This window comes from Littorina saxatilis, linkage group LG2 (genome assembly GCF_037325665.1).
Source record: "Littorina saxatilis isolate snail1 linkage group LG2, US_GU_Lsax_2.0, whole genome shotgun sequence".
Taxonomy (NCBI): domain Eukaryota; kingdom Metazoa; phylum Mollusca; class Gastropoda; order Littorinimorpha; family Littorinidae; genus Littorina; species Littorina saxatilis.
In genome coordinates this window covers 47,268,565-47,340,653 of record NC_090246.1, presented here as the reverse complement: position 1 = coordinate 47,340,653, position 72,089 = coordinate 47,268,565, and the positions used below count along the sequence as shown (strand labels likewise).

Here is a 72,089-nt window from a genome sequence, read left to right as displayed (position 1 = left end):
ACGTAAGCACAGTATGTAGGATAAACAGAATACTACATGGCTTGCTGTTTCGTACCAGATTTACACTCGTTGCTTTTTCAAATAGTGAACAGCTCGCTTTCGTTCGCAGTTCAATATTTAAAAAAAAAAAACCTCGTGTAAATCTGGTACGACACAGCAAGCCATGTAGTATTCTCTATACATAGGGGAAAGGTTCCTAATATGGACCGGCTCCTAATATGGACCCCTGACCTCCTGTTCTGACAAACTAACGGCGCTAGAGCGCTCAAAACAATTTCATTCGCTTTATTCACCCTCTCTGGATAATTTGCACATGTCAAAACAGTTGCAGAAACACAAACCTCAAAACCGGCTTTTTCGCTTTTTTTCACATTTGGTATGGTTCACTCTAAATTTGCCGCCTAAAACAGACTCGTTTCTGTCCACAGCCAAAGCTTTCATAACACAAAAATGGCTATATATGACAGCTAAGACAGTATTTGTTACATTTTAACAGTGTGTGCCCCGAGTTTCTACTGCAAACAAAAAATAATAGCAAAACCTCAAAGTATGTGTGAGTCCCCTAATATGGACCACCTTCAACAAATCGAAGAAAATAAAAACCTAAAGGCAATTTTAATTAATTCATTAAGAAGCTTGCTGAAAATAACCTATAACTCGCCCTCGAGATTTCAAAAAAATATAACAAAGAGTCTCTTTTTTTGGAAGTTGATAATTTCACTTATTTTTCACTCTGTTTTGATAAGCTTCTTCAGTTTCCTGGTGTGCTTCAAATAATGCTCTCATCAACCCGAAAAGGCTAAATCTAAAGCATATTTGAATTAGTCTGACTTGCACACTAAGTTGTATCATGTTATTTTGAAATATAGGGGGCTTTTTACAGTGATTCGTGAAGGCCGCTTCACTGGTCCATATTGGGCGCCCAGGCTCCTAATATGGACCATTTGTGATTTGTTCTGTATTTAATTTTTGCTGAAGGTCTATCAAAGCTATTTCACTCTAATTAGGCCTAACTGTTAAACTAAGAGAGAAGGACTACCAACCACAAAATGAAACTTCTTCGCCGCAAGAAAACAAGCTAGTTATCAGCAATAAACAAAGAGTGGTCCATATTAGGGGCCCTTCCCCTACATCAACAAACGCTTACGCGAGCACGCATTTACCCTCAATCCCCCCCCCCCCCCTTCTCAATTCCTAGTCTACCGTAATACAGGAATAAATTAACTCACATTAAAGATAATGCAGAAAAAAGGTGAACTCCTTGCATTATGTTTCGCTGTCAAGGGAGTGTACTCGTCAAAGACGTTACAGATATCGAGAAGAGATGTACCTCCCTTCCTGGAAATGACCAGACTCCAAGCAGCCACACACACACACACACGCACATACACAATCACGCACGCACACACACACACACACACACACACACACACACACACACACACAGAGAAACTGAGACACAGACTTAGACAGAGGGCTATTGACAGACTGATAGAGAGAAAGAAAAAGTAATTGTGCCTCAGCTTACACCTCAGTGTGCTGATGCAAGTCACAAACGCTTGCCGCTATGCAGGGGGTGTAGGGTGGGCCAAGGGGTTGGGGCGAGAGCTCTATTTAATAATACGGTACTATACATTGTTAGTCAGGGGAGAACACTCACACACACCGCCCCTAGACCCCACCCACCCGTGTCAAGTGACTGTGACGCAGGTGGTGTAGCTCAGGTAAACACCGGATGTGTTGTCATGAACTGTAATTATTGCCTGCATGATTCCAACCGTCACTCACAAAATGCAAGTGCATGTCAGTGACGCACATACGCGTGAGCAACCACAATACTAAGAGTCCTTAGGCTACAGTCGGCACTGGCACAATTCGTCGTCACTGTCATTTCCGTTCATTATCGTTGTCGTTTTAAAGGAGTTCGTTGTCATTGTCGTCGTCGTCCGCGCCGTAATCGACGTTGTCATCATAATCACCATCATCATCATCGACATCATCATCGTCGTCGTCGTCGTCGTCTCATCATCGTCATCGTCTCATTGTCATCATCATCATCATCATCATCGTCATCGTCTCATTGTCATCCTCATCCTCCTCATCATCATCATCATTAATATGGTCGTCGTCGCCTTGTCATCTTCATTATCGCTGCCGCTGTCGTGGCCATCACCACAAATTGTTATCGTCACTGCAAAAAGGTGTCTACACGTGGACTAACCTCACCAAAGAGAGATATGTATCCTTAGCGGATTATGACTTTATTCCGTTATTCTGCAAAAAAACACCAGAAATGCTGGAGAAAAACTGTTTGTTTCTGCAGCATTTCTGCATAATGTCATCTTTCGCGAGAGCAACGTTTTTTTCTGCAGTAAAACAGTTTTACTGCAGTAACATTGAAATCAAGAATGCTGCAGTAAAACGGTGATGTTATTTTACTGGAGAAAAACTGTTTACACTTTTTCTTCAGCATTTTGGCATTATTCAGTTATTCTGCAGAAAAACAGAAATGCTGGAGAAAAACTGTCTTTTCTGCAGCATTTCTGCATAATGTCATCTTTCGCAACGGGTTTTTCTGGAGCAAAACATTTTACTGCAGTAAAATTGAAATCAAGAATGCTGCAGTAAAACGGTGCTGTTGTTTTACTGCAGAAAACCTGTTTACACTTTTTCTGCAGCATTTTGTACTGGCTCATTATAATGTTGGAGCACGCGAGCCCCCCTCTGTCGACTAGATGGACTCAGTCATCCAGAATTACCAATAGTTGTGCGTGACACGAATGTATTTTGTCTGTCTGACTTCCTTTCCGCCGGAAGTTCAAAGTTTCAAATTAAACAATGGCACCTGAGGTCAGCAACATTGTCACATTTTCCCAGACAAACGCAGTAGTCCACTTCGTGTTCGATTTGCTTCAGAAATTGTTCACGTTCGGCCGCCATTGTGAAGTTGAATATAATTCCCTTATGCTACACGCCTTCTGATTGGTACACTGCGGAACAAACTATAATACTATCCCAGGGGGCGACGAATACAAACGCTACTTTACAAGGTCGTTCGTTTTTCTCCAGAAAAACTGTCACAGACTATTCTGAAGAAAAAGTTAATCGCAATAATGCTGCAGAAAACCAAGTAAACATTATGCTTCAGAAAAACTGTTTTACTGCAGTAAAAAACGTTGCTTCGGAGAAAGATGACATTATGCAGAAATGCTGCAGAAAAGACAGTTTTTCTCCAGCATTTCGGTTTTTCTCCAGAATAACTGAATAATGTCATAATCCGCCAAGAGCCAGTACAAAATGCTGCAGAAAAAATGTAAACAGGTTTTCTGCAGTAAAACAACAGCACCGTTTTACTGCGGCATTCTTGATTTCATCTTTACTGCAGTAAAATGTTTTGCTATAGAAAAAAAAAGTCGCGTAAGGCGAAAATACAACATTTAGACAAGTAGCTGTCGAACTCACAGAATGAAACTGAACGCAATGCAACGCAGCAAGACCGTATACTCGTAGCATCGTCAGTCCACCGCTCATGGCAAAGGCAGTGAAATTGACAAGAAGAGCGGAGTAGTAGTTGCGCTGAGAAGGATAGCACACTTTTCTGTACCTCTCTTCGTTTTAACTTTCTGAGCGTGTTTTCAATCCAAACATATCATATCTATATGTTTTTGGAATCAGGAACCGACAAGGAATAAGATGAAAGTGTTTTTAAATTGATTTGGAAAATTTCATTTTGATCATAATTTTTATATTTTTAATTTTCAGAGCTTGTTTTTAATCCAAATATAACATATTTATATGTTTTTTGAATCAGAAAATGATGGAGGATAAGATGAACGTAAATTTGGATCGTTTTATAAAAAAATAATTTTTTTACAATTTTCAGATTTTTAATGACCAAAGTCATCAATTAATTTTTAAGCCACCAAGCTAAAATGCAATACCGAAGTCCGGGCTTCGTCGGAGATTACTTGACCAAAATTTCAACCAATTTGGTTGAAAAATGAGAGCGTGACAGTGCCGCCTCAACTTTCACGAAAAGCCGGATATGACGTCATCAAAGACATTTATCAAAAAAATGAAAAAAACATCTGAGGATATCATACCCAGGAACTCTCATGTCAAATTTCATAAAGATCGGTCCAGTAGTTTAGTCTGAATCGCTCTACACACACACAGACAGACAGACAGACAGACAGACAGACACACACACATACACCACGACCCTCGTCTCGATTCCCCCCTCTATGTTAAAACATTTAGTCAAAACTTGACTAAATGTAAAAACGCTGCTTCGGCGAAAGATGACATTATGCAGAAATGCTGCAGAAAAGAACGGTTTTTCTCCAGCATTTGTCTTTTCTGCAGAATAACTGAATAAAGTCATAATCCGCTAAGGATAGATATGTTTCTTACTTTCTAGCACGTGGGTCATCGAGTATAGTAGCAAAATAAGTCACTGCTATTCTTCAGCCTTGCGATCGGACAAAAAACACACACAACACCTGAATAAAAATAAAAACATTACTCTGGCACAAATCCCATGAACATGGAACATGTGTACTCAAGGGAAATCGAAAAAGTATTCAAATTCGCATGACAAACGCTAATAAATGATGCATTGCGAAGCGATGGGATCATATACCACAGGCACAGGCACACGAACTTTGTTAACACAGTCATTCCCTAGTTCTTCAATGTACATGATTTTTCTGTGAAGCTTACAACTATCTCATTTTCTGCGAAAACCGCGACGGGAAACACCGTACTACTCAAATATTCTTATAATCACTGACTGTGTCACTTTAATTCAAAACTGAATAACCGAAGTACAATGTACCATATGTTTATAAACTCACCGAGTTGAAACCGTCAGAAATGCCGGATTATCGATCATCAGTCTATGGTAAGAACTTGAAAGACAGTAAGAAAATTACAGTTTCTTGCACGCCCATTATCGCCCTGATTCACAAACGACGAATGTATGCAAAGTCCAAAGGCCTCAGCGGATCATTTTCCGTTTAATCATATTCAACGTACTTTGCAAGATTGTCGGCGTTAGAACTATATAGGGGAGAGTTACTGATATCGTACCACTTAAAGGCACAGTAAGCCTCCCGTAAACCATCACAGATACGGTCAGGCTTTTACACACAGTACAAACACCCTTTCATTTAAACACTCACCGATTGAGAACATCCTAGGTGCCCTCCGTAAAGAGCGAACAATTTTCAAAGAATTCATTTTTGCGTGGTTTATCTTACCCCTGAGCCATCGTGAACCCGTGTGATCCACGTTTCCCTTTTTCACAATGTAGTCGTCAGTTAGTCATTTGAATGCGACTCGATGTGAGCTTATTTACAATAGCACGTTTTTATGCACGAAACAAACGGCTGTGGTTCACAAGAACTCTATCGATGGCTTTTGACTGTTGAGAGGAACGGCGATATATATGCATAAACCGTCGTCTGCTACGACCCTTGCGTGACCCTGCTTCCGGGCTTTTCTTTTTTCAAACTTTCACAACTTCGAATTGTACTGATCTTGCCTTGATGAAAAAAGAATTCTTTTATGATTAAAGAATGTTTGTGTAACAAGCTGTCAATTTATTATTTAGATTTTAAAAGTTAGGTCCAGCGCAAAAACGCACCACGGTCCAAAAACATTTTGATAATCATCGATTCCCGGCTATCGCCAGTTTACATCGATAGAATGAGACCCGAAGGGAAGTAACTCATGTTTGACCTGAGTTCAGGATGGGTCCAAAAAGTGTTCGAGACAATCTGCAAAATTAATTCTTTAAAAATTGCTCGCTCTTTACGTAGGGCACCTATAGGATGTTCCCGTTTGGTGAGCGTTCAAATGGAAGGGTGTTTGTACTGTGTGTAAAAGCCTGACAGTATCTGTGATAGTTTACGGGAGGCTTACTGTCCGGGCGTGATTTCCGGTATCATAACAGCCGTCCAGCACCAAAACTGACGAGGCGCCATTGTTGTAGAGGACCAAGTCCACGAAAATAAATTCTTTGAAAATTTCTCACGCTCGACAGAAATCAGCCAGGATGTTCCCGTTCGGTGAGCGTTAAAATGGAAGTATGCTTGTACTGCATGTAGACGCTCGGGGAGCTCTGTGATGGTTTACGGGAGGCTTACTGTGCCTTTAAGGACAAACAGCTCTATAACGCAACCATTTTATGCTAGGCACTTCAAATTGTCCATAAACACTCATCTCCTGTGCCTTCAACGTTCCGTATATTGTTTGCAATGAAAAAAACGCAAACTTGGTTTCAGTACGGATTTAAAAAAATCATCCAAATGGTACGAATTACAAGACCAGTTCTGTAATGCGTACCTGTCAGTCACTTATAACGTACTGCGGGTACGATATTAGTGACCTTGTGGTACAATATCAATAACTCTTGAAGCAGCGTTGAAGCCCATTCCGTTTGCAATGGCTGCCAGACACTGATTTTTTCATGTCCTCTGACAAGGGGGAAAGCATTTTTCTGAAACAACTTCAGGCTTCAGACTTCTTAATAAGTACTCCTAAATGGATCATTTGGCAATTAATAGGAGGTTGTGTCATCCTGCATATCGTACCAGAAGTCATTGTTATCGCACCACCGGTACTATATCAAGACTGACTCTGGCCGATATGCGTGACCTTCGGTAGGCTGGACAATAAGTAGATCTAACCTTCCACATGTAAAGCAAAGGCCAATGTTTTGATCCAAATGCAGCCTACACTCAACAAGGTATTAATGTATAGTCAAGTTAATTTGCTCAGTGGTGTAGTCTTTGCATAGTCACACAACTTGAATTTGTCACGATAACTGACAGGCGTAGTACGCAATCAGTAACTCTCCCCAACTCAGATTTGTCTAGTCTACTTCTACAGGGGCGGATGATTATCAGTCACTGATCTTTTCAGTCCCAGCGAGCCTTTGCTGATTTAAATATGCCCTGCTATGACGTACGTATCAGGTACTGAGTTACTTGTTTTTTCTCCTGAAAATGAGGGCTCTTGCAACATGCGCTCTAGCTATGAAGTAATAAATCATTCAGTAATTAAAATGCATCGCTCGCGCATGATTAGAAAAGGTCCAGTGAGTCCTTAACCTTTGCCGTGCTTCCTGGGTTCACCTGTACCCAGAGACACACTAAAATCATTGTAACTCTGGAACCATTAAAGGTATCGTTTTGAAATTTTAAGTATCTCTCACACACCTAATTTGCTCTCTGTCTGCAAATTTTTAGTGTGTACATGACAAAACATTAAAATTAATTGATTATGATAATTTACATAAACACTACCGATGGCGCGGGTTCACACAAACCCATACTTTTAAAGAGTAGTAGTGATTGTAACTATCCCTCTGCCGACGGCGCGGGTTCTGCTACACCCATAATTACCAAAGCGGCGGAACAGTGTCTGTCTGCCTGTTTGTCTCCAAGAGACTGTCTGTCTCTCTGTCTGTCTGTCCGTATCTCTCTGTCTGTATGTCTGTTGTCAGTTGCTCTGTCTGTCTGTCTGTCTGTCTATCTGTCTATCCGTCTATCTGTCTATCCGTCTATCTGACTGTCTGTCTATCTGACTGTCTGTCTCTGTCTCTCTCTCTGTCTCTCTCTCTGTTTCTCTCTCTCTCTGTCTCTCTCTCTCTCTGTCTCTCTCTCTCTGTCTCTCTCTCTTAGTCTCTCTCTCTGTCTCTCTCTCTGTCTCTCTTTCTTAGTCTCTCTCTCTCTCTCTTTCTTAGTCTCTCTCTCTCTTTCTTAGTCTCTCTCTCTCTTTCTTAGTCTCTCTCTCTCTCTTTCTTAGTCTCTCTCTCTCTCTTTCTTAGTCTCTCTCTCTCTTTCTTAGTCTCTCTCTCTCTTTCTTAGTCTCTCTCTCTCTCTTTCTTAGTCTCTCTCTCTCTCTTTCCGTAGTCTCTCTCTCTCTCTTTCTTAGTCTCTCTCTCTCTCTCTCTTTCTTAGTCTCTCTCTCTCTCTCTTTCTTAGTCTTTCTCTCTCTTTCTTAGTCTCTCTCTCTCTCTCTCTTTCTTAGTCTCTCTCTCTCTCTCTTTCTTAGTCTCTCTCTCTCTCTCTTTCTTAGTCTCTCTCTCTCTTTCTTAGTCTCTCTCTCTCTCTCTTTCTTAGTCTCTCTCTCTCTTTCTTAGTCTCTCTCTTTCTTAGTCTCTCTCTCTCTCTTTCTTAGTTTCTCTCTCTCTCTTTCTTAGTCTCTCTCTCTCTCTCTTTCTTAGTCTTAATTCGTGTTGTGGGAATCTTGACATTTACTTGGAGAAATCCTTGTGCGTTTATGATATACTAGAACTGTTGTTTTGACTGCTCCGGATACTCATATTTCCGGATTTTCCTTGCTTTATTATCTACTGCTGTTTGTTACAATATTGCACTTCGTCCTAATGTCAACAACATCAAACACTGTTCTCCGTATAGGGCATGTAAATATTTATCATTTAGTCAACAAAGTACACGATGTCTGTGTATTGCTAAACCAGCAACCAGAGCTGGTACAGCTCTTCGGTGTAAGTGAAACGCGTCTAGATTCGCGTATCTCAGACAGCTTTGTTATTATTCCGAATTATTCGGTTTTACGACGGGACAATGCACGAGTAGGCCAAACAGGCATCGCTGTTTATGTTCATCAGTCCATTGCTGGGATTGTCAAACGTAGAACTGATCTTGAAGATGAAAATGTTGAATGTATGTGGTTGGAACTAAAACATGACAAATCCTCTCCCTTGCTTATTGGCTATGTGTATCGTAACCCTGCTGAAACGTCAAGGTGGATTGATGATTTTGTTTCTATGATGGACAGAGTGAAGGCTCGTGACGAGAATGTTGTATTGCTTGGCGATTTTAACATTAACCTACTCAGGCCTCAAACAACGTGGTGCTCAACCACTGCTCTGTTTGGTCTTCATCAGCTGGTTAAAACCCCTACAAGAGAAACAAATACTTCATCAACCCTGATTGATCATATTTACACTGATAGTAAGAATATCGTTGCAAATGCGCAAGTAGTGCATTCCAGTTTTAGTGACCATCATTCTATTTTTTGCTCGATTTCTCTTAGATTGCCAAAATCATGTCATAAAGGCCACACAACAATCGAATACAGAAGTTTCAAGTATTTTGATGAATCTGCCTTTTTCTTTGACCTTAACCAAGCCCCATTTTATAGCGTATTCAATTGCAGTGACGCAGAGGGCGCTTGCAATATTTTTCACCATATTTTGTGTTCAATAATTGATAAACACGCACCACTACGTCAGCATAGAGTGAAACATCCCCAGCTCCCCCCTTGGTTAACCTCAGACATTATCGAGGCTATGGCGATGCGTGATTATTTTAAAGAGCGCAACATGAAAACAGAGTATAAACTGCAAAAAAATAAAGTTTTAGACACAGTGAGACAAGCAAAGGCAGAATATTTTAATAAACTGATTTCTGAAAAAAGGGATACAGCTACAATCTGGCGAGCAGTGAATGAAATTCTTGATAAATCTAGGAAGGGATCAACCAATACTCATTCACAAATATCTCCAAATGATTTTAACAAACACTTCATTTCGCTAGCAGACAACCTAAAATCTTGTCTCAATCACAATGATTCCCTTGATACGGATGATTGTTTTGAAAAATTAAAAACATTCTGTGGACAAAAGTTGACTCAAACTGACACGTTTTCTATTCCTCCAATCTCAGTGCACGAAGTAGGAAAACTGGTAGAACAAATGGCGAATAAGAAGTCAATGGGTCCAGACAAGATTCCAGTCAAGTTGCTAAAACTTGCTTTACCTTACATTGTCGATTCCCTAACTTATGTTTATAACCTAAGCATACAACAAAACGTGTTCCCTTCTATTTTAAAGTGTGCAAAAGTATTACCCCTTCCAAAAAATAAGGATCTTACAGACCCAAACAACTTTAGACCTATTTCCCTCTTACCTGTTCTATCTAAACCCTTAGAAAAGCACATACAAAAACACCTACTGGCATATATGGAACAAATGAATCTGTTTCATCCTTTTCAGTCTGGATTCCGCTCTAAGCATTCCTGCCACACCGCCTTAAGCTCTTTATGCGAGACTTGGCTGTCAGCAATAAACAAAGCAGACATAACGGGAGCGTTGTTTTTGGACTTTAAGAAAGCCTTTGACCTAGTAGATCACTCACTTCTACTAAAGAAATTAAAGTGCTATTTAAAAGACGACTCAGCCTGTGCCTTTTTTGAATCGTATCTTTCAAAACGGAAACAGTATGTATCCATTAACTGTAAAACTTCGTCAAATGAGTTTGTCAGAAGTGGTGTCCCTCAAGGGTCTGTATTAGGACCTATCTTGTTCTGTATTTATATAAATGATTTACCCCTTCATGTGTCCGATGAAAAAGTTAGATGTGAGTTCTTCGCCGATGACTCTTCTGTTCACACCAGTCAAAAATCTTTGGAATCCGTCAACTCTTCTCTTCAAACAAGTGTGGATGAAATCACTGAGTGGTGCGTTTCTAATGCAATGATCATTCATCCGATTAAAACAAAGAGTATGGTGATAACCACGAGACAAAAACACCAATTAAGTCCTTTACAATTACAACTGTCAGTTGGTTCAACTCAAGTGCAGCAAGTTAGGGAACATAGATTATTGGGTGTTACCATTGATCAAGAGTTGAAATGGCAAACTCATTTGAGTAATATTTGCAAACTAGTATCAAAAAATTTGTACCTGTTATCAAAATTAAGGCATTACGCTGATTCTGCAGCACTCAAAATGTTCTATTACGCCCACATAATGCCTCATATAAACTTCGCATCGACACTTTGGGATAACTGCAGTGATGTTAATTTAAAAAGACTCAATTCCCTGCATCGCCGAGCTGCAAAACTTATTCTGCATGATTTGAATAGGTCCACGGATGATAAACTAAAGCTCTTGAATCTCCTCCCCTTGAAAGATCAGTTGACGTTAAACAAGGCTGTGTTCATGTATAAAATTCTAAATGACGACTGTCCTAAATATTTGCAATCACATTTCAAACATGCAACAAAAAGATATGGGTCCCAAAAAATCATCCCTCCCATACCTCGCATAGACCTCTACAAATCGAGTTTAGCCTTCTCCGGAGCGTTTCTCTGGAACTCCTTACCCCAACAGATAAGAAATGCAACTTCAGTGAAAATGTTTAAGAGACAGTCTCGTTCACATATCATTCGTGAATGAAATGTCTTGTTCGATTGTTATTTTGTTAAACATTTTGTACTAATGTTAACGGATGTGTAGCTGATCGGAGCAACTTATTCCCAAATGAAAGGTATAACTATGTCAATGTAATTTTGTAATTTTTTTAGTTCTCCTTATGTAATTCCTTAAATGCACATTGTGTTGCATTCTGTACAATGTATTTCTGTATTTTATATGATTGAATTTATATTTGTAATGTGCGTCTGTCTTTATGTGTTGTATAAAGGACAGGTTGGAAGAATAGGCTTTGCCTAAAACCTTTATCCTTTTGTAATAAAGTTCTGAGTCTGAGTCTGAGTCTGAGTCTCTCTCTCTCTCTCTTTCTTAGTCTCTCTCTCTCTTTCTTAGTCTCTCTCTCTCTCTTTCTTAGTCTCTCTCTCTCTCTCTTTCTTAGTCTCTCTCTCTCTCTTTCTTAGTCTCTCTCTCTCTTTCTTTCTTAGTCTCTCTCTCTCTTTCTTAGTCTCTCTCTCTCTTTCTTAGTCTCTCTCTCTCTTTTTTAGTCTCTCTCTCTTTCTTAGTCTCTCTCTCTCTTTCTTAGTCTCTCTCTCTCTCTTTCTTAGTCTCTCTCTCTCTCTTTCTTAGTCTCTCTCTCTCTCTCTCTTTCTTAGTCTCTCTCTCTTTCTTAGTCTCTCTCTCTCTTTCTTAGTCTCTCTCTCTCTCTTTCTTAGTCTCTCTCTCTCTCTCTTTCTTAGTCTCTCTCTCTCTCTTTCTTAGTCTCTCTCTCTCTTTCTTAGTCTCTCTCTCTCTTTCTTTCTTAGTCTCTGTCTCTCTTTCTTAGTCTCTCTCTCTCTCTCTTTCTTAGTCTCTCTCTCTTTCTTAGTCCCTCTCTCTTTCTTAGTCTCTCTCTCTCTTTCTTAGTCTCTCTCTCTCTCTTTCTTTATCTCTCTCTCTCTCTTTCTTAGTCTCTCTCTCTCTCTCTTTCTTAGTCTCTCTCTCTCTCTTTCTCTCTCTCTCTCTTTCTTAGTCTCTCTCTCTCTCTTTCTTAGTCTCTCTCTCTCTCTCTTTCTTAGTCTCTCTCTCTCTTTCTTAGTCTCTCTCTCTCTCTTAGTCTCTGTCTCTCTCTCTCTTTCTTAGTCTCTCTCTCTCTTTCTTAGTCTCTCTCTCTCTCTCTTTCTTAGTCTCTCTCTCTCTCTTTCTTAGTCTCTCTCTCTGTCTCTTTCTTAGTCTCTCTCTCTCTCTTTCTTTCTTAGTCTCTCTCTCTCTTTCTTAGTCTCTCTCTCTCTCTCTCTTTCTTAGTCTCTCTCTCTCTCTTTCTTAGTCTCTCTCTCTTTCGTAGTCTCTCTCTCTCTCTCTCTCTTTCTTAGTCTCTCTCTCTCTCTTTCTTTGTCTCTCTCTCTCTCTTTCTTAGTCTCTCTCTCTCTCTTTCTTAGTCTCCCTCTCTCTCTTTCTTAGTCTCTCTCTCTCTCTTTCTTAGTCTCTCTCTCTCTTTCTTAGTCTCTCTCTCTCTTTCTTAGTCTCTCTCTCTCTCTTTCTTAGTCTCTCTCTCTCTCTTTCTTAGTCTCTCTCTTTCCGACGTCCCTCTCTTTCTTAGTCTCTATCTCTCTTTCTCTCTCTCTTTCTTAGTCTCTCTCTCTCTTTCTTAGTCTCTCTCTCTCTCTTTCTTAGTCTCTCTCTCAGTCTCTCTTTCTTAGTCTCTCAGTCTCTCTCAGTCTCTCCCTCCCCCTCTCCCTCCCCCTCTCCCTCCCCTGCAAGAAGTCGGTGAATGGAGAAACTCGATGCACCCACTGAAGTAGCGCTGTGGGTTTCCCTGAACCCACCCCGTCGTTAGAGAAATAAACGGTAAAAACCCTCTTTGAAATGTATGGGTTCAGACAAACCCGCATCGTCGTTAGAGAAATAAACGGTAAAAACCCTCTTTGAAATGTATGGGTTCAGACAAACCCGCATCGTCGGGCGCGTGTAGTCAAAAGCGGCATCCGGCAAAGGTTAACAAGGAACTTAGTCGATAAATATCGACAGGGGGCCGACAAATGGTTTAAATGGGAAATGTGTGTATATGGGTGTGGGTTTGAAACAAACAAACAAACCAACCCATGTGAACCCCGGGCCGCAGGCCTTCGATGTAGTGATTGAAAAAAAAGGATGTTCTCAAATGGTTCAATTCTCATTTGGTCTGATTCTCAAATGGTACCGGTATACTCCCCCCCCCCCCTGGCCGCAGGCCTAGGAGTAAAATTTTTATAGACACTGACCTTCTTCCCAGGGGTCATTGACCCAGTTTTAGCTATGAGAGGTGGTTCGCCCAGAGGCTGTAGAGTATACTGGGGCGGTCTCTTTGATGTCTTGAGAGGAAACTTGGCCAGGGTAGTACATGCACCAGAACTGGTGGACACCAAGGACAAACATGAAATCGAAGCAGTTTGCTTTCAGAGAGAACGGTCGTCAGCAACTCAAACTTCTCTGTTTTCTTTTTTTTTTTAAATCTGACTTTCTTTGTGGCCCCCTGACTCCGCCCCCTCCCTCTGTAAGGACCCTCCTCCACAAGGACCGATTTTTGTCAACATTTTAAAGGTCGCTAGAGAGGGGTTCCACTGTATGACCTAACCGCTACTGGCAGACGGCCTCAATCTTCACGCGCAAAGACGAGATTAATAGGTGCTCGGTTTTGGTATTTTGAATTACATTACATTAAACCTTTGTTGGGTTTCATGGTCATGGCAACAGCCATAATAATATTACATGATGTATAATATCATATTTCAGCATATGTGAATTACATGTCATCATACTAAACTGTCATACATTTTTATTCCTACATTATTCTGATTGATCACAACCAAACCTACTATCATTGGACACATCCAAATGCAAGCGCCTGTTCTTGACAATTTCTCTCTGATCTAAATATAAAATCAGTGCAATTTCCTGGGTCGGGCTTTGCCACAGACACTCACGGTTTGGCCTGTAGGTAAAATGTACAATGTATTTTCTGATTTGTGCACAAAAGCTTTTTTTCTTTTTTCTTTTTTTTAACATAACAATGTTTAATGTCACTGTATGTTTAAAAGACCATGGTCATATTTGTAAAAAAAATGTTAAATTAGAAAATAAATAACATTTTGGTTCATGATTTTTCCTACACCTGTGCTAAAAATAAGAAATAAAAATGTCGGGTATATAAGTCACTCAAATACAGCTAGGTATGAATGGCTCGGTTTGAGTTTGTTGCAGTTGACCCTGCACAATGCGACATATCATGTTTTTGTTGAACAATTTTGACGTCACCCCTCCCATAGGGTGACGTATTTCACAACTTCCTGTGTTACACAAACTCTGTGATGACCAATTTTGACGTCACCCCTCCCATAGGGTGACGGATTTCACAACTTTCTACAGATGAACAATTTTGACGTCACCCCTCCCATAGGGTGACGGATGTCACAACTTCCTGTGTACACAAACTGATGACGTATTTCACAACAAAATGGCGCTGCCCATGGTCAACCTCGAAACTATCCGTATAGAATGGGGGCGTCCTCGCCCCCATAATAACGATGCAAAGTTTGAGTCTTGTAAAATACAAGAATGACGTGATACAGAGTTACAAGATCAAGCCGCGGCCAGTCTCTACCCGCTAGGTCCCCTACACGCAGACAGAGGTGAGACATAGCAGCTTCAGTCCGTGCGCGCAGGTGAAAAAGCTCAGCTCAGCGCGACTGTATACTTCCTCTTTGTCTCATAGCGCTCTTCTCTTTCTGTGTGGTCTCGCTGGGTCACGTGATATCGACCCGCACTGCACTGACACAGACGGCGCAGACGCTCTTAAACCAGACGAAATTTGACCGTGAGACAAGTTGTTATTTTTAGCAGCTACAACGTAAATTTCCTCCGTCGATCTTTCTCGAGTGAACCGGTCATCTGACGGACTCTGTCACAGTCGACATTTTGCATTCTCAGTGGAGCTTCGACGCAGTGTTGCTGCTACACGCCTCTCCAGTCTTTCTCCCAGCTCTCCATTCGATAGCTGTTTTATCGTCTGCTTCCGCCCGACTCGCCGGTCTTCAACATGCATTTTCTGCTCCTCGCTTCCATCCTTGCAGGTAAGCTTGTGTTGTATTTATCTCAATATAACTGAACACTTGGCTCGCTGAGTCAGTGTTGTGGTTGTATTAATTGTGCCGTGCACTCGAAGTGACAGTTTCAAAAGGCGGTGTCATAGGCATCCACCGGCGTGTCAAATGATACGGTGTATGTTGACATAACATTAGAGGCACGGATACTATTGGCATAGTTCAAGTTGAAAAAAAGTGTTATATATCAGGTTGCTGTGCCTTAAAAGCTCGCGAAAACCGGCGTTGCAGACATCGCGGCCGGTAAAACTTGCTCGCCGCTGTTTTTATATGTTATACTCTTACTTTCTCCCAAGCGCAAGACAAATTCTTCTTTGAAAATTGAAGCCAATAAAATTTGAGTTGAGTTGAGTTGAGTTAAAACATAAACACCGAACATAAAACGGGTAGTTGGGCAGGGGTGGAATAATTTCACACAGACTGACAGAGCGGTGTCATAAAACGAACGGTGAGGCGGTTGCTTTCATTTTCGAGCAGCGTTGCGTGACGACTCTTGTTGCAGCCCCGTGTAAATCCAGCGGGTATGAATCATCGGCAGCCGCCGGTTCAACTGAGTCAAGTTGATTCAATGAGCTTCAGCGCAGAATCTCTCTCTCTCTCTCTCTCTTTTTTTTTTCTACGTTAATATCCGTGTAAATATGTGATTAGATTAGTCCCCTCTCTGGAAAAAAAGCTCGTATTGCTTATGCCACAACCCTCAAAAAATAGAATTTGATTTGATCTCTCTCTCTCCCTCCCTCTCTCCCTCCCTCCCTCCTTCTCCTTCTCCTCCTCAGTCTGCTCCTCCCCCCTCTCTTCTCCCTTTCTCAGTCTCTCACTCTCTGTCTCCCTCCTTCCCCCATCACTTTCTGTCTCTTTCAAGTGTCATGCATATGGCCCAAAGTCAGAATTGGTGTCCATTTTTGTGACATACAAAATCAATTTTAAAAATGAACATTTTCTTTGTTTTGAAAATAGAGATGTATTTTAGAGCATAAATACGCAAGGAACAGCTATGATTTAAGAAAACTCATGTTTGATCACTTCACAGATTCAGGTTTAAAAGTTTGCAGGAGTTCATAACTTCACACCGTCACAAAATTTAGACTTGTTAAATCATTGTTGCTACATGTATTGGGTCTGTTTTAGACATCTGAGCAAATTGCTACAGCAAATTACTTTGCATTTCAAGCAAGTTAAACTTGTTTTGGCCACGCATGATGCAGATGTGAACTCCATTAATGGGAAGTTCATAACTTCACATAATTTACTTTTATTGGTATAATAAATTTAATTTATACAGGCAGGAAACAATTTGTTTAGTTTTTTAATCTGAAAAAGGTGAGCTGGAACATGAAGGTAATTTTTGAAGATGAAGTGTGGAGAAGATTTTTTGGTTATCTGTATTATTTATAGAAATTAATATTGTCACAATTTTTTCACAGCAAATATTGGCATAAGTTATCATTAAATCTACAATTTTGCTGTTTTTGTGCAAGATGTGCTTGAAAAGTACCATCAAAAGGATTTCAATACACCAAAATGTTTGTCTGACTCAAAGAGTTGGCAGAAACTGAAAGTTTTTTTAGAATGTCCTAGGAGTTCATAACTTCACACCGTGACATCACAAACTAAGGCTAATTCAAACCAAAGTAAGAAAGTGCATATGTCATCTTATTTTCTCTCCAGCTACTCTTTGTAATCAACATACAACTAAGTAATAAAAGTAAAACATTTGTGAAAACAAACGATAACAAAAATCATAAAATGTGAGCGTGCGCATAACTTCACAAGAATTTTTGTTATGTTGGTCTCTAGTACAGTTACTGTATAATATATTTGCAAAACAATGACAAACTGAGAACACAGAGTTATAGTATAGGCTAAAGCTGCACTTATATTACAAAATCAGATTTTAATTGCCAAAATAAAACAAATTGTTTGAAACTTGTGAAAGTTCATAACTTCACATCAATCACACATTTATACTAAAATAACTAACTAAAGTCTCTTGCAAATAATTCTAAACAACTTAATGATTTACTTAACCAAACTCAGTCATGAAAACTGTTACCGAAATCATTATTTAGTTGGTGTTTATGTCAGCTGACTGTGTGTTCATAACTTCACATCATTTATTTAACTGAAAAGCTACGTACTAAAATCTGCTGGTAAATTAGAATAAAAATGACATCAAACTGTAACAGCCTACTCTGGAGAAGAGCAGCACATCATTTGAGGTAGTGATTTAGTGTAGTAAATTAATTATTGTGTATAAATCATACTCATGGCATGTGTTCATAACTTCACACCGTGGGGCTGAGGGTCAGTTGATGTGAAGTTATGTACACCGTGCAGTCAACCCAGATTCATGCTGGAATTATCAAAATGTAATTTTGAGGGTTGATATTCAGAAAACTTCTTACAAAATGTCCAGATAAAGTCAAATGTACTCTTTTGCTATTAACAAGGCATTATTTTAAACACGCCCTTGAAAAATGAGCTTGAGTTATGTGAAGTTATGAACTTCATGACAAAACGGCTAAGTACTTCAGAAAGAAACAGTCAGCAGCCAGTAGATTCTTTTTGTGATGAAAATCATGGTACAGTGTAATTTGGAAACTGAAAATAGTCATTTTACATATATTTTGGGTTTTGACATGAGTTAGTAACTCTCACATAAAAATAGTGCGCAAGACACAGAGAAAATGGCTAACTAAAGCATACTGCTTGACTTTAGTGACAAAAATTGCTTAGTATCTAAATCTAATGTACTTTTATATGAAAAATTGCTGTTCCACTACAACCTTAACTTTCATGGCTAGCATTTAAGGACAAAAAACACTCTCAGTGGAGATAGTAGGAAAGTTCATAACTTTCTCACAAGAATTTTTTATTTCTCAATTACTCAAACACCAATGAATGAACTTGATGCAAACTTTCAGTGTGACAGCTGCTAGTGGATCCAAATGCATTACAAAGCTAGGTGTTCCCCAACCAGTCAATTTACTCATTTTATAAGGCAAAAGGTTGGAAAGTTCATAACTCTTTTTTCACAAGAAAATCTGCACGTAAACTTCAAACTACTTTTGAACATGCAAAAACAAGTCAAACAACCCTTTTTATGTTTTATACCTCTGCAAAACATACTGTAAAATACTTTTTTACAAAAATATATCAGGTTTCAATCTTTAATTATTATTTAGAGCTGATCAGTGAACATAAATGAAGTCTTACGGAAATAGTTATGAACTTTCTGTGAAATTTTGTCTCCCCATTTTCTGCAGGCTCACTGACAAAATTCAAAAACTTTGCTTTGTCAAAGGTACATTTGAGTTTTACTGGCTCAGTGAAAAGTCATTCATGACATTCTGTCCCATAAATATGACAGAGTAGACCATGTTTCAATATGCTGTAAGGTCATGTCACAAAAAATGGCCAAAATGTAGTGCTGCTGACTTCAGATAATGGCGACATTTTCATTAAAAACAACAACTGAGCACACAATGTTTCTCTAGGTGTGTACTTCATACTTTTTTTTACAAGTCTCATTAATCTTTACAAGGATTTTATTTTTCTTTGATGTACAAATCAGGTTAGAGCCAAGGTTGCACAGCTATTTCAGCTGTGGACACCATTTCAGACTTAAGGCCATATAGGTCTCTCTCCTCCTCAGTCATTAGTACTCCTCCTGACCCCCCTCAGTCTGTCTCTGTTTCTCTATCTGTGTATATTTGTACTAGTAAAAACCGCAGAAAAGCCTTAGAGAGATTCGCCAGAAGGGAGAGTTTGACAAAGTGAAATGAAAACAAAAACAAAGGGGAGAGGAAGAGAGAAAGAAACACAGTGACACAAGAAGAAAAAACTCTGACAGTTGTGAATCAATAGAACACAGCGACAGGCACGCGACATATTCACACAGAACCCCATTGGGCTTCCCCCTTTTCAAGGCCTTGCACAATCCCCGGGTCTGTTCAAAAATCAATAGTCTGAAGAAACAAACGAATAACTTGGGCCGCCCGAACAAATTTTTTTATTTTTTTTATCTCTTCTGCATCTTGGGCTCCTCACGCCGGCTTAGCTTTTTGTGAAATCCATAATCTTTAGACACTGGACGTTCTTTCAGATAGAGGCAGACAGAGGGGGGGGGGGGGGGGGGGGGAGAGCAGACAGAGGGGGGGGGGAGGGAGAGAGAGAGAGAGAGTGTGGGAGGACGGAATTGATATGGACAGAGGGAGCAGGGGAAAACAGCCACTTGGGTCTTTTTTGCGACAAAATCAGTGCTCTGTATATAAAAAAAATAAACGTTTCTGGTGGTGTTGATTTGCAGCTTTCTTTTGCGTGACCTGGGGCGTTTTTGTCAGTTCTGCCTGAAAAGTCTTGGAGTTAATCATTTCCGGTGTTTGCGCTACGATTACATTTTGAACAAAATGGAAGAAAGAAGAAAATAAGGAGACAGTAAACACAAACTGCCGCGGCATAATTATGTGTCCAATGCATTTAGCAGGAAAAGTGGATTAGTTTTTGTCGCATCTGGTTTAATACCAGCTTGATATAAACATATATTGGACTTTTTCAAAAAATGCATAAAAAACCTGTCTTTTGACTTTAAAATTTTATAAATTCAAAAATTTTCATCCTACTTATCTGAAAATTGGAAGTGCTTAAGTTCAATGTCCTCCGGACCTTAAAGTATACTCATTTGCCCGTTTTATTGTTTTTTTCTGTTTATTATAGTAAGTTATCATGTGTAAGGGGGGGTCAAAATGCATGTCCCTTCGACATTAGCAAAATTTCACCTGTAAAACGCACAATTTTTTTTTATCATTTTGTTTGTTGGTTTATGTTTATCCCGTCATTATCTCAAGATAACAAAAACAAAATATCGATACAATCAGTAGTTTTGTTCTCCCAATTTTTGAAAAGTAAAAATTGCATGTCCAAGAGGTTTTGGTCCTTACAGTTACCAGGAACCAAAATACGCAATAAAAACGGAATGCTCCCTGCTTTTCAAATGTGGTTTTCTTTACAAAAGAGTTCCAAGACGCGGAAAGCTGTGTGCAATCAGGTGGGTACATTGGATCACTTTTAGGCAATGAAATATGATTTTCATCAGGTCAAGGTGAAGGATGTTTAGCTTAACAGTTATTTTTCTTTTTTTTTTTCATTTTCATTACTTTATTGTCCCATCGCTGGGAAATTCGGGTCGCTTCCTCCCAGTGGAAAGCTAGCAGCAACGGAGTCGCGCTACCCAGGTGTCTGCGTGTTTAGGTGTATTCAGCCACCTGCACTTATGGCAGAATGACCAAGGTCTTTTACGTGCCATTGTGATGACACGGGGGTGGGACATGGCTTCCGTCTCTGGGTCTGCACATAAAGTTGACCCGTGTCCGTCCCGGCCCGAATTCGAACCTGCGACCTTTCGATCACAAGTCCAGTGCTCTACCAACTGAGCTACCGGGCCCCCAAATTTTATTTCTTTTATTTATTTATTTTTTTCCAGTTATGTGCAGTTACTGGGGTTTTCCATTAGGCCAAAAAAAAAAAATAGGTGTGGTTACGGTAACATAGCCAAAAAAAATAGGGTAGGTAGGTAGGCAATCACTTTTTTTTTTAAACTTTTTTTTCTAATGTGTACAAATTAAACCTACTTGACAGGGAAATAAGTGTGCGACTCGGGCGCTTTCGCTTTCATTGCGTTTTTTGCACTCGGTTTTTTTTTGTGACAAATGTAATAAAAAGTTATAGGATCGGCCCCTAAAAATAGGGTAGGTCGGGTTACCGTAACCACACATATTTTTTTTTTAGGCCTTACACTAATTAACAAAAACATTTTGAATAATTTGCATTTTAATCGCCCATAGATTTACTTTCACATGGCGTCAAGGACGCCATGTTTTTTTGATGACAGGGAGTGATTATTATTTGAAAATAACGAATTTGTCTGTGCAGTTACTTTCTGTGCAGTTAACTGCCAGAGAAGTAACTGCATGGACCTATTTAGTAACTGCACTGAGACATCATGGTAACTGCACTGAAATGCTTGTAGATTGCATACCATTTTTATATTTAGTCAAGTTTTGACTAAATATTTTAACATCGAGGGGGAATCGAAACGAGGGTCGTGGTGTATGTGTGTCTGTCTGTGCGTGTGTGTGTGTGTGTAGAGCGATTCAGACTAAACTACTGGACCGATCTTTATGAAATTTGACATGAGAGTTCCTGGGTATGAAATCCCCGAACGTTTTTTTCATTTTTTTGATAAATGTCTTTGATGACGTCATATCCGGCTTTTCGTGAAAGTTGAGGCGGCACTGTCACGCCCTCATTTTTCAACCAAATTGGTTGAAATTTTGGTCAAGTAATCTTCGACGAAGCCCGGACTTCGGTATTGCATTTCAGCTTGGTGGCTTAAAAATTAATTAATGACTTTGGTCATTAAAAATCTGAAAATTGTAAAAAAAAATAAAAATTTATAAAACGATCCAAATTTATGTTTATCTTATTTTCCATCATTTGCTGATTCCAAAAACATATAAATATGTTATATTCGGATTAAAAACAAGCTCTGAAAATTAAATATATAAAAATTATTATCAAAATTAAATTTTCCAAATCAATTTAAAAACAGTTTCATCTTATTCCTTGTCGGTTCCTGATTCCAAAAACATATAGATATGGTATGTTTGGATTAAAAACACGCTCAGAAAGTTAAAACGAAGAGAGGTACAGAAAAGCGTGCTATGCAGCATAGCGTAACCACTACCCCGCTCTTCTTGTCAATTTCACTGCCTATGCCGTGAGCGGTGGACCACGAGTATACGGTCTTGCTGCGTTGCATTGCGTTCAGTTTCATTCTGTGAGTTCGACAGCTACTTGACTAAATATTGTATTTTCGCCTTACGCGACTTGTTATTCTATATTCTGTATTATGGACAGCCAATTATACAAAAGGGATGGAAAACCAACCAGCATAAATATAGGTATTATATAGAGTCTTATTCAAAATAAAGTAATTTAATTCACTCAGGAACTGCTACAAGTTTCCTGGTAACTGCACTGACGAGTCAGGTAACTGTACAGATCTATTTTAGTAACTGCAGAGAATTTGTCAAAATATGCTATTTATTTATTTTACTTTTTTTTTTCAAGTGACAAAAAATACACCCTTGTTGTTGTAAGGATACGGTGCCACATTATTATGGTGGTGATGTTCCAAGTGAAAAGACAGTGGTGAATCATATTTTTCAATAAAGGTTTTACAAAGACAGTGGCAATGAAGATTTTCAAAGACAGTGATGACTCATTTTATGTTCCAATGAAGGTTTCTAAATAGAGTGGTGAATTATTTTATGTTCTAAGTGAAAAGACACTTGATTTAATGTTAAAGAATCAGTTATTCCATTTCATGTTTTTTTTACAACTGACTCAGTTAATTAAATACGCTAGACAAAATGGGCCAAAGAAAGAGCCTATACTTTTTGAGTCACTTGAGAAAATGTGACTCTATGTAATCGGTCAGTGTTAGTCTGTCCGGCCGGCCGTAGACACCACCTTAACGTTGGACTTTTCTCGGAAACTATCAAAGCGATCGGGCTCATATTTTGTTTAGTCGTGACCTCCAATGACCTCTACACTTTAACGATGGTTTCGTTGACCTTTGACCTTTTTCAAGGTCACAGGTCAGCGTCAAAGGAAAAATTAGACATTTTATATCTTTGACAAAGTTCATCGGATGTGATTGAAACTTTGTAGGATTATTCTTTACATCAAAGTATTTACATCTGTAGCCTTTTACGAACGTTATCAGAAAAACAAGGGAGATAACTAGCCTTTTCTGTTCGGCAACACACAACTTAACGTTGGGCTTTTCTCGGAAACTATAAAAGTGACCGGGCTCAAATTTTATGTGAACGTGACTCATTGTGTTGTGAATAGCAATTTCTTCCTGTCCATCTGATGCCTCATATAATATTCAGAACTGCGAAAGTGACTCGATCGAGCGTTTGCTCTTCTTGTTTTTTTAAGTCGGGAGTGCGGCTTATAAAACGGTGCGTCTTGTAATCCGTCAAATACGGTACATGTTTCTACTCGCCATGGCGAGTAAAATACTCTCTACTTTCAGGCCTGCTTAGAGGTAACAAATAAATGGACATGAGTGGGATTTGTTTTTGGAGGATAGGCGTGATTTGAGTTGTGCTAAAGCTCGTTTATCGTAGCAGAATAAAATTGCAAAATATACCCTCACATGTGTTGAAGTGTATTAAGGAAAAATGCAGAAATGTTTTGCCACCCATGCCGAAGCGGGTTACAACTAAGCTACTCACAAAAAGTTAAGGATCACTTGCTCACAAATTCATAACTTTCCAATTTAGAAAGCCAATGCGCTGGTATTTGGCAAACGTTTAATTCAATGCTTTAGTGATAACGATACAACATTTCCTTCAATGTTGAACAATCGTTTGGTCTGTACATTTTATCTAAGTGTGTACGTGTCGAAATTTAATTTCACAAAGTCGTTGAAATCACAAGACATGGCATTCAGATGCTCCCAAAAGTTCAGTAATGCGTGTAACCGCCCTGGCTGTTCTGGCACTCGACGCACAGAGTCCTCATAGAGTTGACCAGGGTGGTGAAGATCCTCTGTGGAAGCGCCTGCCACTCAGCCTGCAGCATCTGGTAGAGGGGGTGGACATCCCTGGGAGGAGGGTGGTTGCTCCTCACTTTGCGATCCAACTCATCCCAGACGTTCTCAATCGCGTTGAGGTCGGGACTGCATGCTGGCCACTCCATTCTGTTGACTCCAGACTGCTGCAGGACGTCGTTGACCACCCTTGCCCTGTGGGTGCGAGCGTTGTCATCCTAGTAGACAGCCTGCGGTCCCATCTGCTGCAGTGTAGGCACAGCCAGCGGTCGAAGGATCTCATCCCCGGCGGTATCGGAGGCCAGTCAGGTTACCCAGTACATGAAACAAGGGTGTTCTGTGGTGAAGGCTGAAGGCCCCCCAGACCATTACAGAACCTCCACCAAAGGCCACCTTTTCTTGGACAGTGGCGCCAATGTAGCGTTCCCCTTGGCGCCTCCAGACCCTCAGTCGGTCGTCGTTGTGGTTCAGGGTGAGGCGTGATTTATCACTGAACAGGACCTGGGACCATTGCTGACGTGTCCACCTCACGTGATATCTTCAGAAGGCGCGGCGTGCTGCCCTATGGGCTGGAGTTAAGCGTGGCCGTACAGCTGGGCGACGAGAACGGAGGTTAAACCCATGAAGGCGATTCCGTATGGTCTGCTGGCTGATGTTGGTGTTAGTAGCCACCCTCAGCTGCCTTCGAATAATGCTGGAAGAGGCTGTTCTTGTTTGCAAGGCTAGTCGTTCAATGAGACGATCTTTACGTGGAGTTTTCTTCTTTGGTCGCCCAGGTCTGCGTCTTTCCTGGACCCTCCCAGTGGCTGTGAAACGTTGAATCAGTCTGACAATGACCGAGATGGACACGTGAAATCGCCTGGCCACTTCTTGCTTGGGGACACCATCTTGGAACCATGCAACAGCTCGTCCCCTCTCAAACTCGTTCAATTTTCGTCGTGGAGGCATTGTCAGATAATGCCTAATACTGGTGGTATGTCTTCTCAAAAAGCCAAGCAAGTGACAGCATCTCACACATAAACAGCAGTGCTTGCACGTGCATAATGGTTTTTCCATGTGGCTTGTGCAATGCGTTCGGGCTGAACGGTCCAAAACAAGATCCTTTTTCGCAAGTTTCCGCTTTTTCTTTTGCTACCAAGCTCAGTAGTAGAGAATCCCGTGCAATTTTCCCACTAACACAACATCGCCCACTTACAGCTGAACAAGAATTCATAACAATTTGGTTTGACTGAGAAATAAATAACAGTAGCAAACTGATTTTATTGAGCACCTGTTTTCTCATAGTGATCCTTAACTTTTTGTGAGTAGTGTATTTCCTGCGGAAAGTGTCTCGTATTTTTTTAAGGGACATTTCGCAAAATACGCTCTCTCTCTCTGTCTCTCTCTTTGTCTCTCTCTCTCTCTCTCTCTCTCTCTCTCTCTCTCTCTCTCTCTCTCTCTCTCTCTCTCTCTCTCTCTCTGTCTGTCTGTCTGTCTGTCTGTCTGTCTGTCTGTCCTGACTTTTCCCCTTTCAAATCCGTGGTTCATGCTTCTCCCACTGTAAAATAGAGTTAATTTTTGTTTCTTGTTATTGGGTTACCCCTCAATGGGCGAGGGCCGGATGAAAAAAAAAGATGTTTGCATTGCGTCTGTCACCCTCAAAAAGTTCAGTTCAGTTCTCTATTTAATGGCCTATAGATATCATTATTATTAGACGTCGTGCATGTTATACATGTACACAGAAACTCAGTATGTGCATTCATGGACTCTGTTAATTTAGTGCACTCAGGTCTGGAGGTGTTAGGTGTAGTGGATAATTCATTTACTGTACCTTTTGACTGGCTGTGAATAATGCGCCCGAACTGCGTAGTACATTTCGGTGACCCCCATTGAGCAAGTCAGGAATGTTGTGAAGCAGATATTGGAGGGTTTGACTAATGACACTGACTGTAATTAATGGATGACACAGGCACGGGCTGGAGGCGATGAAAAGAATGTGCACGCCACCTGACGCTGTGACTAATTCGCCTCAGCATAATGACAATGCAGTGTTGGAAATCGAAACGCTGGTAAGCCTCCCGTAAACCATCACAGATACTGTCACAGGGGTGTTGCTAGACATTTTCATGTTTGGACATTTGGCCAAAACTGTCAAAGCTTTAGGACATCTTGGAAAATTTTCAGCCATTATATTGGCTCATACAAAGTCACCGCAACATTGAAGCGCAAGACTCAATAGGGAAACACCAATACATACAATCATTGTCTCAGGAACACAAATTACAGGGTGGAGCAGTTAAGCCAGAGGGGAGTGGGGGTACAACTGGTGTCACGATTTCATCTTTCGCCTGTGTACATATTTCCCCCTCGACATATACTCAAGACTGAAATGTTGTTTCCTGGTAAAATTAAGAAGTGAAATTATTTATGGACGGAAAGCATGTCAGTTTCTTGCATGTGAAGAAAACTGGCGGAAAAATTTAATAGATTTCACCCCTAAAATCGGATTCTTCGAAAACGTGTACTGAGTGAGTGGTTACGTCCCTTTAAAAAACACAAATTATCCCCCTTTCACCCCGCCTTTGCTAAAACAAATCGCGTGACAAACTTATAAATAGCACGACTGAACTGGGCATCCATTTTTTAATTAGTACACAAAATTTGGTGGTGATTGGACTTAATTCAAGCTTGCTAGACAGATTTCTTTACAGTTACTGTTTTTTGGGAAGTTTCTTGGTGGCAAGCTTGGGCAGGCAGGACGTTAACGCCGTGGCAATGCTAGTCACAATAGTGTTAACTTTAATTTCTTGAAAGTAAAACTCGTCCGATTTTGGGCAAGTAGATTTCGATTCGCGGAGACTATCGTCTGCTATGTCGTCTGCTTCGATCGACTCGACAACACTTCTCCCACTCACACTGACACTGTCCACATTCGCGGTGTTCCTATCATTTTGTCCTGAATCACTTACCTTGGTGACGGGTGGCAAACCTTGGCAAATTTAGGTTTTTGTTTTGGTTGCGACATGATGTTCAAATCCAAATCGAAAGCACTGACTGACTGATAAACTATCGCGAACCGGCGAACCTAAGCGCTGAGAGTGTGGTGTCCCTTATCCAAGGGAAACCACTCTGGCATCTATATTTTTTGGCAATGGCTTCCGTTCAAAACATTGATGTTTCGTTTTTGGTATTCGCGAAGGAAATAAACGTCAGTTGACTAAGTACATCGGCAGCAGTTTTAGCAATCAAAGCCTGACCAATACAAAAAACTGGACAAACTGGCCGATTTAGGCGAATACCCTTCGGACATTTGGCCGATAGGGACATGAAAGTTTGGCCGAAGGGCCGACCCAAGCGACACCCCTACTGTCAGGCTTTTACACACAATACAAACACCATTTTATTTAAACACTGATCACCGCTTGAGAACATTCTAGGTGCCCTCCGTAAAGAGCGAGCAATTTTCAAAGAATTTATTTTTGCGTGGTTTATCTTACCTCTGAGCCATCGTGAACCCGTGTAATCCAGTTTTACTTTTTTCACAATTTAGCCGCCAGTTTGTCATTTCAATGCAAATCTCTGCAAGCTTATCTGCGATAGCACGTTATTGTGTACCTTTGAATCTGAAATGCAACATTGAAACGGCTGCGAACTAGAGCAGTGGCGGTTAACGGTTCAGAGGACTGGCGCCAGGCAGCGTCGTCTGCTACGAGAACCACGACCTTGCGTGACCCTGCTTCCGGACTATCTTTTTTAAACTTTCAAAACTTCGTAATGTTCTGATCTAATGTCTTGATGAAAAAAAGATTTCTTTTATGTGTGAGCTTGGGAACGACAGTTACGGTACACATGCACTTTTGTGCATCCGTGTGAACTTGTGGTACCTCTGTGCTATCGAGGATTCAAACCTGTACTATCGGGGATCCATTAAGGTTTCCGAGACTGTGTTTCGTTTCTATTGAATTGGTCTCGCGGAAGAGCCGATTCTAAAATTTGCATAGGTAAAACGATCGTTTTTTTGGTACAAGCCTCTGGAGTAAATTTTGTGATTAATGTTTTTGTGAACAAGAAACAATTGACAGGTGGCTTATTTCCATCTCCCTTTTTCCCTCCGCCGCGATGTAAATTTGAATAGTTGAAGGTGACGTTAGACACTAACTAAAGAAAGTGGGGGTGCCCGACACCCCTCGAGTCGAATATGTGTTAATCCTGTGACGCCGGTGCGCAGGATGTGGCCGCTAAAACTGTCTTTTTGCTTGGAACTTTGGAGTGAAGACAACCTATATTTTTTGTGGTGTGTTTTCTTGACGCTGTAGACATGTCACAGGCTGAAATCCTTTGGGATGTGAGGAATTCTTTTGCTGGTAGGTTAATACAATTTTCTTTCTGTAAATGGGTAAGCAGTGAGAAGAATAGTATGCTGCTTGGGGAAAGGATTTATTTGAATGTTCAAGTAGATTGTTTTGTGAGTTGGAATGTTTGGGAAGACTTTTGTTTGTTGAATGCTTTAGAAAACCGTTGTTTGAGAGAACGGTATTGTAGGCATGTTATTTGGTAGGAATGATGTGTTTTGTTGTTCAACGAGTTAGCTTGTGGTAGTTGAAATTGTTGATTTGTTTACGTATGCTTACGGCGTGCATTCTGTGGTTTGCAGGATGGCAGAGTGTGCGACGGGGTTCTTTCTAGAGGGGTGTAGTTAGATTCAGGTCTTTTCTTTTTAGAGGGGTGTAGTTAGATTCAGTTAGGTCTTTTTACATTTAGTCAAGTTATGACTAAATGTTTTAACATCGAGGGGGGGAGACGAGGGTCGTGGTGTATGTGTGTGTGTATGTGTGTGTGTGTGTGTGTGTGTGTGTGCGTGCGTACGTGTAGAGCGATTCAGACCAAACTACTGGACCGATCTTTATGAAATTTGACATGAAAGTTCCTGGGTATGATATCCCCATACGTTTTTTTCATTTTTTTGATAAATGTCTTTGATGACGTCATATCCGGCTTTTCGTGAAAGTTGAGGCGGCACTGTCACGCCCTCATTTTTCAACCAAATTGGTCGAAATTTTGGTCAAGTATTGTTCGACGAAGCCCGGACTTCGGTATTGCATTTCAGCGTGGTGGCTTAAAAATTAATTAATGACTTTGGTCATTAAAAATCTGAAAATTGTAAAAAAAAAAATATATATATAAAACGATCCAGATTTACGTTTATCTTATTCTCCATCATTTTCTGATTCCAAAAACATATAAATATGTTATATTTGGATTAAAAACAAGCTCTGAAAATTAAATATACTGTTCAAAAAAAGAAACGCATAGTTGCTACTTGCCAAATTTGTTTTATTTTTCGAAAAAATTAACAGAAAATCCAATATTTAGATTATTTGTTTGAAATTTGGTATGGACACAGTTGAATGCACACACAGTTCATTTGCATCTTCAAATCAATCGGTCAATCAATACGATTGGGTGCCGAGGCTGTCAAGTCAGTAGGGGGTGTGACTGCCTTGAGCAGCAACAACTGCCTGGCACCTTCTGGGCATGGACTGGATCAGATGCCGGATATCTTGCTGTGGGATGGTGTCCCACTCCTCCTGAAGTGCCTGCAATAGATCGCGGTGATTTGCCGGCGCTTCTTCTCGCCTGCGCACACGTCTGTCCAATTCATCCCAGAGGTGTTCTATCGGGTTCATGTCTGGCGACATGGATGGCCAGGGAAGCACCTGGACATGGTGGTCGGTGAGGAACTGGGTGGCGAGTCGTGCTGTGTGCGGGCGAGCGTTGTCCTGCTGGAATATGGCATCCTGGTCAGCCAGAAGAGGAAGGGCGTGTGGGCGCAGAATTTCCTCCACGTATCGCTGGGCAGTTATGCGCCCTTGGACGTGCACCAGGGTGCTCCTTCCAGCGGTATTGATCGCCCCCCACACCATGACGCCTCCACCTTCATGAACGGGTGCCTCATCCACACAGTTGGGCGCGTAACGTTCGTTTACTCTCCGGTAGACCCTCCTCCGACCATCATGTCGCTGGAGCAGGAAGTAGGACTCGTCGCTGAACCACACGTGTCTCCAGTGATTCCGGACGGTCCAGCGAAGGTGCTGGTTGCCCCACTGCACTCGGTTCTGGCGATGGCGGCGGGTGAGGACAGCTCCTCTGTGAGGTCTGCGAGCTCTCAAACCAGCTTCATGCAGGCGGTTCCGCACGGTCTGGTCCGATAATCGGTGTGGCCCGGGGAGAGCCTGGACAGAAGATGAGGCCGACAGGAAACGATTCCGGAGGTGGCGGAGCCGTATGAAGCGGTCGTGAGCAGCAGTTGTCGCCCTTGGTCTTCCCGCTCGTGGCAAGTCAGCAACGGAGCCAGTGGCTTGAAACCTGACCCACAGTCTACTGATGGTGCTCTGGGACACGTGGAAGTGCCTGGCGATTGCACTTTGACTTTGGCCTGCTTGTAAACGACCCAATGCAATTTGGCGGTCTTCTCTGCTCAATCGGGCCATCTTTCGTCGCTGAATTGTCGTCTGATTTCTTTGTGGCGAACAATCCGCTTTTATGGGTTTTGGAAGACATGGTGAGAGCTCAATATTCCCCGAGTTTCACGAGATTACACTGAAGCATGACGAGTGGTCATGCCAAATGAGCAATTTTGACATTGTAGCCACTGATAACGCATGCGTCACGTGCAGAGCTCACTTGTGGCAATGGACGAAAGGTCGACGACCAGATAAACATTTTCTGCAGTTTGGTGGATATCCTTGTAGCCATATAACTAAATTAACCAAATATTACAAGCTATGCGTTTCTTTTTTTGAACAGTATATATAAAAATTATTTTCAAAATTAAATTGTCGAAATCAATTTAAAAACACTTTCATCTTATTCCTTGTTGGTTCCTGATTCCAAAAACATATAGATATGATATGTTTGGATTAAAAAGACGCTCAGAAAGTTAAAACGAAGAGAAGTACAGAAAAGCGTGCTATCCTTCTTAGCGCAACTACTACCCCGCTCTTCTTGTCAATTTCACTGCCTTTGCCATGAGCGGTGGACTGACGATGCTACGAGTATACGGTCTTGCTGAAAAATTGCATTGCGTTCAGTTTCATTCTGTGAGTTCGACAGCTACTTGACTAAATGTTGTATTTTCGCCTTACGCGACTTGTTCTTTTTTTAGCTGGGTTCAGTAGACGGGTTTTTTTAGATGGGTTTTAGTTTCGTTAGGTTTTCGTAGACTAGATTTCGTTAGAGGGGAGCAGTTAGTTTTAGTGGAGGGATTTTGGTCAGGTTTTGTTAGAGTTTTTGTAGATTTGGGTTTTTTTTTGGAAGAATTGTTTTTAGGTTTTTTTTTTAGATTTCGTTTGTTTTAGATTAGAGTCTCATTGTGGTTTTTTGACTCACATGCGAAGCAAAAGTGAGTCTATGTACTCACCCGAGTCGTCCGTCCGTCTGTCCCCCCCCCGGCCGTCCGTCCGGACGTCCGGCCGTCCTGAAAACTTTAACGTTGGATATTTCTTGGACACTATTCAGTCTATCAGTACCAAATTTGGCAAGATGGTGTATGATGACAAGGCCCCAAAAAACATACATAGCATCTTGACCTTGCTTCAAGGTCAAGGTCGCAGGGGCCATAAATGTTGTCTAAAAAACAGCTATTTTTCCCATTTTTCCCATTTTCTCTGAAGTTTTTGAGATTTAATACCTCACCTATATATGATGTATAGGGCAAAGTAAGCCCCATCTTTTGATACCAGTTTGGTTTACCTTGCTTCAAGGTCAAGGTCACAGGAGCTCTTCAAAGTTGGATTGTATACATATTTTGAAGTGACCTTGACCCTGAACTATGGAAGATAACTGTTTCAAACTTAAAAATTATGTGTTTCAAACTTAAAAATTATGTGGGGCACATGTTATGCTTTCATCATGAGACACATTTGGTCACATATGATCAAGGTCAAGGTCACTTTGACCCTTATGAAATGTGACCAAAATAAGGTAGTGAACCACTAAAAGTGACCATATCTCATGGTAGAAAGAGCCAATAAGCACCATTGTACTTCCTATGTCTTGAATTAACAGCTTTGTGTTGCATGACCTTGGATGACCATGTATTTTGGTAGGGAAAATGTGTAAAGCAGTTCTTAGTGTATGATGTCATTGCTAGGTTTAGTTGTCAAGGTCAAGGTCATGTAAAGGTCAAGGTCAAGCATGTGAGTCGTATGGGCTTTGCCCTTCTTGTTTGGATTAAAGTTGAGAGTGAGGATTTAGAGTAGAGTGTAGTTTGGGGGAAGGATTTAGTGTGTTTTTAAAGGGTAGCTTTAGAGGGAGAATTTAGAATGTAGTTTTAGAGTGAAGAGTTGAGAGCGTTGTTTTTTTGGAGTTGTTTAGTCCTATAGTAATACATTGAAAGTTTTGTATTTGAAAGTAAACCCCCGTTATCCCACACATTCCCCTTTTCATCTTTTGGAATAAAAGAACCTGTTAATATAACTTGTGTCGTTTGCTTGAGTGTTTGAGCTCGGTAAGAAAGAGTAAAGTAAATTGGCACACGGTTACATTTGATTTAAGAATGTTTGTGTAACAAGCTGTCAATTTATTATTTAGATTTCAAAAGTTAGGTCGGAAGCGCAAAAAAGCACCGTCCGATTGTCTGACAGACAATCCGCAACATTTAATTCTTTGAAAATTGCTAGCTCTTTATGTAGGGCACCTACGATGTTCCCGTTCGGTGAGCGTTCAAATGGAAGGCTTCAAGGGTGGTTTACGGGAGGCTTACTGTGCCTTTAACATGACCTGTACGAGTGTCATTGGACCTTTAACCTCGGTGTGTATGTGCATACAAATCGGTCGGGTTGAAAATGATCATTCCAAAGAGTGTCGGTGTTTGCAGTCATTATTCGAATTAGACTTAATATATACGTACCGTGATGTCACAGTTTTCTATTGCATCGTGCGTCTTCGTTTCTTGACCAGTACTCATGATTTTGGTACCGTTGTGTTCCTAAGACTCCGCATTTTTCTTTGATATTAAGGCTCAATGTGTATAACCAATAAAACCTTTGACAGTCGCGAATTAATTAAATAATTTGTTGGGGTTTTGCCAAGATACCCGCTACGATTTAAAACATACTCATAAAGTGAACTTGTGTACTTCTGTACGTTTATTCGCAATATGCTGTGTTGAGTTCGTCGCAGTCCTGTGTTGACTGACACGACTGTGTGACTGTTTACACAGATCACTAGTCAAACTGATACTGTTTTCGTTTCTCCACCCTTCCCATCAGGTTAGAAACACTGGTATAGGTCGCTTTGGGTGACACTCCACACTTTCAGATAGATTGCTGGGCTGGTTTTTTGTACGCATACACAAGAGGGAAAAAAAGACCCTGTGCACGTTGTGGAACGCCAAGTTATGACATGTATTATGTAAAAGTTTTCATCAGTCCCCGGACCGGACCCTCTGCATTGCCGCTGCCATTAGGGAAGGAGACGACTCATTTGCAATGCACGAATCTGAACCGATATGAACTGCTGTCATTGTCTCCCTGGTTATGTTACGAGCTAAAGGTTGCATAATACATAGTTTCATGTCCAGGCAGGCATGGCAAACGACTGGGCCACACAAAATTCAAACGTCAGCAAAGGGTCAAAATGAAAGCAACATTCGTGTGCCGCCATGCTAAATCGAACAGATCAGACTCTGATTTGTAATGACGAGGGACATAAGTTGAGCATGACAGTTAGTTGTATAGCCATAACTTCAGCACGACATCGACAGTATAATTATATATAATATATATGGCAAGAGATGTGCATGATATATGGCATAAGTTGAGCATGACAGTATTTGTATGGACATAACTTTAGCACGACATCGACACTATATACAGTAAAACCTGCGAGCAAAGGACACTCTTGGGGAGCCTCAGTTGCCACTGTCCTTTGTAGCAAGGTGTCCTTATGAATATGAATGCGCCAACATTTTTTTGGAGAAAAAACCCCCAAGTCACTGATTCTTTTTTGACACAGTGATTATTAAAACTCAAAGTTTTGAAGCCCTCAAAGTTTTTTTGTTTTGTTTTTTTGTTCAAAGAAAAGGGGAGAGAGAGAGAGAGAGACTGACTGTGCAATCGGTTTCTTATCTGAAGCAATGGGCCATTCGCTGGAAGATTCTTTGATCGAGCTGTTGAAAACCACTCGAAGAGTTCTTCGTTCAACTCATCATAGGTTGTTTTTCTTCTCTCATTTTGCCGTCGATCTGGCACCGGAGTCCCACTGACTGAGAATTTGTGTTCGATCAGCTTTTATGTTGGAAATTTGAGTTTTTCCGCAATTCAGCTCATCAGCAACTTTTTGAACGGTCTTTATGACATCGACTCTCTTCTAAAGTCAAAATTTGTCGTTTTGGCATGATGAGACGAAGACGAAGGACGAGACGAAGATGCACCACAATACAGAAAGTAGAAACCCAAAAATTAATGTTGGTGAGTTCACGGCATCGACCAATGGGCGTGCACCATACAAAAATTAACTTCTTTAAAGTGCTGTCATTGGCTTACAAAATAAGCTTCTCGCGCGTTCACATCGCCAGCGAGATTGTATTTGCAGAACCAAGATGGCGGACCAGCGTCTGCTAAAAGCTGTCTGCTTCAAGGGTTTGTCCGTTGTTGACAAGTAACGAACCCAATCGGGACCAAAAAAGGTGTCCGCGTTCGCTCTTCTAAGGTGTTTTTGAGAGTAAAATACATCCGTCCTCACTTGAATTGTCCGTTATGCTAAGGTGTCCGCCGAAATAAGGATCCGCTAGATGCAGGTTTTACTGTATATGGCAAGAGATGTGCATGACATAGAGCCGTACTGTTATGCAGACCTGGGAACCCATACGATTTCGCCGTATTCTGTACGCATGATTGTCGAGAATACGATCAGTACGGTCAGTGGGAAAGAAATACGACGAGAAAAATTCCTAGACTACTTTAATTCACAAGCCCATCTTGAAGCCGATCCAGTATTTTGACCCATGATTACAGTTTTTGTCAGTAAAAATTGAAAAAAGGATTTGTTTTAAATGTACACAAGAATTGAACGGTTCGTCGGAAAGTGCAGTGAGCCTGTCAAACAGTTGAAGTTGACGGATTTCTTTCGTCCTGTGTGAATTCATAAACACCGCAATGGATTTTAAACACTGCAATGGATTTAATCTTTTTTTGTGGGGAATTAAAGTGTACAACAAAATAATTAACTGTAGCAGACGACAAAACTGCCGAATTTGACTGAACCGTGTACTTCGTCCGCCGCGCACTACAGAGGCTTTTTGACTCGCATGCGAAGCAAAAGTGAATCTATGTACTCACCCGAGTCGTCCGTCCGTCAGTCCGTCCGTCCGTCCGTCCGTCCGGAAAACTTTAACGTTGGATATTTCTTGGACACTATTAAGTCTATCAACACCTGATGTGGCCTGATGGTGTATGGTTACAAGATCTCAAAAAACATGTGCGGCAACTTGACCTCACTTCAAGTTCAAGGTCACAGGGGCCGTAATTGTTGTCTTAAAAACGACCATTTTTCACATTTTCACATTTTTTTCTGAAGTTATCGAGAATGGCAACCTTAGCTATGTATGCTATACAGAGCAATGTAAGCCCTATCTTTGGACACTAGTTTGGTTGACCTTGCTTCAAGGTCAAGGTCGCAAGGGTCCTTTAAAGTTGGATTGTATACATATTTTGAAGTGACCTTGACCCTGAACTATGGAAGATAACTGTTTCAAACTTAAAAATTATGTGGGGCACATGTTATGCTTTCATCATGAGACACATTTGGTCACATATGGTCAAGGTCACTGACCCTTATGAAATGTGACCAAAATAAGGTAGTGAACCACTAAAAGTGACCATATCTCATGGTAGAAAGAGCCAATAAGCACCATTGTACTTCCTATGTCTTGAATTAACAGCTTTGTGTTGCATGACCTTGGATGACCTTGACCTTGGGTCAAGGTCACATGTATTTTGGTAGGAAAAATGTGTAAAGCAGTTCTTAGTGTATGATGTCATTGCTAGGTTTAGTTATTTGACCCTGAAGGTCAAGGTCATGTAAAGGTCAAGGTCAAGCATGTGAGTCGTATGGGCTTTGCCCTTCTTGTTTTTTTAAGGTATGGCACTGTTTTATCTTCTTTATCTTGCTTTTAAAAAAAAAAAGTGATCAATTTGATAATTTTCGTTAACTCGAAAAAAAATATTGGTCCCTTTCATTTCGTGTAAAGCGATCTCGACTGTATACAGTATAGGTAAACTTAATTAACGATGTGGCGGACGCGTGTGAAGCATGTTTGAATCATGGATGTTCGATCAAATGCTGTGTGGAGTACGTTCATTTTTCTGAAAATACACCAAGTTTGTTTGAGAATACTCAGTGCAAAACAGGGGTTCCCAGGTCTGGTTATGGCATAATTTTAACGTGACAATACTAGTATGGCAGGCGCACGACATCAATTACTGATATGGAGGACGAGGTAGCATGCATTATTGGTTTGGCATGCATTCACCACATCCTGAACTCGGGTCAAAATGAGTTCGGCTCATTCTCTCCCTGACCGGACGCTACAGTCCTACACGAATCTATCGAAACAAAAATACAGAGTTATCTCCCATGTGGTTTTCGCGAGCACTGATCTAAATTTGAGATCAGTGTTCGCGAGACGAAAATGATTGCAGATTGGCCGACTTCGACAGTGATCTCCGTTCTGTTAACAGTTATGATAAAGACATCGTTCTAAGGTCAAAACAAGTCGAAATTTTGGGACTGCTGCCGGAAGGAGACCGTAATAATTATATGGTTTCATCACTGTCAACTGGTTACAGAAAAAATCGTCTGCTCCAGTTAGCACCGAAACCAAACAGTTGATTATCACGTGACACTTTTGTCATATTTAGAGTTGTTTGCACAGTAAATACAGCCGCGAAAAATAGCTCGCTTGAAACTGTCTTACATATCAATTACTTTGTAATTTAAAAATTACAAAACACCATGAAAAATCATTATCAACGATCGCAAATCTGCTTATATCAATAATACATTACAAAAAGCTCTAAATATGTAAAAAAAAAATTGGTTTCCTTGCCAGACAAGGAAACTCAAGGCATCCCGGCTGCCAGGGAGAGAATGAGCCGAACTCATTTTGACCTGAGTTCAGGATGGCATTCACCAGGACAGTTGTATGCCAGTATTGGTAAGAAACAGTATTGGTATTGCATAAGGGGGCAACAAGAACAAATAAGAACATAAAAAGGAGTTCTCATCTAATTATCGTTCTTTCACAGTCGTCACCATCGAATCGCATATTCTTACTCCAACTCACATATATATATGGCATTAACTTCCGTTTGATGCTTAGTCATAGACATTGAAGTACAGTCCCTGGTAACAGGGGGAGGTAACTCCCAAAACAAAACAAAACCTTGAAGTCAAGGCCCTGGTAGTTATCTCCCCTCACCGGCAGCCCGCACATGCGCAGTACATACCGCCGGTATAGTCATTCCCTACTTCAACACGCTTGTGTTCCCCGCAGTGGGGCACTGCGGTTATGAAATTAAAGGCCCCTCCTGTTTTTGGAACCGCAGGAGCTTTCTAGTTTGCTGTTAGGTAGATTTTTGGTTCCTCTTTCCTGTCATGCTCTCTTTTACTTCATGAATTCTTTTCTTTTTTCTGCCTTCTTGCTCATTCACCTGTATTTTTTCCAAAAATCTCTTCTCTTGCCGCTTGTCTCGCGATTCATGTATAGTTTAATCTGTTAGTGTTCTGATGTAAGTCCAGCAGTAGATAGGTTAAGCCTATTTTAACATACTGGAAACTGGTAATCTTCCAGTAGGTATTAATTTAGTTTTACTAAAGCCTGCTGGGACACAAGTAATGGGTTAGTGCATTTGTAAACAGGAATCGCTTGACAAGTGGCCCCCTTCATCCCCCCCTTCCTCGTCCTGATATGGCTCTGCGTAGTCGGCTGGACGTTAAGCAACAAATAAACAAACAAACAAACGCTTGTGTTCAGACGTGTCCGTACTTGTTCTAGGCTTTTCAGCCTTTGGCCTCCTGTGAGGAAGGCCATTGACCCTAGGTACATCTGGCTAAGCTGTTGGTGAGATCTTTCTTGTTTACAACTTTTGGTTTTTTGTCGTTTCCTGCTGCTACTCAGGATTACTACGAATCTGATCAGCATTCTACTTAGGTTAGAAAGCAGATGACAGACTCTCAAATTCAAGTAGCGAGAAGGTCGTTCACGACAGCTAGCTGTCGGCCTTTGGGTTCACACATTTTTGTCCTCAAGGAGTTCGTTCGGACTTTCTTTTATCTTCTTCTGTCTTGGCAAGAAGTATTTAAAGTCAATTTGAGGGCAACAGAACTGCCGGTTTACGGCACTCTTGTCTAACATACTCGGCGGGTAACGACGTCCAGTTCATAGCCATGATCATTCATTGGCTTTTTCTGCCACAACCCCTGAGGATTGAGTCCTTGTCTTTGTTAGACTTGGACTCTTAACGCAGAAAGTAGTACTGCGTCATACGCTTGGTCATGCTTGGGTAGACACTCAAAGCAGGTCATGGCCACCAGCAGTAGTCTACTTTTGGCTAACCGATTGGATCAGGCTGGGTTCACAGCCTCGGTTAATAGGAGGGTGAGTGTCCCTTATAGTTTAAGGAACTTCAGGAACGCTTATGCTCTATCATGAGCTTTTACTCAGGTATCACTCGTTTATCGGGAGGAGATCGGTCACGCCTTTCTAGAGCTGACATCTATCTCCCAGGCTTTTCGGGCTTCACGCCTTCCCGAGGTTTCACATACTTTGGCATTATGTTTTAACAGTCACCTAGAGAGTTCGTCCTAATCAGTTCTGAGTGGACAGCCTTAGTCACTGATCATTCCATGTTCGGCACTACAGCAAGCGCCCACTATGACGCTTGCTTCCAGCCTTGATCGATTAAATTTCATAGCTACTTGCTAGTGAAAATTAAGTTAAGACCTTTTCCGCTTTCGCTTAAGTCGCATTGGGTTGTTGAGCAAATCTCGGTTCATCTTTTGATGAGAGGTTGCATACTCGTCGAAACTGCAAATTATTTCCTTTGTTTTCGGCTTTAAGACGTTTCTTTCGACTCTTCTTTGTAAGGAGTCTAGTAAATGCCAGATGTTTTTTTCGACATTTTGTCATGCCTCTATCCATTGAACAAGGGACAAGTTCTTGCCTCTGGTTCATTACGAACAATTAGCGTCTACCTCTTGGGACTATGGTGCTGTGGTTTACTCAAGCCATTATCTTTTAGTGCTTCACTCCTCGGAGGGTGTTACACTTTTGGTTATTTGGAACTCTTTTGTTCTATTCAAGTGGGAGACGCACAGATTCGTTTTTCATTACTCGTTCGCCTCGGAAGACATGTCTTGTTGTCTTCTGAACTTTCACTCCTCTCTTTTGAGTTAGGACTGTCTTCCTGGTCTAGCTGATTGCAAGACATTGTTCACTCTTTTCGTCAGCCATGATCAAGACAAGTCAGTGAGGTTGGCGCTCTCTCCGGTTATCCGGAAGACGTAACTCACGAATCTTAAGGTTTATTCACTCAGGTCTCAACCAGACTTCATGTGAAAAGGGTTATTTATCTAAGTTGACCTTATCTGCAGGGCCTCACATCCACGTCGGACATCGGACATATGAGGATATTTTTTTCAAATGTCCTATACATTTTTCATGCAGGAGGACAAAGTGGTCAATGTCCGATTATTCTATCATTTGATCCGGACATCGTCAGTACTTCTCAATTTACAGTAGTTTGAATGCTAATTTATCGATGTATTGCGAAGCGATGTGTAGCAGACGAAATTAGACACTTTGTGCCTCTAGTACCAAAGAGTTTCCAAGGCTCGCAACTCGGAATGCTCGAAGCCAGTTGAGAGTTGCCTCCCTTCGCGCTTTCCCCGAAAATAACAAACATGCCGCCTAAACGAAAACTGATCCCAGAAAAGGGGGGGGGGGGGGGCAGTCAGCCCTTCCTCCAGCACCTGCAATAGTGCACGATTCTAGAATTTGGGCATCGGCTTTAGCATTCTCAAGTTCAGGAGGATGCTTGGTTGTTCTACGAACTATTGTTTGTTGATGGCAGACGATGTTTCATCAGTTTTGAGAAACGTCGTCAGAACTAGGCAAGACATTCCCCTTTCTACGCCCGGCGTGGAAATTAAACCGGCCCCCCAAAATCCCAACCGGCCCACAACCGGCAGGGATTTCTTACAACCGCCCCAGTGGTTCGTCGCGTGCTAACCACATACACAAAAGACGTACATTCATACTTATTATGCATATGTGGATTTGCATTACTAATTACTACCACAAACACACACAAAACTTGATGACTAAAATGCTATATTTTAATATAATGATAATTAACCTTGTTTTAATAAAGAATTTAAAATAAAAGCCGCCACAAAGAAGCAAGAAATCAAAACATTCACACCCTGTCACACAATCACACACTAAACCTCACTGAAAGTTACCCCCTTTATGTACCCCCTACCACACAATTTACAAAGTAATTTACTATGGAACTTTACTTACCACATAAACACACACTTTAAACAAAAGAGTAAATCAGCAATTTTTCTCAATTTAAATTGTTTTTTTTGTTGTGTAAAACCAAGTATAAAAAGCTGACTACAAATTTTGTTTCTAAGTTGCTTTCTTGTTTTGTTTCTTTTTCTTTATGTGTGTGTTATTAATATTACTGTTACTGTTAGATCAAGCAGAAGTATAAAAGTTGCATACCAGCCAAATTTGTCACAGCTTAACTTAAGTCATAAATAATCAAAAGCATTATATTTCATTTCTATTTCCTAATGAAAACAAACAGATGTTCAGATTTCCTGATCCTAGAATTGTTTACAGGTGATCTTTATGCTTTTGATTCAGGAGAGTTGCAGAGTTGCACCCCTTATCCTCTTGTTGAAGGTCTGTCTTTTCTTCTTTATCACATATACTGGATCGTGTTTTTACATTTAGTCAAGTTTTGACTAAATGTTTTAACATAGAGGGGGAATCGAGAGGAGGGTCGTTGTGTGTGTGTGTGTGTCTGTCTGTCTGTCTGTCTCTCTGTCTGTGCGTGTGTGTGTAGAGCGATTCAGACCAAACTACTGGACCGATCTTTATGAAATTTGACATGAGAGTTCCTGGGAATGATATCCCCGGACGTTTTTTTCTTTTTTTCGATAATTACCTTTGATGTCATATCCGGCTTTTTGTAAAAGTTGAGGCGGCACTGTCACACCCTCATTTTTCAATCAAATTGATTGAAATTTTGGCCAAGCAATCTTCGACGAAGGCCGGATTTCGATATTGCATTTTAGCTTGGTGGCTTAAAAATTAATTAATGACTTTAATAATAATAATAAGAACATTTATATAGCGCTAAATCAAAAACTTTCGTTAAAAAGGCTTGCTCTAAGCGCTTGACATCTAAACTAAAACGTCATTCACACTCTTTACAATGATGTACAAGAACTTCATGTCACACTCTTTCATTCAGTATAGCACCATTCACACAGTTGTTATTCTGTACAAGACAATAAGTTAGTCTAACATTTAGAATGTTCATAAGATGAAAACAAGAGAAAGCCAGACTGATTAAAACAACTGCTTAGTGCTAACAAAGCATGAATCTTAATGATAACGTAATACATGTTTAACTGTTAAGACCATAAAAAACCTATATGCTAAAATAACTTCGAACTTTTAAGAACTTCTTATAAGATACACAGCACATCTAGATAAACACCAGAATGATAAAACAAAAGGCAACTCGTTAAAACTATTAAATGCATCAATGTCTAAAACACGAAAGACTCGAATATAAGATACACAATTCTCTAGAATTGTTTATTAAAACTGAAACCGACCTGCTCAAAGTAAACCATACCCACCCCCTCCCTACCCACCCCCAACCCTCCTCCTACACTAAATACTAATTATTTCTACTCTTAACTTCCCAACTACACGTTATCCATAAACTATGCACAGGAACATGTGTGTCAGCATTATGTGGCACCGACATGACTTTGGTCATTAAAAATCTGAAAATTGTAAAAAAAAATAATTTGTTTTTAAAACGATCCAAATTTACGTTCATCTTATTCTTCATCATTTTCTGATTCCAAAAACATATAAATATGTTATATTCGGATTAAAAACAAGCTCTGAAATTTAAAAAGAAAAAAATTATCATTAAAATAAAATTTCCGAAATCGATTTAAAAACAATTTCATCTTATTCCTTGTGGGTTTCTGATTCCAAAAACATATAGATGTGATATGTTTGGATTAAAAACACGCTCAGAAAGTTAAAACAAGTCGCGTAAGGCGAAAATACAATATTTAGTCAAGTAGCTGTCGAACTCACAGAATGAAAGTGAACGCAATGCCATTTTTCAGCAAGACCGTATACTCGTAGCATCGTCAGTCCACCGCTCATGGCAAAGGCAGTGAAATTGACAAGAAGAGCGGGGTAGTAGTTGCGCTAAGAAGGATAGCACGCTTTTCTGTACCTCTCTTTGTTTTAACTTTCTGAGCGTGTTTTTAATCCAAACATATCATATCTATATGTTTTTGGAATCAGGAACCGACAAGGAATAAGATGAAAGTGTTTTTAAATTGATTTGGACAATTTAATTTTGATAATAATTTTTATATATTTAATTTTCAGAGCTTGTTTTTAATCCGAATATAACATATTTATATGTTTTTGGAATCAGCAAATGATGGAGAATAAGATAAACGTAAATTTGGATCGTTTTATAAATTTTTATTTTTTTTTACAATTTTCAGATTTTTAATGACCAAAGTCATTAATTAATTTTTAAGCCACCAAGCTGAAATGCAATACCGAACCCCGGGCTTCGTCAAAGATTACTTGACCAAAATTTTAACCAATTTGGTTGAAAAATGAGGGCGTGACAGTGCCGCCTCAACTTTCACGAAAAGCCGGATATGACGTCATCAAAGACATTTATCAAAAAAATGAAAAAAACGTATGGGGATTTCATACCCAGGAACTCTCATTTCAAATTTCATAAAGATCGGTCCAGTAGTTTAGTCTGAATCGCTCTACACACACACACACACACGCACACACGCACACACGCACATACACCACGACCCTCGTTTCGATTCCCCCTCGATGTTAAAATATTTAGTCAAAACTTGACTAAATATAAAAAAGAATAGAGATAAGGAAAAGCGTGCTATCCTTCTCAGCGCAACTTAACTACCCCGCTCTTCTTGTCAGTTTCACTGCCTTTGCATCCAGCGGTGGACTGACGATGTAAAAATGCAGTGAGTTCAGTTTCATTCTGTTAGTTCGACAGCTTGACTAAATGTTGTAATTTCGCCTTACGCACTTGTTTTTTGTTACTTCCTTAGTTGAAGGGAAATAATTGACAGCAGTAGTACTGTCACTACTTGTACTAAGTTGGTCAGCAAAGCTGGTGTTAACATAATTTAGAAAACGGTCTTAATGAGTATCCCTGCAGTCAATGACCTATACATTTCCCAGAAACTGGATCAGTGGCACTGGCACATAGCAGGCACATCAAAGGAAAAATACAGAGGGGGAATATGTTTGCTCTGGATGGGCGGTCAGCTCAAAGGCAGATGCATTGTAAACGCTGGTTGGCCTTGAGACCTGGGTCAATGACCAGTACTTGCAATCTGAACACAGCTGCCTGTCCAGACACTGACCTTCTTACCCGGGGTCAATGACCGAGTTTTTATCTGAGAGGAAACTGTTTTACAACAACACACACATACACCAGGACCCTCCTCGATTCCCCCTCTATGTTAAAACATTTAGTCAAAACTTGACTAAATGTAAAAAGTGACAGGATTCCATTTGTAGTCACCCACCATCCTGACAATCCTCCTCTTCGAACATGGCTGGGGGAACTCCACAAAGATATGACAAACATGAGCGACAGGATGAAGCGAGCTGCACCAGAGCCTCCAGTGGTCGGGGAACGCAACGCCAGGTCACTGAAGAGCATACTCATGCCTTCATCCCTGTCCCAGACTCAAGAACACCGGGGTGTTACCCTGTACAGCAACACAATGCATGATGTGCAAAACTCATCTTGTGCCTGGCACCATGTTTGCCAGCCAATGCACGGGGGAGTCTTTTTGCCTCAGACACGCCTTTTCATGCCAAAGCAAAAACATAATCTACATGCTTTGGTGTAACAAGTGTCTGAACACACAGTATGTGGGAGAGACTAAAACACCTAAAGCAGCGCTTTTATAAGCACTTTGCCGATATCCGCCAAAGCACTGGCACACATGTGACACATTTCAATCGGCCGGGTCATGGGGTGGACGATCTGAGATGCATGGTGATCGAGCAGATTCGGTCCCATCCTGACGATGTACCACCCCGCAGAAAGTGGGAGTTCTTCTGGATGACAAAGCTGGGAACGATCTATCCCCTTAGACTCAACTCCAAGGACAAGCTGGATCGTTCTCAGCTCTCACTTTTCGAGTCTGCTCGATCGCCGTTCATTCGGGGCCCACTTTATGGCCAAAATCAAAAGAATAGAGAGAGATCAATAGAATAGAGAGAGAATATGCGTGTGTGTTTGTGTGATATGAGACAAGCAGCTAGACAGAAAACGCCAGAGAAAGACAAAATGCACGAGAAATATTATGACGTCATTAATCATCATAACTGTTAACAATTCATTACACTGTACATCACGTGCGGTCATTCCATTCTTTCCATACCATCCCGAAGAAGGCAGTTACATGCCGAAATATTGATTTAAACTTACCTAACCTGGTTACTGGTGTGTTTTCTTTTTATTATAATATATAATGTGTAAATATTCATGTTTTTCTCTACCTTTTTTTGTAGGTGAATGTCCGTGTAAATATGTGATTCGATTAGTCCCCTCTTTGGGCGAGGGCTGGTTGAGAAAAAGCTCGTTGTATTCTTTATGCCACAACCCTCAAAAAATAAAATTTGATTTGATCTCTCTTCATGTTGGTTGAAAACAACAAAAGTTGTGAATGAACAGCAGTATTTGAGAACTTAACTGGGTCTCAGCAGCATCAGTCATGTTCGAGCAACATGTAAGATAACTATATCTGAACTGTTTTCCTAGAATCTGCCGGTCTCATTACATCTAAAAACTTTACATGTTGTCGTAGCACAAAACACTGCGGTTTAAATTAATATAATTAAAAATAGAAACTTTACATGATGTTGCAACTGTCTGAACCAGTATGTGAAAACAGATTTCTCTTTAGCAAAATATAGTCTTTTCATAATTTTGCTGCTACCGTATCTGAACTACATGGAAAATGATCTTGTAGTGTATAAACTAATCTAATGAAAAATAGAATCTTTGGATGAATCATATCTAAACAATTACATGGGTGCAACTCTGCCGGCTACTCGCCGGCAGCCGGTTTTTGGTTTCATCGGCTGCCGATGTTTTTGTTCCAGGAGAGGGTTTTGGGGGCATTTTAAATACTAAAAAAGCTGGATCCCAACTTTTGCCGGTTTTTGGAATTTTCCAGGTTGCACCCATGCAATTATGTATTGTGTAAACTGATTTCAGTAACTCTAACCTCTTTACAGCTAGAATCTTAACAGGATGCAGCAGCTGTCAGTTAAGCTGATCTCATGACAGCCATATTGCAGCTGCCTGCAGAGTGAACTGAAATTGCTGATGCAGAAAACACATTATATGATGTTGCAGCTGTCTCCTTCGGCCAGGATACCAGCGAGTATTCGGAGTGTTCCACCCTGAACGAGATCGTCTCTGGTTGTACAGCTCATCTTGGAGACATGGAGAAGACATCAGACTTTGAAATAGCTAACTTGGACGACCCCATATTTCTTGTTCAGAAACTAGAGAGCATTTGCAAGTGAGTTTTATTATGGGTGGAACATTTGAGCCTGTCTATAACTACTGCGCTGGGAACCAACCAAATGGTCCTTATAGATAAGTGGTTGTTATGGGTGGTACAGTTGAACCTGTCTATAACTACCGCGCTGGGAACCAACCAAATGGTCCTTATAGATAAGTGGTTGTTATGGGTGGTACAGTTGAACCTGTCTATAACTACTGCGCTGGGAACCAACCAAATGGTCCTTATAGATAAGTGGTTGTTATGGGTGGTACAGTTGAACCTGTCTATAACTACCGCGCTGGGAACCAACCAAATGGTCCTTATAGATAAGTGGTTGTTATGGGTGGTACAGTTGAACCTGTCTATAACTACCGCGCTGGGAACCAACCAAATGGTCCTTATAGATAAGTGGTTGTTATGGGTGGTACAGTTGAACCTGTCTATAACTACTGTGCTGGGAACCAACCAAATGGTCCTTATAGATAAGTGGTTATGAAAAGGTCAATTATATAGGAAAGTACTTCGTGAGTAGTTGTAATGGGTAGGTGGTTGTTATCAAGAGGCAGTCGCCCAGGCAGGTTCAACTGTACTTTGAACTGAATAGTTTAATCCAATTGTTTTTATGGTGCATGTTGTTGTTGTTGTTGTTGTTTTTGTTAACTTTTAATATTTTACTGTAACTTTTGCTGGAAGACTCGGAAGAAACACTGTATGTAAGTGTTTCTTAAATAGCCACCAAGACACAGTAAGACATCTTATTATGTGTTTTTCAGTCAACCATGTAATTGTGAGAGTGCACAAGAAAATCCAATCAAGTGCAAAATAAGCTTTTCAATTATTTTTAAAATTTTATTTTTAGCATACAAGTAAATTAGATCTAGTATCTCAAACCTGAACAACGTGATTAAAAAACAAAGATACTCTATCTGAATTCCTAAGTTTGTGCTTCTGGGCTTGGTACACAGGTTGTGAAAAATAGAATGACATTCTAGACTGTAAATGAGCTAAAAGAAACAATTTTAAGTTTGAATTTCACAAACGTTTTTAGTATTATGCATGTATATCAAAACCTGAACTTCATTAATTTTCACCTGCCTTTTTTTTTTTTTTTAGTATGTAGCTTGAAAATGTATTGTGGGACTTGACTAGGTTTTCCTTGACGCTGTTGCAGGTGTTACATAACAGAGAACCTGGTGCACGGGAAGATGTAATTCACCTTTGTGTGCCACACCTTACCCGACTGCTGTTAGCAGGATCCTTTGAATGCAACTATGTTATATGAAGTCTTATATCGCGCGCGTATCTCCAGACTCGGACTCAAGGACAAGGCGCAGGGATCTATTTATGTATTTGGTGTGTTTTCAGCGATACAATGCACCTGAAGATGTACTACACCCACGTACATCAACCTGGCCACTTACCTTCTTCTTCTGCTTTCATGGGCTCAGAATCCCACATAATTATACCAATTTTTTTTTTTTTTTTGCAGGAACGGATTTTTACGTGTATGACTGTTATAACCCAGCCATTTAGGCAGCCATTCGCCGCTTTCGGGGGAAGGATACTGTTTTTTTCGTGTTTCGATAACCCATAAGTCTGACATGGATTACAGGATCTTTTCTGTGCGCACTTGGTCTTGTGCTTGTGTGTGCACGCGAAGGGGGATAAGGCATTAGCAGGTCCGCACATAAGTTGACCTGGTAAATCAGAAAAATCTCCACCCTTAACCCACCAGGCGCAGCAGGGATTCCAACACGCATGGGAATGCATGGGAGGCGGCCATCATATCCACTAGGCTATTGCGCCCGTCCGACCACTTCCCTAAAAGCTGATTGCAGGACAGTTTTAATGCCACTCATGTGCTAAGTGTTTTCAGTCATATGATGTACCTGAAGATTTATTACACCGGCATACATCAACCTGACCGCTTACCTGAAGCTGATTGCAGGACACTTTTAATGCAACTCGATCCTGTGTTAGGTGTGTTTTCAGCCATTCAATGCACCTGAAGTTGTACTACACCTGCAAACATCAACCTGACCACTTACCTGAAGCTGATTACAGGACTCTTAATGCAACTCCCGTGCTTGGTGTGTTTTCAGCCATTCAATGCACCTGAAGATGTACTACACCTGTGTGTACACCAACCTGACCACCTGCCTGAATGACGCCAACAGTACACAAGTGGACAAGGTTCCTGATACCAGCCGTATTGCCATGGGAATTGTCACCATGTGTCAGGACTACACAGGTAAGTAACATTTAGCACAGACTCAAACTGTCAGACAAAAAGAACAAGAGGCGAAGCCTTCAAGGCTCCCGTAAGGAATCAACACAGAAACACAAACTCACTCACTCCGTCACACACAAACACACACACACGCACACACACACACACACACACACACACACACACACACACACACACACAGTTAAAACTAACACATCATATCAACTCCATGTATAATTTTCAAAAGAAGGCAAACAGATAAAATGACTGTATTTGTTGTTGGTGCAGTTGTCCCTGAAGATCTTGTTCAATCCACACACACACACACACACATACACAAAACCGCACAAACACGCATCAGCATAATTATCATGGCAAAGCTTATATCTACTACCTATCAACCTACCCTAAAGCTTGCGTATCAAGATATATTCTTGGAATGATCATACGACTAAGAGTTAAAGATATGGTCACACTCGCACAGCTTTACATGAGGTTATTTTCCCTGGTCCTCGCACTCCGAAGTTTCTGCTATTTTCCAGTGACACGTTGTCCTGCTGGCCACCAGCTCCGCGTGCTTAAGCATGAACGGTCACCAAGAAGACAATTGACCATTATCTCATGTACTGGCTGTGTGAAAGGTATTAAAGTCAATGACAGAAAAATCATGTACTTCCTCACTGCAGCCATGTCCCACTCAATTAGTGGGATGTTCCTATGGTAGCACAACCTCTTGTTTAGAGTACACTATACACTATGTCTTGGTATCAGAGAGTTGTAATGTTAATTCCAGTTGTAAGGACGTCCTTTCCTGAAACAAATGAGCTGGATTACAACGCGGCAGTGTTCTCTGCCCTGGATTGTTGCTTGCCCGTCGTAAATCAGCAGTAGATCTGAGGGTACTGTGTTTATTTGCAAATCTACCATCAGCTTATCTGTCTTTTGCACTGCAGACACTAAGCAATAGGTAGCTGCCATGTAGCCACTTTTTCCACTGCTGTCCTCAGTCCTATACTTTTCATCAAGACGTGTCACCATGCCGAGTGGATCTAAATTCGGAAGTCTTCATGTGGCTGAGGCATATCTGACATGGCGTCGTTCTTGTTGTAGGTTAAACCTCCTTTCTGAAACAAATGGCAAAATGCGATTAGTTAGGCCTAAAATATAATAGGTGTGGTTACGGTAACCCGACCTACCCTATTTTTAGGGGCCGACCCTATAACTTTTTATTGGCTCACGTAAGTGTAGCCTATGCGATCGTAACTTTGTCTGTGCGTGCGTGCGTATGTGCGTGCGTGTGTATGTCTGTGGTAGAAACTCTAACATTTGAAGACGTCACATTACATTGACGTCACATTATGACGTAAGAGGGTTAGACGTCACGCGAAGGAAGTACTGAAAGTCTCGTTCATTATTATTTTGAGCGGGCCGAGACTAGTTGGCAGTCGTGTCCCTGTAAGTAGGCTACATGCAGACAGACAGATCTAGATCTAGTATCTCGCTTTCTTGCACAGTTTCACCTATGCTCTTTCTCTGTGTGTGTGTGTGTGACGGAGTGATTGAGTTTGTGTTACTGTTTGTCGATTTCTTACGTGAGCCTTGATGGCTTCGCCTCGTGTTACATTTGTCAGAAAAACAAAAAAATGAAAACAAGAAGACGAGTGCAGAAAACGCAATCATGCGGACGACAGACGATGCAAGGGAAATAACTCCTTCTACTAAAAAGGCCCAACAGACGCTTGCCATGACAAAAATGGCGGCATCTTTTTCGGTCGTGAGTGCTACACGCTTGATTGCTCTGCTATTAAGAAAAAAAAGTAAATTAAAAAAAAAGTGATTGCCTACCTTCCTACCCTAATTTTTTTGGCTATGTTACCTAAACCACACCTATTTTTTGGGGGGCCTTATGATGACTACAACCTACACAAATATAAACAGTGTTTTGAAACAGAATAGTCAGGTTATACAAGCCACTTTACCTATGCAGCATGGTAACCCTACCCCCCGCGGGTTAGGGGGAGTCCCATATTGGTTGGGACGAGAAAGAATTTACCCGATGCTAACCAGCATGTCGTAAGAGGCGACTAACAGGTTCTGTTTCTGCTTTTACCCTTGTTAAGTGTTTCTTGTATAGAATATAGTCAATGTTTGTAAAGATTTTAGTCAAGCAGTATGTAAGAAATGTTACGTCCTTTGTACTGGAAACTTGCATTCTCCCAGTAAGGTCATATATTGTACTACGTTGCAAGCCCCTGGAGCAATTTTTTTATTAGTGCTTTTGTGAACAAGAAACAACTAACAAGTGGCTCTATCCCATCTGCCCCCTTTCCCCTATCCCATCTCCCCCCTTCCCCCGTCGCGATATAACCTTGAATGGTTGAAAACGACGTTAAACACCAAATAAAGAAAGAATGGTAACCCTACAATATGCGAAACATGTCAACTAACTGCAGCAGCCTGGTTCTTAAAATAATTCTGACGGTCAACACACCCAACACACTATTCAGTCCATTTTAAGGAGCAACGGGGGTACTCTTGTTGAGGGTCTTGTTTTAGTGATAACGATCAACTCAGGAGGAAAAAAATAAGAGGAAATAAGAAACCATTAACATTAACCGCAGAAAAATACAGAATCACATGTGCCATTATTTACAAACAAATTCCACAGCAAGCTTTCTTTGGACGACTGTCGTCTCAAAACTCGCATTCTACCTTCTGTCCGAAAGAATCTAATCTTTGTACTGCCTTGAAAGAAAATGCCAACAAAGACAAGAAAGCTGTTGCAAGGTAAGCTTACCAAACGTTACATGTTTAGCGAATCATGATTGTGCGTAAACAGCAAACAGTACAATCAAAGAGAGGATCCAGTCTGGAATGAAACGCGATACAGATCTAGCATTCAAAAACTGTCTTTCAAGTTCAAGGAAGTTGTTGCAAGGTAAGACTTACCAAATTGTACAGACAAAACCATGACAGTGCATGTTTTGAATCTGAGGCAAAATCGTGATCATTTTGACTTTGAGAACAGATTCATTCCGTTTTCTTATATCTGCATGTTCAAGTAAATGATGGACAGTTTTATACAGGCAGAGTAAACAAAACTTGAGACTCTACTGCAAGTCTTGAAATTCCCATAAATCGAACTAAGAACAAAGACATCCAAACATTACAGGCACTTTAGATCAACTCATTTCACTAGAGGTGACTGCCTAGCGCTGTGTTTGACATCCGTGTCTGCTGAAATAAAAAGAAATTAAACCAAAACGGATTAACAGTAGGTGACACGTTATCAGAGTGGGAGACACTAGATCCTAGCCAGGGACACGACTGCCAGATCGACACTGCGCTTTCGACAGCTCTTCCTCGCGTGGACATTGGAAAAACGCTGTGCAGATCAAATTGTAGAAAATCTCCCTTTGGCATCTTCTTTCTTTACTTTTCTGGAGCTTAGAAACCGAACATCGTGAAATCGTCATCCCCGAATCGGCGAATGCAGAGGTGAGAACTGGAGAAGTGAATCTATGTATACCACAATCCTTCGCGCGACCCCTGACCTGGTCTTGACACCTGACCTGGTCTTGACACCTGACCTGGTCTTGACACCTGACCTGGTCTTGACACCTGACCTGGTCTACATACCACACACACACAAACCAGTCAACTGCTTGTGCCCCCTCAAAACCCCCCACCACCCGTTTTCTTTGCATACACGCTTTAACTAAACACATGCTGACACAATGTTGATCATTGCTTCAATATTTTGAAGATGGTGCTTGAAAAATAACAAGGTGAAATGAGTATTTCGGTGTTTAGTCAAATGTTAAAGTTTCTACCACAGACATACTGTCACGTTTCAATATCACAATAAGGTGATTATGAACGGTTAGTTACTTCTAACTAACTAACCACACCACGATCCACTCTCGCAGTCATACAAATAAATAGAATCAACAAAAGTATCAGTTTCAGACGCCTGTTTATGTAATATCACGCCACCTCCCTCGAGACTTCACTCCAAAAGATGTTCTTTTTACATTCAAAACGTAAAAACAAGTCGCGTAAGGCAAAAATACAATATTTAGTCAAGTAGCTGTCGAACTCACAGAATGAAACTGAACGCAATGCCATTTTTCAGCAAGACCATATACTCGTAGCATCGTCAGTCCACCGCTCATGGCAAAGGCAGTGAAATTGACAAGAGCGGGGTAGTAGTTGCGCTAAGAAGGTTAGCACGCTTTTCTGTACCTCTCTTTGTTTTAACTTTCTGAGCGTGTTTTTAATCCAAACATATCATATCTATATGTTTTTGGAATCGGGAACCGACAAGGAATAAGATGAAAGTGTTTTTAAATTGATTTCGACAATTTAATTTTGATAATAATTTTTATATATTTAATTTTCAGAGCTTGTTTTTAATCCGAATATAACATATTTATATGTTTTTGGAATCAGCAAATGATGGAGAATAAGATAAACGTAAATTTGGATCGTTTTATAAATTTTTATTTTTTTTTTACAGTTTTCAGATTTTTAATGACCAAAGTCATTAATTAATTTTTAAGCCACCAAGCTGAAATGCAATACCGAAGTCCGGGCTTCGTCGAAGATTACTTGACCAAAATTTCAACCAATTTGGTTGAAAAATGAGGGCGTGACAGTGCCGCCTCAACTTTCACGAAAAGCCGGATATGACGTCATCAAAGACATTTATCAAAAAAATGAAAAAAACGTTCGGGGATTTCATACCCAGGAACTCTCATGTCAAATTTCATAAAGATCGGTCGAGTAGTTTAGTCTGAATCGCTCTACACACACACACACACAGACAGACACACAGACAGACACACACACACACACACGCACATACACCACGACCCTCGTTTCGATTTCCCCCTCGATGTTAAAATATTTAGTCAAAACTTGACTAAATATAACAAGTGGTCACTGACAAAAATGCCAGTTAAAGTACAGAAAATAATAACACGCTGATCCCGTGTATAGTTAGGAAAGTCACTGATCTGCCTTAAAGTGCTAGTTTATGCAGGTGTCGCACACCCCACGTCGTCACCACTCGAGTATAATCATTAATAATACAGATGACTTGGTGTTAAGAAGGGTGCAAAAGACATGGTGCAACTTAGCTTTTTGCCACTGAGTGGGCGGCCCGTAATTAGTCTGTAGTCTCCACAACTGCTCCGTTGAATGTAGTGCCGGCTAGCGTGGCAACGAAGCAGGGAACAGTGGAGACATCAGGCGCCTCACTCAGTCGCTGAAGGTCCTCACGTAGTCTACCAGAAAAAGTAGAGTTGTAGCTGGTAGGACGACGACAGCGACAGCAAACACCAAGACACCAGAACACCAGGTTAGCAGGTTACGTAGACAAGTAGTACCGTAGACAATCCGGTTACAGCATCCCGTAGTAACGTAGAAAAGGCTGCAACAAAAAGCATCGGTGCACTAAACATGCCATGCTACCGCTAACACACCACCTTTAAAACATGTCACCTTGACATATTTCATCGAGCACGTGGGCCTGCACAAACGAACTTTTACAACTCCCGCAGTGGGGCACTGCGGTTATGAAATTAAAGGCCCCTCCTGTTTTTGGAACCGCAGGAGCTTTCTAGTTTGCTGTTAGGTAGATTTTTGGTTCCTCTTTCCTGTCATGCTCTCTTTTTCTTCATGAATTCTTTTCTTTTTTCTGCCTTCTTGCTCATTCACCTGTATTTTTTCCAAAAATCTCTTCTCTTGCCGCTTGTCTCGCGATTCATGTATAGTTTAATCTGTTAGTGTTCTGATGTAAGTCCAGCAGTAGATAGGTTAAGCCTATTTTAACATACTGGAAACTGGTAATCTTCCAGTAGGTATTAATTTAGTTTTACTAAAGCCTGCTGGGACACAAGTAATGGGTTAGTGCATTTGTAAACAGGAATCGCTTGACAAGTGGCCCCCTTCATCCCCCCCTTCCTCGTCCTGATATGGCTCTGCGTAGTCGGCTGGACGTTAAGCAACAAATAAACAAACAAACAAACTTTTACAACAACAAATCAGCTATTTTCCTTCCTTCTCTCCATATCTGCAAAAACCATATACAGATTAGTATTTTAGCGTCACAAAGAGCAAATTATGCGCTAACCTGGAAAGAACAACAGAGTATTTCATTCCACAAACACAGACTTGTCAACAGCGTTAAATAATGATTTATTACCTCAACAGCCTTATGTAGGTAGCTCTCTCTTTTAAGCGAATCCGCTTCCTTTTGAATGACACCCGCTTGTCAACGGAAAACCCGCCATTCTCCCTCTTGCGCTGAATCCTTATGCGGTGAAAAACCTTTACCGCACAGCGAAGAGACTTTGACGCCCCGACTGTCAGCCAGCATGTAAACAAAGAGAAAGTGGTCTTTAATTGAAATTCCTTTTAAGCCCTACTGGCAAGCAGCATGGCACGTTGAAATGCAGTGCAGCAGTCAACGCATTGAAGACCATCAAACTTGTAGGAAAAATAAGACAGACTGTTCTCTCTTGCCGCTGAGTTTCGAGTGTGTAGTTAACATGTCTCACACAGACAACCTTGACAAAATCACGAAGTCGTTACAGCTAGCTCTCATGTGGTGTTTGCTTCTTGCGCGTGCATATTTTTCCCGATAATTCCATAATCTCTCACTTTGGACATTGGAGCAGATGGCACACAAATGTCACGGTGTATCAAGATGCTGAAGCCACTTCCGAAAACACTCGACGGCTTACGGGCGTTTGTTCGGTTGGTCAGCACCGATCAACTCTGTTGAAGTGTTTATACTTAAAACGGGTATCTTCTATGCTTTAATCATTTCATCACTTCATCACTTCATTGGCCCGTCAAAACACGAAAAAAAGCGTCTTCCTTTGGAAATAGAGCCTTTTATTTGCTGTCAGAGAAATGAAGCAACCCGAAAGTCAGACTCCTGCGAAGTTAACAAGACGGGGGCTGTATTACACAAAAGAGTACTTTCGTTCAAACCGAAAGCTGAAACCGAATCGCGTCAGCAGTTCAAACGAGTTTCGCGAACATCGCTGCAAGTATACCGATTTCAAAATAGTTTGATCATGTTCGTTATCGCCAAAAAACGTCAACTTAAAAAAAAATATTGGTCCCTTTCATTTCGTGGAAAGCGATCTCGACTGTACAAGGAAACAAATAACAGATTACGTCCCCAGAATATGACGCGATGGACGACAGATGTCATGAAATCTATGACCCTTTGCTGATTAAGTCTCGACAAGTCGAGACTAAAACTTAGCTCACTGAACGACTCTCGTGCAAGTTCTCAAAACCGTGGAAATCCCTTATTGCACGTCCAGTCGACAGGTACATGTGAATCGTGGAATGTCAAGAACGACAGAAAGTAGTGCTAGCTATGATGTATTTGTTGCACCCTTATGCATCCGCTATTTCATGTGTTATAAGAGTACAATTGATATACCATATGATGTAACAATAGTTTTCTTACAATAAAAGAAATATACCCACAGTAGATTTACAGAGACAAAAAAGGGAGGTCATGGGATATATATATCCTATATATATATATATATATATATATATATATATATATCATATATATATATATATATATATATCCCATGACCTCCCTTCTTTGTCTCTGTTACTTCAGTATGGGTATATATGTTGTATTTTTATAGCTCAATAAATACATCATGGACTCAAAAAAATATATGATAGTGCAGATTCCGATTTGGGCAAAGGACTACTTTCCTCCCGACCTTTGACCTCGCGCCGAACAATGTGACACATTTGTATGAAGTTCTAAAATCGTATTGCACGGGTCAGAAAACCATATCAGTTGCACGCAAAAATGAATCTCAGAACTGATCTGATGTATGAGATGCAATAAGCAAAAGTTTCTTTCATTATGAAAGCAATGCAGGTCGAAAAAAACGAACATTCAACTTACAAGATAACCAGATGCTAGCGAACCAAAACAAAAACACGAGTACCCTCCCCTTGCATCGTTAGCAGACGACTTTTGAGAATCTGTCGGTAGTGTGTTTTGGTGTACGCCTTCAGCTATCAAACATCGGCTGTTTCACGTGTTTTGCGAGCAAGTCTACTCTTTTGCCTGGCTCTGCAGTAAGTCCACATATTTTTCCGTAATCCAGTCATATTCCTTCAAAATGCAATCAATCGGCGGTGACAGACGTGTCGGTCGCGTTTTCCTCACTCACCCATACCAGTTTAAGTTCATCCATGCAAACACACTCGCAAAACAGTTTATCACGTAGATACATTTCAAATAGGGAGCAAATGGTTAAATCTAAACCTACATATTTGTTCCCTAAAATTTGCTTCTCTGTCAATAAGCCTAATTACACACGTTCGAGAAAAACAACGTGGAATCGATTCTGAATCGAGTAAGCCAAATGGGTCCCAAACCCGTTTCGCCCGTTCTGCCGACCTGAAACGCAAAACAAAAGAATTGTGCGCTTCAACTAAATTAATTTCTATTCGACTTCATTACTTTCTTGAAACTTATGAACCTTTACTTAAAGCTTTTAAATGGTCTGAAAGTAGTGTTACCGCGTACTTATCGATGCACTCATTCGTTTTATTTTTTCAGCGACGGTCACTTAGTTTAAGGTTGCAAAAGGGCTAAGTCTCGCTGGCAACAGTTTTACCCTGCACAGATCGCAACAGTGCCGCTAGTAGTCTACACTTTGTGTTTGATGGTAGAATGGGATATACAGATTACAACACTCGTGGTTTTTTATATGGCTTGTATTTCAGTCAAGACCAAGCGGGAATATCAATCGAGAGCCACTCGCCAGAGGCTCGTGTCTCCCGATGATATTCATCCGCTGGGTCTTGACTGAAATACAAGCCATATAAAAAACCACTCGTGTTGTAACCTATACATATATATATATATATATATATATTCATATACTCCCGTGGGGGCGAAAATTTGGATCATCATTCATAAACATACAGTGTATTCCATATTCATCACAAAAACTTTTGAGATTGTTTTTAAATATTAGCCTATATATACCCAGCAACAAAAGAAACGCGAAAAAATTCTGCAATGTTTGATCGACAAAATCTCGAACAATTATAGAGTTAGAATTATCAAATCACAAAATTTTGATGTAGGCATGGTTGACCTAGTAGTTGTGCGATTATTTTTGATACTGCGACTGTTTCAACACACGGGACAACCAGGTTTAACGTTAACGAAGTTTTGGAGGTCTCGCTTAGTCAGTCTTCATCGCGCTCTCTGGCCACTGATCGGACACTGGTGGCTTCCAATGATGTTACTGGTAGTGTCCGTGGCTGTATTGAATCGATCTCGAAGACGTTGTGGCAGGAAATTATGATCTCGTCTTATTGGGGTAATGCGAAAAATCCACCACGTTGCATAACTGCAGTGCTTCCAATGCCAACAGAACATTGCTGAAGATGATAGACTGTTGACATATGCACGTTTAAAGCACATGCCAGCGCTTCTGGATCATCCCCAGCTTTAAATCGACCTGGCATTTTGGTGGTGTCAATCTTGGCATCCTGGCTGTTTCAAAAGTGAGACTGGCAGCAAGCGTGCCATGGTCTCTTTTGGTTGCTAGTGCATTAGTGAACACATCTCACACATCAGATTTCTCCTGCTCCACTTGCACGTGCTCCGAGCGCGCATTATGTGTTTAACGTTAAACCTGTTTTTCCCGTGTGTTAAGTCACAGCATCAAAATAATCACACAAAAGCAAGGTAAAACCTTTGTGCCGTCGCGATATAACCTTCGTGGTTGAAAACACCAAATAAAGAAAGAAACCTTTGTGGTTTAATAATCCTAACTATCATTGGAGATTTTGTCAATCAAACAATGACAAACTTTTTTGCGTTTCTTTTGTTGCTCGGTATGTATATATATACACACCATGTGAATTGTTTGACTAACAGATTTTTTTCAGATTAAAGAAGTCCATGAAGGAGTTTTGACTAAAATATTCCTTTCTTTTTTCCAGAAGTCAACAAATCCTGTGTTGAATTGCACACAAAAAACTTTGAAGATTGCGTAATGGAGACTGAAAGTAAAAAAGGACAGCCATCTGTTGAGACATGCTCGTAAGTTTTTCTGTACATTTGTTGCTTTGGGTTTTTTTCCCAGGGAGATTTATGCCTTTCCTGACAATGTGTGCAAGCACCTGAATGAGCACACCATCTAACTGGTCTGTGACTGAGATAGCACATTTGTGGATATCACAACGGAAGATATCAATTTATCCCAGCGAAGCTGGAGGTATCCCACGAACGCTATACTGTAATCGACTTGAGAAATGTTCATACCGATAACGCATGATAAAGAAGGATTCTTTGTGCCCGGCTACGGGCTACAGTTGAAGATAGAAGTTCACCAAAAATTGGGACCATACCAACAAAAATACGGTGGGTGCAATAGGCGCTCCCAGTTTTTGAGCAAACGCCACCCAAGGCCGCCTTGGACGGGTGGAAATTCCGTAGTTTCCAAGTCTATGGATAAAGCTCGCGTAAGATGATTTCGTCACGGTCGAAAGTCTTTGACGTCAATTAATGCATCATGACGTCCTGCCTCCCTGTGTGTGTGTGTGTGTGTGTGTGTGTGTGTGTTCATTTTGTGCACATGTGTTAATGTTACTGTATGTGTGTGTGTGTTTGTGTGTGTGTGCGCGCGCGAGCGTGCATGAGTCTGTACTCGTGTTTTGTGTGTATGAAGTGTGTGAGTGTACGTGTGTAACCCTTGGGGGTGTGTGTGTGTTTGTGTGTGTGTGTTTGAAAGAGAGAAAGAGAAAGGTTTGTCTTTCGCTGGGGTATGCAGTGCCTTGGCGTTGCACTTCTTAATCCCAGCAAAGCTGGAGGTATCCCACTTGAACGGTTGAAAACTAAGTTAAACACCAAAGAAAGAAAGAAAGGAGGTATCCCACGAACACACACGCCCCAAGTTACACACGTACACACATACACACTCACTCACACACACGCACTCACACACACGCACTCGCTCGCTCTCTCTCACACTTCATACACACAAAACTCCCCCCCCCCCCCCCATACGCACATATAGACAGACGGATATACACACCTTTACAAACACACATACACACACACTTACGCACACACTTGCGCATTCACACACCCACCCACTCTTTCTTTCTCTTTCTCTCTCTCTCTCTCTCTCTCTCTCTCTCTCTCTCTCTCTCTTATACACACACACACGCACACACACACACACACACACGTACATACGCACGTGTACACACACACATACACACACATTGACTCGCACAAATCTCATACACACAAAACACACTCATACGCACATAGACCGGCACGGTTGGCCTAGTGGTAAGGCGTCTGCCCCGTGATCGGGAGGTCGTGGGTTCGAACCCCGGCCGGGTCATACCTAAGACTTTAACATTGGCAATCTAGTGTGTGTGTGGGTTATCTTTCGCTGGGGTATGCAGTGCCTTGGCACTTTTACCTAATTATGAGAGTGAGAAACAGACCTGGACGATTTCGCCATATGTTTTATGATTGTTTAGAATAAGATCAGTACAGTAAATTGAAAAAAATATACGAGGAGAGAAATTCCTGGGCTACTTTATTTCACAAGCGCATCCGAAAGCATTCTGATAATCATCGGTCCACGCTATCGTTCCTGTCTCTCTGAGAGGATGGATAATTGCTACGCGGAGTACAGGGAAAGAAGCGGAGCTAAAAGCCGAAATCTATCAAAACAAGAATACAGAGTTATCTCCCATATGTTTTTCGCTAATGTTTCTGATAAAAGACGAACGGGATTGTGGAATGACAGACTTCGACAGTGATCTCCGTTCTGTTCTTCACAGTTATGATAAGACATCATTCTAAGGTCAAAACAAGTCGAAAGTTTGGGACTGCTGTGGGAAGGAGACCGTGATATTGTTGCATCACTCCGAACTTGTTACGGAACTTAGTATTGTTCGATCCGTAGCCATTTTGTTATGATCACGTGACAAAAGTTGACTACAGGGTTCGTACAGGTCATGGAAAACCTGGAAAGTCATGGAATTTGATTTTTAATTTTCCAGGCCTGGAAAGTCATGGAATTTCAATTCAAGTCATGGAAAGTCATGGAATTTAACAAAAATAAGAAAGAAAGAAAAATTAACCTTTAGCACGCCAGCGGCGATTTTCGTTGCCCAGCTTTTCGTATTTGCATACGAGAATAACGGTAGCCTAAGCGAGGCTCCCAGCCTTCCGTTATCTCGTCGTGTCGTCTGCGCTGCATTTGAGTCGGTTTCGTCGAAGTTTTCTGCTTTTGTTTTTGCATCGATAAAGTACTTTTGCGCTTCGACAAGCAAGATGGAGGATGATGAGTTTGAAACTTTCTTTCGAGTTGTTTCTTGACAACAAATAGTATGCGGAATTGGAACGAATTACCGAGGAAGATCTTCGCAATGAACTGTGTATCGCGGTGAAAAAAATGACAGTTCGTCAAGTCACAGGGGTGCGTATCGCTAGCGCTACGTGTCATTTGTGCTACGTGTCTTTTGTCCTACGTGTCATTTGTGCTACGTGCCGCTATCGCTACGTTGATTAGTGCTACAAATAATTTGTCTATGAGTCGCTATCATTCGTTCTTTATCACTACGTGTCGACAGCACTACATCTTTTAGCGCTACGTGTCATTATCGCTACGTGTCAATACCACTACTTACTGACGACTTTCTCTTTTTCATTTATTCTCTCGCTCTCACTCCTTTTGGTTTGTGTGTGTATATGTATGTCTGTTTCAGTGTGCGTGTGTGTGTGTTTCAGTGTGTGTGTGTGTGTCTTTCTCTCTCTCTCTCTCTTGCTCACTCGCTCGCTCGCTCACTCACTCTTTCTCTCTGCATTACACACACACACACACACACACACACACACACACGCACAAACGCATACGTACACACGGTATCGTACACACAAACTCACACACAGAAAAACATCCGTGTATGTATATACGGTATCATGAGAGAGAGAGAGAGAGAGAGAGAGAGAGAGAGAGAGAGAGAGGCCACAGACTCGTATACAAACCACGGGGGATGGGGGAAGAACAAAGAAAAAACACACACCAACAACAACCATGAAATAAATACGTGGTGAAAAGAGAGAGAGACAGACAGAGAGACAGAGACAGAGAGAGACAGACATACAGATCCGACAGACAGCCATGCAGACAATATATATCGGTACACACTCACACGCACACACAAAGGAAAGTGTCTGCCGTTTGAACATGTAGTATAGTGCTATCGACACGTAGCGTTATCGACACGTAGCGCTACAGTACATTGGTTTTTCAAAAATAGTGATATCGACACGTAGTTCTATTGAGACGTAGTGATAATGGCATGTGTGAATTGTGGCAATAGCACTACGTGCCGATAGCACTACTGTTTTTGGCAATTTGTGTCGATAGCACTACTGAAAATGGCGCAAACGATACGTAGCACAAATGACACGTAGCGCTAGCGGGACGCACCGAGTCACAGTGACGGTTACGAAACGGAATTTACGATAATCTGACTGCGTAGCAAATGCTTGACTTGCTTGTCGAAGAGACACTGACTCAAATTCAGTGCAAAGCAAGCCAGTGTCAAAACTGGCAGTGACAAGACGTAAAAAGTTTGCGTGCTCGGAAATGGCGACCTGTGGATCTAGTCATGGAAAATGTTATTGAGGGTCATGGAAAGTCATGGAAAAGTCATGGAATTTTGTTTCTAAAAACTAGTGGGGACCCTGTGACTATCACATGACACTTTTGCCATTTTTGACTCACATGCGAAGCAAAAGTGAGTCTATGTACTCACCCGAGTCGTCCGTCCGTCCGTCCGGACGTCCGTCCGTCCGTCCGTCCGGAAAACTTTAACGTTGGATATTTCTTGGACACTATTCAGTCTATCAGTACCAAATTTGGCAAGATGGTGTATGATGACAAGGCCCCAAAAAACATACATAGCATCTTGACCTTGCTTCAAGGTCAAGGTCGCAGGGGCCATAAATGTTGCCTAAAAAACAGCTATTTTTCACATTTTTCACATTTTCTCTGAAGTTTTTGAGATTCAATACCTCACCTATATATGATATATAGGGCAAAGTAAGCCCCATCTTTTGATACCAGTTTGGTTTACCTTGCTTCAAGGTAAAGGTCACAGGAGCTCTTCAAAGTTGGATTGTATACATATTTTGAAGTGACCTTGACCCTGAACTATGGAAGATAACTGTTTCAAACTTAAAAATTATGTGGGGCACATGTTATGCTTTCATCATGAGACACATTTGGTCACATATGATCAAGGTCAAGGTCACTTTGACCCTTATGAAATGTGACCAAAATAAGGTAGTGAACCACTAAAAGTGACCATATCTCATGGTAGAAAGAGCCAATAAGCACCATTGTACTTCCTATGTCTTGAATTAACAGCTTTGTGTTGCATGACCTTGGATGACCTTGACCTTGCACATGTATTTTGGTAGGAAAAATGTGTAAAGCATGCGAGTCGTATGGGCTTTGCCCTTCTTGTTAGAGTTGTTTGCAAAGTAAATACATCCGCGAAAGATAGCTCGCTTAAAACTGTCTTACATAACAATACCTTTGTATTTTAAAAATTACACACCATGAAAAATCATCGATCGCGAATATGCTTATATCAGTAACATCCCGCAGTGGGGCACTGCGGTTATGAAATTAAAGGCCCCTCCTGTTTTTGGAACCGCAGGAGCTTTCTAGTTTGCTGTTAGGTAGATTTTTGGTTCCTCTTTCATCCTGTCATGCTCTCTTTTTCTTCATGAATTCTTTTCTTTTTTCTGCCTTCTTGCTCATTCATCTGTATTTTTTCCAAAAATCTCTTCTCTTGCCGCTTGTCTCGCGATTCATGTATAGTTTAATCTGTTAGTGTTCTGATGTAAGTCCAGCAGTAGATAGGTTAAGCCTATTTTAACATACTGGAAACTGGTAATCTTCCAGTAGGTATTAATTTAGTTTTACTAAAGCCTGCTGGGACACAAGTAATGGGTTAGTGCATTTGTAAACAGGAATCGCTTGACAAGTGGCCCCCTTCATCCCCCCCTTCCTCGTCCTGATATGGCTCTGCGTAGTCGGCTGGACGTTAAGCAACAAATAAACAAACAAAATATCAGTAACATATTACGAAAAGCTCTAATATGTAAAAGAAAAAAATCGATTTCCTCTCCAGAGAAGGAAAACAAAGGCAACCTGTTAGGGATAAATGATACCCAAAGGGAAGTAATTAACTCATTTTACCTGAGTTCAGGATGATCCCGAAAGCAGATGCAGTATTTTGACACATGATTACAATTTGTCAGTTAATATTGGAAGAAGCATTTGTTTTAAATGTATTGGGGAACCCACACAATGGAATTCTCTCCCCTTTCACATCCGCCACTCTCAGTCACCCCAAGCATTCAAACGAGCACTTAAAACGCATCTCTTCAAGAAATACAACCCCTGATTTTGTTTTCTCAGTCCATCAGTAGGCTACATGTAGTGTATTTGTTGTTTTAGTGATAATGTATATAAACATCTAGGACTGTTTTCAGCATTGTTGATAACATGTTCTGTTTGATGAAGGGTATTCAGCTGGTATTTCCTTGTTTTTTACTACCTATTTTATTCATGTTTTTATTACTTAGTTAGTGGAAGAATCTTTTGTAATGTATGTTTGATGGTGTATGCTTTTAATTAAGCGTTGTTGACTATGAATGTAGATGTAAATGCTTGTATAACTGTGTTTTAATTTTAAATGTGTCAAGCGCAAAGAGCATAATTGTAAAGTTATGATGTTGCGCTATATAAATGCTCATTTATTATTATTATTATTATTATTAACGGTGCGACGGATGCGTGTGAAGCATGTTTGAAGCATGGATGTTCAAATACACCAAGTTTGTTTAAGTGTGTGTGTTTGTATGTGTGTTAACATGCATATATGTGTTTGCATATATGTACATCACAACACTGTTTTCTTTCATGATGTATCCTACTCTGAAGTGAGTGTGTTCGCCCAATGGTTTCATAGATATGTGATGATCAGACAGTCAATTGGCTGATAAGTTGTGAAAATTGTGTCTTAATGGTTGTTTGTTTTGCTTTATCTACAATTGAACCCCATTTTAAAACGCCTTAGAAACAGATCAAGTCTTGAAAGAAAGGGAGGAAAAAGAAAGGTTCTTGGCAAGGAGCTAAATCATATACCGAGGTTATTAACAGAAATCTGGAAAACTAGGGTCTTTCCATGGGGACGGAGGTTGCAGTTAAAATGAACATCTTCACAGGGAGGGGGAGGTTCGTGTTCCATTGCAATGTCTCGAAAAAAATCAACTTTATCTTCACGTAAATCATATACAGTGGTTATTACAGAAATCTGGAAAACTAGGGTCTTGGGGATGGGGGTCGCAGTTAAAATGAACATCTTCACAGGGAGGGTCGTGTTCCATTGCAATGTCTGGTAAGAAATAAACTTTCTGTTCACAGAGTGTTCGGGGATCTGTTTGACTGCACGGACGAGCTGGACATGTGTGAAGGTGCGGATGTCATCCAGGCCTTCTTCGACAGCGCTCGCCCTCACCACTGCGAGCCTGTCAGTGCCGCATCTCAGAGTGTCACGGCCGTTGCTATGCTGCTCGTAACCCTTACCTTCAGCCTTCTGATCACACTGTAGTTGTCTCGGTTGTGCTAAGTCCGGTGAGAGGAGGAGGTCACGGAGAACAGAATTCCACAGTTTTCCTGCTCTGTAAGGTCCCTCAGAAAATCTTGGGGGGAGCATTATAGAATGTTGAAATAAAGGTCAGTTTACAGAATTCCAACATTTTCCTACTCAGTGTACACCCTCCAGCAATGTTATGGTGAGAATTAGAATTGGAAATTTATGTCAATTTTTGCAACATTTACTTCATGCAACATTTAATTCAGAAGGCAGGGTAGATCTTAAGGAGGGTATACTGTAGTGTTTTCCTATTTATTTCACCACAGATAAATAGGAAGATCAAAAGTTTTGATTTAAACTGATGCAACCTGTCAGAGAGCCACAAGAAGTTGAGTCAGTTGCTTTTTTCAATCAGTGACAAGATTCTGTAAATGTAATAATGCGCAGCCCTTGCAGTGCTCGAATGGCTTGTCCGTATTTAATTCTTGTTGAATTATGGCTGAATGATAAGGTGGTATAAGTGCAGCTTTAGATGGCAAAACAGCTTTAATGTAGCGTTTGCTTTTGGAAGTAGCACAGTTACTGCTTTTGATGAACAGACAAAAGCCATTTAATTTGTTTTATGATTTGCAACCTGGAATTAAAAGATGTGGAATTCTGGTCTCTGTGGGTAATAGGAAGTAGGGTTAACAGCTCTGTGCTTTTTACAGCCTCAGCACAGTTATGTATATTTACTGGCAAGTAAGAAGAAACAGAACATTCTTCAAATCCAGTGTAAGACTTCCTACTTGAGTATAGACTTGATATGCTGTCAGCTAGTGTAAGACCCAAGTTAGACTGTGCTAAAGCTACCAACTGGTGCAGAAAACTGCCAAAAGACCAAGACAGCATGAGACATCACCTTCATTGTGTCATTTATTGTATACATGTGCCAGACACTATATCTGCATTGTCTAGAAGCAAAACTTCCATTATTTGTCTTAGTTGTTGCACTTGTGTGTTTGGAGCTCCATGTTTTCACCTTTCGATCTTTTGTGTGCTTAGCAGATTGAAAAGTTGTGAGGGAAAAAGTTTTTTGTGTGTGCTGAATGAGGTCTTTAAATTGGTAATACATATTTTGTTTTAATGGATTTTGTCTAAAAATTTAAATGAAAAAAAGATAAATCATGGCAACCCCAACCCCGCTAAAAAAATATATATATATATATATCTCTATATATACATTTTTTAAATACTGCACACACAAATATAAGCGTTGGCAATGTTTGCAATTAGCTATCATTTAGCAGCATATTTTGTTTTGCTTTATCAGATCCGTGTTGTGTTGATGTTGCATTTTGTGCTTTGTGTGGACGTTGTACTTGGGTGTGCAAGTGGCTATCAAGCCTTGCTGAGGTTGTGCCTTTACTGGGCCGCAAGTGTCAAATCAACCAGTCTACATGACTTGTGTTCTTTCTCACTATTAGTTTAGTTTGGTTATTGTGTGTTTTTTTATTAGGTTTTTTTTACCTCCTTTTTTTTAAAGAGCTGGCCTTCCTTATTAAGAGCTTCTGAGACAGACGTGCGAGTCATTGGATGCAAAACTATCATTTCGGGTTTTAATCAAAACAGGGAAAGTCTTGTTACATGTAGGGTTTTCTTCCAGAGATCAACTCTCTGAGATTAATTTTTGTTTGTGCAAACTTTCGGTTTTGTTTTAGTGCATATTTTGTTATATTTACACATTATGGTAAAGCATGTGCACGTACTGCACAGGCCATGTGTGAGCTCTGCCAAGATATACCAGAATATTAAAATTAGCAATACAGCACTGTTTATTTGTGTGCGACTCTCATGTGTGCAAATGTTTGTGTGTGTGGATGTACACTATTGTATTTCGTGTGTATCGGTGCACTTTTGAACAAAGGCCTTGAAGTGAAAGATTTGCTCAGACAGAAAGTTTTGCCTATTTTTGAGTCACTTGAGAAAAAGTGACTATGTAATCGGTCAGTGTTAGTCTGTCCGGCCGGCCGGCCGGCCGGCCGTAGACACCACCTTAACGTTGGACTTTTCTCGGAAACTATCAAAGCGATCGGGCTCATATTTTGTTTAGTCGTGACCTCCAATGACCTCTACACTTTAACGATGGTTTCGTTGACCTTTGACCTTTTTCAAGGTCACAGGTCAGCGTCAAAGGAAAAATTAGACATTTTATATCTTTGACAAACTTTTCTCGGAAACTATCAAAGCGATCGGGCTCATATTTTGTTTAGTCGTGACCTCCAATGACCTCTACACTTTAACGATGGTTTCGTTGACCTTTGACCTTTTTCAAGGTCACAGGTCAGCGTCAAAGGAAAAATGACATTTTATATCTTTGACAAAGTTCATCGGATGTGATTGAAACTTTGTAGGATTATTCTTTACATCAAAGTATTTACATCTGTAGCCTTTTACGAACGTTATCAGAAAAACAAGGGAGATAACTAGCCTTTTCTGTTCGGCAACACACAACTTAACGTTGGGCTTTTCTCGGAAACTATAAAAGTGACCGGGCTCAAATTTTATGTGAACGTGACTCATTGTGTTGTGAATAGCAATTTCTTCCTGTCCATCTGATGCCTCATATAATATTCAGAACTGCGAAAGTGACTCGATCGAGCGTTTGCTCTTCTTGTTCTTTCTTTTTTTGACTGAGTAACATGATACATGAAGTGCGGTGATGAGAGTAGAAGCATGAGGAATTTTACTGAATGCATCAGAAAAGAGGATAGAGGAAGAAAGAGACAAAGCGCAAATTAAAGCAACTGGTTATTTGCATAAAGTTGATGTGCATTGATGTTGTACAAGTCATTTTCTTGACAGTTTTTATTGTCAACATACATTGACATAGTTTCTAAGCATTTACGTGTCAACATCACAGGAGATTTGATACTGACTTTTTTCTTTACATTCCATTTTGAGACTGATGGGAATCACACAAAACTACAAAGCAACACCTAGTTTTTACATTTTGTTTCTCTAGTGAATCTCTGATGTTCCATAAAGACCAATCCATGAGCAATCCAAACACATATTTTACAATAAAATTTCATTGCAATTGCAAAATTTACATTTCTATCAAAGAGAACATTTTGTCCCAGCTGCTCAAATTCCATTTACCATATCAATGCTAGTATTTCTGAGTTCACATTTGTTTTCTTGTTTGCATTATTGTCACCAATTTTGAAACATACGCATCAGAAATAAACTGTACCTGTGGGATAAGTTGGTTAAATCCCACCCTTTGTGCGTCTTGTATTTTTGAGTCACTTGAGAAAAAGTGACTCTATGTAATCGGTCAGTGTTAGTCTGTCCGGCCGGCCGTCCGTCCGTAGACACCACCTTAACGTTGGACTTTTCTCGGAAACTATCAAAGCGATCGGGCTCATATTTTGTTTAGTCGTGACCTCCAATGACCTCTACACTTTAACGATGGTTTCGTTGACCTTTGACCTTTTTCAAGGTCACAGGTCAGCGTCAAAGGAAAAATTAGACATTTTATATCTTTGACAAAGTTCATCGGATGTGATTGAAACTTTGTAGGATTATTCTTTACATCAAAGTATTTACATCTGTAGCCTTTTACGAACGTTATCAGAAAAACAAGGGAGATAACTAGCCTTTTCTGTTCGGCAACACACAACTTAACGTTGGGCTTTTCTCGGAAACTATAAAAGTGACCGGGCTCAAATTTTATCTGAACGTGACTCATTGTGTTGTGAATAGCAATTTCTTCCTGTCCATCTGATGCCTCATATAATATTCAGAACTGCGAAAGTGACTCGATCGAGCGTTTGCTCTTCTTGTTATGATGAAACATCATTAGAACAGATGTATTCAACAATTGTGCGCTTAAACATGTACAACATCATGCCTTGTAGTGCTTTTTTTCAACACATTTTTTTAACGTCTGCTGATATACGGTACGTGTATTTGCATGTGGTGGACTTGCGTTTCCGTAGACTTGCCCACCGACACCGTGCATTGCTTCGCAAAATATCTTTGAAATATTAAAATATTTTCATACACGTAACATTCTGCACACGCTTGCCTAAACCAGCCTTGCTTTCTGTGTGAGGTTGTTTTTCGTGTCATTATAGATTACCCAATTGCTAATTTCACAATGGTGCTGTAGTTATAGTGATCAACATTAGCAAAGATTTTGTGGCTTGAAGGTATGTTATAAAATCGTATTTGTGACATTTAGCATGGATGCAGATTTTTGAATTTCGAAAAGCCTGTTCAATTCTTGTTTTTTACTTTTATGATGTTGAATGAATGGAACGTCAGTTTTCATAATGCTCGGTTTCAAAAGATGTTTGTTTGCACTGATCTGTACATGTTTATAGCTGTTTATTTGTGTTTTGCCTGTTAGTTATCATTGTACTGAAATCCATGAAATAACTATTAGTTCAATATTTCTTAAACATGGAACTGTGTTCTCTTCCCGATTTAAAGACAGATTTTGTTCAATGTTGCCATTTTTTTCTTTTATTTCTCCCATCCTGAAAATCATTGCATACAATATACTGTTTGTTTTTTAGTTGTTGCTTTTGTTTTCCTTTGTAATTCAACTTTAAAATCTTTTTTTGTAATAATAAAAGTGTTGTTTATTGCTGAGTGTTTGTCACAGACTGAAAGTGTATGTTGGTAGGTAACTATGTGAGTGCGTGTGTCTGTGTGTGACATGCTTCTACTGTGAGCTGGCTATTTCTTGCGGCTGCATTCACCTTTTCCTCACAAACGCCACATAGCCAAAAGAAAAATAAATCATACACTTTGGAAATGTATTGCTCACACTCGCAACCACTTCTTCTTTTTTTCTGTTTAAAGTTTAACTGCCAATGTACAATGTGACATTAGCATAGTGAACTAGAGACTTTCAACTATTAAAACTAGAACACCTAAGGCGCCATTTTGGAAAGTTTTCCAACGGATCGAATTGGACCTTAAAGGTTCAAGGGACATTCGATGTACTGTGATTTAGAAACACCTGCAATGATTTGCTCGAAACAATGCCAAATAATTAAATGAATTTTAATCAGCAAGCGGTTTAATTGCTTTTACCACTCTCTTGTCAGTGTCAGGAGTCCGGACTTACGTTCGTAATCATATTTTATTTAGTCCTCTTTGATACCCATTCGTCAAATCAGACTAAAACCGTTAGATTGAGGAAGTCAAACCTACAGTCTAGCAAACGCATGCGCATTCTGTGCCATCACCGTACTAAAACGCTCCACAGAAGATAAACAAGCACACAACCCGTTGGAGAATATCAAGGTCTAAAAAGACTACTATACACAGAAATTACATTTGAAAATAGAACGCTCAAACCGGTGTCACGATTTCATCTTTCGCCTGTGTACATATTTCCCCCTCGACATATACTCAAGACTGAAATGTTGTTTCCTGGTAAAATTAAGAAGTGAAATTATTTATGGACGAAAAGCATGTCAGTTTCTTGCATGTGAAAAAAATTGGTGGTAAAATTTAATAGATTCCACCCCCAAAATCGAATTCTTCGAAAACCTGTACTGAGTGGTTACGTCCCGGTCGGGTCACTTTGTGCCCCGGACTACCCTTGACTACCCCGGACTACCCCTGTGTCTGTCTGTGTGTGTGTGTGAGAGAGAGATTTACTCACAGAAGAGCCGTAATCAAAGTAATAGACATGGCCAAGTAACGAATGAGATTTACTAAAATTGTGCGTTTAGTTTCATTCTGTGAGTTCGACAGCTTGATAAAAAAACGCTCGCGCTGGACCCGAGTACTCTTCACACACACACACTCTCTCTCCCTCACTCCCTCTCTCTCTCTCTCTTTCTTACACACACACACACACACACTGACACACACACACACGAGTACAGACTCATGCACGCGCACGCACACACACACACACACACACACACAAACAGTAACACTAACACATGTGCACAAAATGAACACACACACACACACCGCGCGAGAGAAAAAGACTATAGGGAGGCATGACGTCATGATGAACTTTTGAACGAACTGCGCCCAATAGTTTCCCAGCAATAAGCTGTTAAGTCCAGACAAACAGACAGACAGACAGACACACACACAATTAAAGTCTGCTGAGCCCTAGTTTTAGCGTACTCGGGGATAAACACAGATCAATAGATTGTGGCATCACATGATCTGTCTTTGTTGTCCAAACATTTCTTGCAGTCCGGGGCACAAAGTCTGGGTTTTGTAAATAAACACAGATCAATAGATCTGTCTTTGTTGTCCAAACATTTCTTGTAGTCCGGGGTAGTCTGGGGCACAAAGGGTTTTGTAAATAAACACAGATCAATAGATCTGTCTTTGTTGTCCAAACATTTCTTGTAGTCCGGGGTAGTCCTGGGTAGTCCGGGGTAGTCTGGGGCACAAAGGGTTTTGTAAATAAACACAGATCAATAGATCTGTCTTTGTTGTCCGAACATTTCTTGTAGTCCGGGGTCCGGGGCACAAAGTGACCCGACCCGTTACGTCCCTTGAGTAAGAAGGAAAACATTTTAGGATGAATCAAATTTCTAAGTTAGATAAAACAAATTGGTTGCACAAATTTGGCCCCATGAATGTAAGGTACACAAGGTCGCTCATCAGTACTATCGAAGGGTGTTTTTTTTGTGTGTTCAGTTTAGAGTTTATACTAGATCAATGAGGCCGAGAAGCAACACGGCGAAAGATGAAAACGTCACACCGGCACTAATTCTAAGACCTACCTCGTGCGTGTTGTCATCTATTCAGCACCCAAAGCGAACTCTCATTGCAGCTCTCGGCTCAAATTCAAATCGGTATCTCCAGCAAGAGCACATGAATTACAATCGCAAAACCTGAGGTGTCACAATGATTATAGCAGTCTGGAATAGTAAAACGGAGTGGCTTGGGATCCGGCGAGCCGGATCTGGAGCCCCCTGGCTCGGGCACCGGCAGTCACGAGTATCTCACAAAATAGACTTTCCTATTTTTCACACATCAGTCGGCTTGCCTTCTTCAGTCGGGAGTGAAATGCGCTAGACAAGATCATGAGGTCCGACGCCTTGCCATTGGCGGTCCATTTTTATTTTTTTGGTCAAACTTGAAGAATCTATTTTACTTATGCCTACGGATTTTCAAATACTCTGCAACACATGTAACCCAAATTCAACATGTGCCCGTACAATACCGCTTCTTTTATGAAAACATTGCTTCGGCCATTCAAACTGGTCGATGAAAATTTTCAACACGTGCTCTAACTTGCCCCCCCCCCCCCCCCCCCCCCCCCCTCTTAAA

At 40.7% G+C, this 72,089-nt stretch overlaps 1 protein-coding gene across 1 annotated transcript; it reads left to right on the top strand.

Moving 5' to 3' along the window:
* The first annotated feature begins 14,919 nt into the window (after nucleotides 1-14,919).
* On the top strand, nucleotides 14,920-69,420 carry LOC138959086 (uncharacterized). Its single transcript, XM_070330436.1, has 5 exons — nucleotides 14,920-15,276; nucleotides 45,679-45,847; nucleotides 47,935-48,083; nucleotides 58,083-58,182; nucleotides 64,613-69,420. Exons 1-5 carry the CDS (start codon nucleotides 15,243-15,245, stop codon nucleotides 64,797-64,799), a joined length of 639 nt encoding a protein of 212 aa, XP_070186537.1. The 5' UTR covers nucleotides 14,920-15,242; the 3' UTR covers nucleotides 64,800-69,420.
* Nucleotides 69,421-72,089: the final 2,669 nt, after the last annotated feature.

What these genes read in the sequence shown, in the direction of transcription:
- LOC138959086 (XM_070330436.1), top strand. Translation starts at nt 15,243, where the DNA reads ATGCATTTTCTGCTCCTCGCTTCCATCCTTGCAG. An exon ending in CCTCGCTTCCATCCTTGCAG is followed by an intron (nt 15,277 to 45,678) that starts GTAAGCTTGTGT and finishes ATGATGTTGCAG; the next exon opens with CTGTCTCCTTCGGCCAGGAT. An exon ending in CATGTGTCAGGACTACACAG is followed by an intron (nt 48,084 to 58,082) that starts GTAAGTAACATT and finishes TCTTTTTTCCAG; the next exon opens with AAGTCAACAAATCCTGTGTT.